The following is a 72089-nucleotide window of genomic DNA, read 5'->3' as shown; positions in this document are numbered from 1 at the left end:
GGAACGACAGGTGCCGCGACAAAGTTCCGGGTGAAAACGGTTGATTAATATAATGTTGTTCTTCTTTAAAATATCGGCGCGGACGTCGCGGAACGGAACGACGATTTCACGGATTTCGCGGCCATCGCGGAACGCTTTATGTAATTTTTTCAATTTTTTTGAATTAAAAATATTCCAAATTATATAATTATTTATATTTTTATTATTAAAATACTCTGCGATGAAAACCGCGACCGTTCCGTGAAATATCAATGGAACTGGAACGGCAGCCACCGTGACGCTGTCCCCGACCGCAATTGCGAACCATGTTTGTGATATATCAAATAACTCTAATAAAGGCAAGGTCAGTCTTTTTACCATAAATGGTATATTTTACTTTATAGTTTTATATTGTATATTCCACGCTTTATGATTATATACGATTTACTATACAGTTTATCATCAATTGTTACTTCACTCTTTTGCCATATGTACCCTTTGGTATCCTTTAGTAATCCATATATTTAGGCCCCATTTGGTATGTTGGATAAACTCTTGATTGTCTTGCAATCACATGTTTGATGTAATCATTGATCATAGATAAAAATAAGGATTGATTAAAAGTTAGATAACTCATTGATAACTCATCAACCCATTTTACCTTTGATTAAGTTTATCCACATGGATTATAAAAGCAATTTACAAAACCACCCCTTCAATATAAATAATAAAAATAAATAGGTTAATAATTGAGAGAGAAAGAAGGGCATTTTGGTCAATCTAAATTATTTCTACTAACTTATCTCACTTTTAAAAATCATATCAAACATAAAAATAACTATCAAATACATACTTATCTTCCATTATCCATCACTTATCAATCAAATATTTTAATCCAATAGTTATCTCATCTATGTACCAAACGGGGCCTTACTATACAATTTTATGTTGCAATGTCTTTTACCAAACAAAATATAAAATTATTAAAACTCGTGATAATGCAATATATATATATATATATATATATATATATAAAGACAAATAAGTTTACCAAATTACTAATTTTTCATTAAAAAATCTATAAAATAGTAATAACAATAAAAATAATTATTAATATAATAACTATAGTAATTATTATTATTAAGTACAACAATTATAAAAAAAAATAATAATAACAATAATCCTAACTATACTTGTTATATTAGAAAAATAAACGTAATATAATAATCAAAATTATTATAATAACCAATGATGGTGATTATTAATTAATTATCATAACAATTATTAAATATAATAATAAGAAAAACTTATAATAATAATGTTGGGAAATTTAGTTTTGATGTTTACAAATTACAAAGCTTAAAAAAAAGCCTAAACTAATTAAGCAATTAAGCAGCGCTAAACTGATATTTGGAGCTAAACTGTTGCATGATTAATTACCGCGCTCAACTGACCAAGAGATGCTAAACCGACTCCATCAGTTTACACTCACACTGACTACATCAATTCATCTGCACCGGTCTACTACCTTGCCATTTCCGGATAAGTTCATCTGTACTCTGACACACTCTGCAGATGGTAGTGCCGCGATGCAAAAGGAAATGTCGGCTCCAGAAATCGTTGGTGATAGTGACAAATCGAACGGGAATAATTTGTAACCTATCTGAAGAATTCAAAATTAGATTTATGACCGTTGGCAATCCAAAGAGTATAAATAGAGATCTTGATCAATCAAAGAAATTCTCTCGAACGCTCTGTTAACTTTGCCATCTTACGAGAATACAAAAAGCTTTACACGCTCAAAATTTGATCAAGGAACTCGAACTGATCATTGCAGGATCAATTTTGTGCTAAGGAATCCGATTTGTGTTCATTATATTCCATTATCAGTCTAGGACTGAAACTGAGGTGTTGTACTAGGAGTTCTTGTTTAGGCAATGTCTAAGTCCTAAACCGCATTGGGGTTTTGCAAATTGCTTGTAAAATTCAAAGTCTTCTAGTGATATCCTTCTGAGATGGAAGAAGGGGTGACGTAGGAGTGTTTGAAATCTCCGAACATCCATAAACAATTGCTTGTGTGATTTCAGTTTACTTACTATTACCACCTTACCTAAACTGATACTTAACCAGTGTTCAGATCTGCAATTTGGCATACTTCTGCACATACTTCTGTTTGCTAAATTCCATCACACATTAAGATAAGTTTATGATTCAGTCACTAAACCGATTAAATTCACTTATATTGTACTAAACTGTTTGAAAGTCTATTCACCCCCTCTACACTTTCAACCGATCCTATCAAATAATAATAATAATAATTATTATTAATTATTATAAAATATTTAATTTGTTAAATCATAAAAAGAATATTCGGTAATTACCATCTATTAATAATCCACACAATTGATTCATAAATTATGCAGCACACTGAACATCATGTAATTTATTTTAGACTTAGTTTGAAAGTTGGACGAGAAAAGAGAAGTGGATAAAAGAAAAGGAGAGAGAAGGAAAGAAAAGGGAAAATGATATGCAAACGGTTTTTTTTTTTTTTTTTTGAGAAGAAAATAATATGCAAACGTTAAACTTACCATAATAATATACTTTCCGGGTTAGTTGGATGCTGACATAAAGGAGAAATACCCCCAAGTCTAATTTATTAATTCAATTTTTATCCTCGTGCCTTTTTGCATTCCTCCAACCATGGTTAGGTTAAAAAATACTGGCAGGCACCCATCTTCATGAATGAAGACATTCCTACTGCGGTTAAAAAAATACTGGCATACCCACCTTCAAAAAACTTTGCTCGTGCATATATATAATGCGATGCATGCCACTGGCACTGAATGATTTGGTGATTTTGGATCTAATTATCCAGGGGCCGTTTGATACTCTGTTTTTTTAAAGTTGAATTTGGGTGTGTAAAGCTACTTGGGCAAAATTCCATTCATTATTCATTTACTTCTTTACTGCTTAGCTAGCTTTTAGAATTTGTGAAAGGGCGGATATGAAATTCGGTCAAACTTGGGTGGTGTATTGTAGTGTAAACCTTCCATCAAAATCGACTTGAAGGTCCCCTAATACCCAATAATTCATAATACTCCAAAAATGCGATGTTCAATTTCGAAGTGTGATCGATTGAATGAAGACGATAAGGGTGGTGTGATTCATTATCATCAATGCAACTAGCCACATACCAAACTCTCATTTTTTTTATTGTATATATATATATATATATATATATATATTTATTTATTTATCCGTACAATGTATTATTGGACACATTTTATTTTCTTTTAAGGTCATCTTAAAAGTAGTATTTACGTGCCTAGCTTGCCACGCACTAGACTAGTATAAATACCGATACGAGAGACCTTAGCACTGCATAATGCATGTCCACACAAACAATTAAAACCTTCCAGCAATTAATAAGGTGGACCGCTACTCTGATTTAAATATCAAAATCGACATCAGCCATATTTTACACGTTTTCTGAAAATTGCAAAATTCAAAGGCAGTGTAGGTTCCCTAATACCCAATAATTCATGATACTCCAAAAACGAGATGTTCAATTTCGGGATAATTTATTAAAATATCTCTCTCGGTTCAACTAAGTCCCGATAATATTCTTAAAATTTTTCCGGGGCCATTTATATCCCACATGTTTTGAAAATTATCTCAAATTCATCATCGCCGTCAACTTTTTTGTTATTTGTAACGGATCTATCACGTGTGCATCATTTTTTGCCCAACTTAAACCGAGTTTTTTTTACTTGGGGGCATGGTTCCCCATGTTTTACTTTTTAAAACATTTTGTTAATTATATAATTTATTAAAAAATATTATATTATATATTATTTTTGTTATCAAAATTTTATGTATTATTTTTTTCTAAAAATTTTCATTTTTTTTTACTCAATAATCATCAAAAAATATTTTAGGAAGACAAAAGAAATTCTAATATAATTTTTTGGAAAAATATATAATTACAATCAAACAAAAATAAAATTGTTGCTATTCATTGAATATATTAAATGCATTCATTAATAATTATAGTACAATAAATATATCTTGTTGAATTAATTTGGAAGCAAAAATATTTTATTTTGAATTTTTAGTAATATTATAATAATTTTACTGTTTGATAAAATATATCAAATTTTTCGTTTAAATTTGAGGTATTTGAACAAGATTGAAAAAATATAAATTTGGATTTTAGAAAAACACTTATTTTAGTTTATTTAAGTGCTTTTAAAAATTTTACAAGATCCATCCAAACACACTAAAAACCGTAAAATACTTTTTTTTAAAAAAATAATAAAATTTTTAATACTTTATATATATTCTTAATCCAAACCCATACATTTATTTGTTTTCAATTGTATTAAAAAAAATTCTTTAATCAAAATAAACATTTTTTTATCAAGCCCCTTTTTAAATATTTAAAATTTATATTTAATTTCTACTACAATTTTTTATTCAAATTTGATATTTAATTAAAATTTTTTGTTTATGTGGTTAACAACACTTAATTAAATTAAACTACGCGTTCATCCAAATTTATAGTTTTTCAAATCTTTTTCAAATAACTCAAATTTATAAAGATAAAATTATTACAATTTTACTAAAAAAAACACTTTCAAAATAAAATATTTTTGTTTCCAAACTAATTCGACAAAATTATAGTCCAAATATTTATAAAAAGGTAAAATTATTACAATTTTACTAAAAAATTCAAAATAAAATATTTTTGCTTCCAAATTAATTCAACAAGATATATTTATTGTACTATAATTATTAATGAATGCCTTTGATATATTCAAGGAATAACAACAATTTTTTTTTTGTTTGATTGCAAGTATATACTTTTATAAAAAATTATATTATAATTTTTTTGTCTTCTTAAAATATTTTTTTTTGATGATTATCGAGTCAAAAATCAAAACAAAAAAATGAAAGTTTTTAGAAAAAAATATATAAAATTTTGATAACAAAAATAATATATAATATAATATTTTTTTATAAATTATATAATTAAAAAAATGTTTTAAAAAAATAAAACATGGGGAACCGTGCCCCCAAATTAGGGGTGTTCATCGGTCGGTTTGGTTTTAATTTGTCTAATTTCGGTTGGCTTTTCCGGTTTTTGATTTATGAAAAATATAATCCGAAGTCAAACCGTTTTACTTCGGTTCGGTTCGGTTTTTGTACTATAACGGACCGGTTTATACGGTTCGATTTGGTCGGTTTTATCATTAATAATACATAACACAATAAAAAAAACATAAATTTCATCCAACATGTAATTTAAATACCCCAACACGCAACTTAAATTTATAGTCATATAGTGAAGAAATAAAAAAAATAACAAACAATAAAAGGACAAATATCCAACCACACTCTTATAATATTTTCAAAAATACAAAACAAATTTTGATACGATTAAATTAATAATATAAATACATTGTAAAATATAATATGTTTTTTTACATGATTTTTTAGTAAAAACTTTAAAAATAAAGTTTAAATGACTTACATAAACAAGAATCATCTAAAAATTACATAAACAACAACAATGAATTAAATAAACAACAATCAACTAAAAATTATTCAAAATGATTATTCATTCACTAAATATTATCTCATAACATATATAATATAAATAAAAAAATATAAATAAAATTATTAATTTTATTCAATTTCGGTTTTTTCGGTCGGTTCGGTTTTGACATATATAATCCAAAACCGAACCAAATAAACTTTGGTTTTAATATTTATATCCGAATTACAAAATAAGGTTTTTGGTTCGGTTTGATCTTTGATTTTTCCGGTTTGGATTTTTGGTTTTTTCGGTTTTATCCGAAATATGAACACCCCTACCCCAAATAAAAAAACCCAGTTTAAGTTGGGCAAAATAATTCACACATGATAGATCCGTTACAAATAACAGAAAAGTTGACGGCGAGGATGAATTTGGGATAATTTTCAAAACATGAGGGATATAAAAAGCCCCAAAAAAACTTTAGGGATATTATCGGGACTCGGTTAAAACTAAAGGAATATTTTAATGAATTATCCCTTCAATTTCCAAGTGTGATCGATTGGATGAAGACGTTAGGATGGTGTGATTCATTTATCATCAATGTAACTACCCACATACCGGACTCTCTTTCTTTTTATTTATTTATTTATTGTGAGATATAATTATATTAACCTCGAAGCACACGCGTTGCTTGTGTAATGTACTACATAAATATCAATACTTATTTTTTGTTGCGCTGTTCAATGAAGTCAAATAATTCACATAAATAAGTAAAATAACAATGTCAAGTAGCCAAAAATTACCTGATAAATATTCAGAAATAAAATACTAACATCTTTCCAAAAATATAATTCTAAATTTTTTAAATAAATAATCACGAATGAAGAATACACATATTTACCCAAAAAAAAATGCAACATCATACAATAAAAGATAATTGAATTAATCTGTGATTTTCTCCATATTCAAATATGAATCTTCCGAGTTCCATAGCATCAATTCATCGGTACTGACTAAGTTTTCATTACATTGTCCCCAAAAACGCAGGCATGCCCTTTGAATTGATATAAACTTGAACGGATTGAGAATTTGTTTTAGAATAGATATTGATGATTTGTAATATCCATTTCAGTATTGACTTGAAAGTGATCGAATTTGAAGGAAATAATTTGAATTCTTCGGGAGTTTGATTGAGGTTTGGAGCGATTATAACCTTGAATGGATGATATTCGATTTGAAATGAATTGAAGAGTACTCGAGCAGTTTCTTATATTCTTTGGTGTTGTGCAGCTTATCAGAATTGAGCAATCCGAAAGACAAGAAATGTATAAGCTGGCATCGATCAAATAGGGAATGAATACGCGAGAGAGATTGAGATTTTCGAGTTCCCATTAAAATCACATACTTGTATGATTATGTGCTATTATTTGAATTGTTTGATTTGCGATATTATCTGAAAGACATGAGTTTGTCTATATGATTTTGATGAAGTAATTGATGCATTTACTTGATTGAAAAATCATGAGTTTGCTTACTTGAATTACTTCGATGATTGATTGAAAAAGCATGAGTTTTCATATTTGAATTAATTCGATGATTATCGATTATATTCATAATTTTGAATATATGAGTTGAATGAGATGACATCTACGATATTTTGATGTCTGAATAAATAGATTTGTTATTTTAGATTTGATTTAATTGCATCTGATTCATATGCATTCATCTTGAGTCTAAATTCTTGTTTTGAGAGGGCTGAGTCGCCCAGATACGAATTAAACGATTTGGGAGCTATATTTGAATGGCCTGGGTTGTTGAGTCACGCCTTGCATCTGAATACTCATTATAGTTGTGCCAGATTCTAGGGGATTGAGATACGTGACACTACCTCGATCGGGAGCGTAGGTGGGTATGTCACGAGATCTTCTCCTCGGGATCCCAAACGAAGAACCGAGATTCCTTTCATGATCCGATTTGATAATCCCGATTTTTCAATACATGCATTTCTTTTTCATTATCCTCGAAGAATATTTCTGTTATATCATGATTTTGATATATTCGTTGATATTGCATGTTTACGTCATTTATACTGAGATTTTATTATCATCGGAGTTATCCGGTTGTTGCTTTGCTTTGTATGTGTGCATGATAACAGGTGGGGACAAGATCTAGTGTAAGAAGACATGAATAGCTCGGGATCGAATGATAGACGTGAGACGTCGGTTTAGAAGTCGAATAGCTTCTCGAACTTGTTGTATAGTTGAAGCAGGTTTAGATTTCGATTGTTGAGATTTAGGATGAATGGGGTATTATAGAAATCATGCTAAATATATTGAGATTTTATTGTTATAGCATGTATTTGGACCCCGAATAGTTGTAAGATTTGATTATTATGTCGAGATGGATCCATTCCGGAATTTTTTTGTGCAGGCCAGAATTTTTAGACAGCAGGCCTCTCGCTCAAGCGCATCTTTACGCGCCCGAGCGAGGCCCTTTATTTTTGATCCAGAATGCGCACTCGAGCGAGGCTTCTTTTAAAAAAAATATTTTTTTTGATTCCGAATTTCAGTTGGATTATTTATTATAATGATTACTTATTCTTTGATTAGTTGATTAGAACCGAGATCCTCACAGATGCGACGGCCCAGCGTGCTATATACCATAGCGCCTTGACTGAGCAGATTTCTGGATAGTTTTTCCAATACCCTTCATATTGCATGTGCATGCATGGTATATGTATATTCGTACTTTTGTACCGAGCGTTTTATGCTCACGTTCATAGTATTTTTGTATTGGACACCCTATTCGACGTGACAGGGCTAAGGTTGGATGGACCAGGAAGTAACGGTCAATGAGCTGCAGTGGTCCCATGGTTATAACAGTTTCTGTTCCAGGTTGTTGATTTTGGGCATTAATATTTTTCTTCGATTGGGTTGTATAATGTTATTTAATTTGGTCCGGTTGTTCTGCCGGTGATGCTGTAATAATAATTTTAATTTCTACTGGTTTTAATTATTGGTGCTTTAAGATTTAATTGCATGCTTAAAACTCTGATGATAGTTGATTCCGGTCTGGGTAACTACAACTCAATTGAGAAATAGAATGTTCACCTTCCCATGGCATGACCATAGAATCTGACAATTTTATAAAATCACCATTTATGGTATCTTGCAAACCATCGCTTATGCATAGCAGTAATTGTGAGAACTCAATGTCTTCTAAAGATCTCATATTTTGGTGAAGATGTATTACATTAACACAATTCCAAAACGTCGACCTTGAAATACTTGCTGCAATTTGTTCTCGTGCTGATCCTTTTTTAACAACAGGTAATACATGACAAAAATCTCCACCAAAAATCATAGTTTTCCCACCAAATGGCAACATGTTTTCCATAATATCTTGAAAGGTTTTATTAACAGATTCAAAAGCATAGTGATTAGCCATTGGAGCTTCGTCCCACACTATACCTGACGCACGTCTGATCAACTCTGCCAGATCTTTTTGTTTTTCAATGTTGCAAAATATTTCTGTTGTAGGATGAAGTGGAATTTTGAGACGTGAATGTGCAGTTCTTCCACCTGGTAATAAAGTTGCTGCTATTCCAGAAGTTGCTACTGTAATTAAAATTTTTCCTTTCTTTCTTAAATATACTAAAATTGAGCGATATAAGAAAGTTTTGCCGGTCTCACTTGGACCATCAATAAAAAAAAGTTTTGGATCATTGCACATTATACTCTAAACGATAGTGTCAAACGCTGCCTTTTGTTGAGAATTTAAATTTTCAATGGATCTGTAATCTTCTTCTGAAATTTGAATAGAAAGCTCATACTCAGTTATCCTTGGGAGTGGAGATTCATCCAAAAACTCGACACTTATAGGTGGTAAATCAAAATCAACGAGTTTCATTTTGTGCTGATGTAACAATCTTTGTAACTCAAGCAACAATTTGTTTGTGATGAACAAATTGTTCGACGAAGTTGATGTAACAAAATCCTCAGACATATATAGATGAAATTCATTCCAAAGTTCTCTAACTCGTGTCGGTTGATAAAAAACCAATATTGACACAAATAATATTATTAACGACGATGGCATTTTTATAGAGCATGCTTCATACACACAGTGACGAACATAATCATCATGTTCAAGAAGTCCCCGATATTTAGCTGCTTTTTTGAACGTTGGGTACATGACACCATTTACATTCCTGAGTTCTTCAAAATTCCTAGGTCCTTGGACATGATTTAGAAGGATGAGTTGATAGAACCGTTCACCTTCAGATGGAGAGACGACATATATCGTCCCAAAAACTTTGTTTCTGGCCCTTCGTGAAACCCATTTCTTCTGAGATTGTACCCATCTGCAATGTTGTGGAAATTCTGAATACAAATATTTTTCGGTGCAAAAAGGATCGCAATTCATTGTGAAAAATTCTTTCAACATAGTCTTTAAGTTATCATCATCTTCAATTACATCATTTATATGTTGATGTGCGGAGAACCTAATCAGTTGTTGATTTGGTAAGTGTATTATGGAGTCTAACAACTGAAGGATACATTCGAATAAATTCAAAAGAAAAAATTCTCCATAATGCTTCATGTAATGCCCCGAATTTATCTTAATTGAGTTTATTTGAGATAATCAGAGTTTGCAGAGTTCAAGAGCCGAATTGATTTTGATCGGGGTCCTTTTTGCAAATTTCGGAATTTTCAGGGACTAAAATGCAAAAATGTAGATTGTTAGATATTTATAGCTCCTTTGACTCTTCTTCCTTCCCCAATCCTTCTCCTCCAAGCCTACTCTCTCCATTGAAGGCGAGAAAATGCCTCTTCCAAGCATTGTGATTCCGATTTCCAGTCGATCCGTCCGTTGGAATTTAATTCTGAAGGCAGATTAGCGATCACGGCAACGAGAGCTCCGTTATAGCGTAAGTTTTTCTTTGATCGGACACTTTCTGATTTTTGGATGTCGTTAGAATCGGCTGAGTTTCGAGTATGTTGTTCTTGGCAGAGTTCTAGTCGTTTATTCTCTTTTGGTTTTGAGTTTGAGCGTCGTTCGAAATTGTTATGATTTTTGGAAGATTATTCGAGATTTGGGTTTTGGAGATTTGTTTGGTTTGAGCCATTTTGGTTGTATTGATATTATTTTGAGCTCTTTGTATTGATTAACTGTTGTCTGTGGTTTCGGATTCGATGATTGATTGAAAAAGCATGAGTTTTCTTATTTGAATTAATTCGATGATTATCGATTATATTCATAATTTTGAATATATGAGTTGAATGAGATGACATCTACGATATTTTGATGTCTGAATAAACAGATTTGTTATTTTAGATTTGATTTAATTGCATCTGATTCATATGCATTCATCTTGAGTCTAAATTCTTGTTTTGAGAGGGCTGAGTCGCCCAGATACGAATTAAACGATTTGGGAGCTATATTTGAATGGCCTAGGTTGTTGAGTCACGCCTTGCATCTGAATACTCATTATAGTTGTGCCAGATTCTAGGGGATTGAGATACGTGACATTACCTCGATCGGGAGCGTAGGTGGGTATGTCACGAGATCTTCTCCTCGGGATCCCAAACGAAGAACCGAGATTCCTTTCATGATCTGATTTGATAATTCCGATTTTTCAATACATGCATTTCTTTTTCATTATCCTCGAAGAATATTTCTGTTATATCATGATTTTGATATATTCGTTGATATTGCATGTTTACGTCATTTATACTGAGATTTTATTATCATCGGAGTTATCCGGTTGTTGCTTTGCTTTGTATGTGTGCATGATAACAGGTGGGGACAAGATCTAGTGTAAGAAGACATGAATAGCTCGGGATCGAATGATAGACGTGAGACGTCGGTTTAGAAGTCGAATAGCTTCTCGAACTTGTTGTATAGTTGAAGCAGGTTTAGATTTCGATTGTTGAGATTTAGGATGAATGGGGTATTATAGAAATCATGCTAAATATATTGAGATTTTATTGTTATAGCATGTATTTGGACCCCGAATAGTTGTAAGATTTGATTATTATGTCGAGATGGATCCATTCCGGAATTTTTTTTGTGCAGGCCAGAATTTTTAGACAGCAGGCCTCTCGCTCAAGCGCATCTTTACGCGCCCGAGCGAGGCCCTTTATTTTTGATCCAGAATGCGCGCTCGAGCGAGGCTTCTTTTAAAAAAAATATTTTTTTTGATTCCGAATTTCAGTTGGATTATTTATTATAATGATTACTTATTCTTTGATTAGTTGATTAGAACCGAGATCCTCACAGATGCGACGGCCCAGCGTGCTATATACCATAGCGCCTTGACTGAGCAGATTTCTGGATAGTTTTTCCAATACCCTTCATATTGCATGTGCATGCATGGTATATGTATATTCGTACTTTTGTACCGAGCGTTTTATGCTCACGTTCATAGTATTTTTGTATTGGACACCCTATTCGACGTGACAGGGCTAAGGTTGGACGGACCAGGAAGTAACGGTCAATGAGCTGCAGTGGTCCCATGGTTATAACAGTTTCTGTTCCAGGTTGTTGATTTTGGGCATTAATATTTTTCTTCGATTGGGTTGTATAATGTTATTTAATTTGGTCCGGTTGTTCTGCCGGTGATGCTGTAATAATAATTTTAATTTCTACTGGTTTTAATTATTGGTGCTTTAAGATTTAATTGCATGCTTAAAACTCTGATGGTAGTTGATTCCGGTCTGGGTAACTACAACTCAATTGAGAAATAGAATGTTCACCTTCCCATGGCATGACCATAGAATCTGACAATTTTATAAAATCACCATTTATGGTATCTTGCAAACCATCGCTTATGCATAGCAGTAATTGTGAGAACTCAATGTCTTCTAAAGATCTCATATTTTGGTGAAGATGTATTACATTAACACAATTCCAAAACGTCGACCTTGAAATACTTGCTGCAATTTGTTCTCGTGCTGATCCTTTTTTAACAACAGGTAATACTTGACAAAAATCTCCACCAAAAATCATAGTTTTCCCACCAAATGGCAACATGTTTTCCATAATATCTTGAAAGGTTTTATTAACAGATTCAAAAGCATAGTGATTAGCCATTGGAGCTTCGTCCCACACTATACCTGACGCACGTCTGATCAACTCTGCCAGATCTTTTTGTTTTTCAATGTTGCAAAATATTTCTGCTGTAGGATGAAGTGGAATTTTGAGACGTGAATGTGCAGTTCTTCCACCTGGTAATAAAGTTGCTGCTATTCCAGAAGTTGCCACTGCAATTAAAATTTTTCCTTTCTTTCTTAAATATACTAAAATTGAGCGATATAAGAAAGTTTTGCCGGTCTCACTTGGACCATCAATAAAAAAAAGTTTTGGATCATTGCACATTATACTCTAAACGATAGTGTCAAACGCTGCCTTTTGTTGAGAATTTAAATTTTCAATGGATCTGTAATCTTCTTCTGAAATTTGAATAGAAAGCTCATACTCAGTTATCCTTGGGAGTGGAGATTCATCCAAAAACTCGACACTTATAGGTGGTAAATCAAAATCAACGAGTTTCATTTTGTGCTGATGTAACAATCTTTGTAACTCAAGCAACAATTTGTTTGTGATGAACAAATTGTTCGACGAAGTTGATGTAACAAAATCCTCAGACATATATAGATGAAATTCATTCCAAAGTTCTCTAACTCGTGTCGGTTGATAAAAAACCAATATTGACACAAATAATATTATTAACGACGATGGCATTTTTATAGAGCATGCTTCATACACACAGTGACGAACATAATCATCATGTTCAAGAAGTCCCCGATATTTAGCTGCTTTTTTGAACGTTGGGTACATGACACCATTTACAGTCCTGAGTTCTTCAAAATTCCTAGGTCCTTGGACATGATTTAGAAGGATGATTTGATAGAACCGTTCACCTTCAGATGGAGAGACGACATATATCGTCCCAAAAACTTTGTTTCTGGCCCTTCGTGAAACCCATTTCTTCTGAGATTGTACCCATCTGCAATGTTGTGAAAATTCTGAATACAAATATTTTTCGGTGCAAAAAGGATCGCAATTCATTGTGAAAAATTCTTTCAACATAGTCTTTAAGTTATCATCATCTTCAATTACATCATTTATATGTTGATGTGCGGAGAACCTAATCAGTTGTTGATTTGGTAAGTGTATTATGGAGTCTAACAACTGAAGGATACATTCGAATAAATTCAAAAGAAAAAATTCTCCATAATGCTTCATGTAACGCCCCGAATTTATCTTAATTGAGTTTATTTGAGATAATCAGAGTTTGCAGAGTTCAAGAGCCGAATTGATTTTGATCGGGGTCCTCTTTGCAAATTTCGGAATTTTCAGGGACTAAAATGCAAAAATGTAGATTGTTATATATTTATAGCTCCTTTGACTCTTCTTCCTTCCCCAATCCTTCTCCTCCAAGCCTACTCTCTCCATTGAAGGCGAGAAAATGCCTCTTCCAAGCTTTGTGATTCCGATTTCCGGTCGATCCGTCCGTTGGAATTAAATTCTGAAGGCAGATTAGCGATCACGGCAACGAGAGCTCCGTTATAGCGTAAGTTTTTCTTTGATCGGACACTTTCTGATTTTTGGATGTCGTTAGAATCGGCTGAGTTTCGAGTATGTTGTTCTTGGCAGAGTTCTAGTCGTTTATTCTCTTTTGGTTTTGAGTTTGAGCGTCGTTCGAAATTGTTATAATTTTTGGAAGATTATTCGAGATTTGGGTTTTGGAGATTTGTTTGGTTTGAGCCATTTTGGTTGTATTGATATTATTTTGAGCTCTTTGTATTGATTAACTGTTGTCTGTGGTTTCGGATTCGATGATTGATTGAAAAAGCATGAGTTTTCTTATTTGAATTAATTCGATGATTATCGATTATATTCATAATTTTGAATATATGAGTTGAATGGGATGACATCTACGATATTTTGATGTCTGATAACAGATTTGTTATTTTAGATTTGATTTAATTGCATCTGATTCATATGCATTCATCTTGAGTCTAAATTCTTGTTTTAAGAGGGCTGAGTCGCCCAGATACGAATTAAACGATTTGGGAGCTATATTTGAATGGCCTGGGTTGTTGAGTCACGCCTTGCATTTGAATACTCATTATAGTTGTGCCAGATTCTAGGGGATTGAGATACGTGACATTACCTCGATCGGGAGCGTAGGTGGGTATGTCACGAGATCTTCTCCTCGGGATCCCAAACGAAGAACCGAGATTCCTTTCATGATCCAATTTGATAATTCCGATTTTTCAATACATGCATTTCTTTTTCATTATCCTCGAAGAATATTTCTGTTATATCATGATTTTGATATATTCGTTGATATTGCATGTTTACGTCATTTATACTGAGATTTTATTATCATCGGAGTTATCCGGTTGTTGTTTTGCTTTGTATGTGTGCATGATAACAGGTGGGGACAAGATCTAGTGTAAGAAGACATGAATAGCTCGGGATCGAATGATAGACGTGAGACGTCGGTGTAGAAGTCGAATAGCTTCTCGAACTTGTTGTATAGTTGAAGCAGGTTTAGATTTCGATTGTTGAGATTTAGGATGAATGGGGTATTATAGAAATCATGCTAAATATATTGAGATTTTATTGTTATAGCATGTATTTGGACCCCGAATAGTTGTAAGATTTGATTATTATGTCGAGATGGATCCATTCCGGAATTTTTTTGTGCAGGCCAGAATTTTTAGACAGCAGGCCTCTCGCTCAAGCGCATCTTTACGCGCCCGAGCGAGGCCCTTTATTTTTGATCCAGAATGCGCGCTCGAGCGAGGCTTCTTTTAAAAAAAATATTTTTTTTGATTCCGAATTTCAGTTGGATTATTTATTATAATGATTACTTATTCTTTGATTAGTTGATTAGAACCGAGATCCTCACAGATGCGACGGCCCAGCGTGCTATATACCATAGCGCCTTGACTGAGCAGATTTCTGGATAGTTTTTCCAATACCCTTCATATTGCATGTGCATGCATGGTATATGTATATTCGTACTTTTGTACCGAGCGTTTTATGCTCACGTTCATAGTATTTTTGTATTGGACACCCTATTCGACGTGACAGGGCTAAGGTTGGACGGACCAGGAAGTAACGGTCAATGAGCTGCAATGGTCCCATGGTTATAACAGTTTCTGTTCCAGGTTGTTGATTTTGGGCATTAATATTTTTCTTCGATTGGGTTGTATAATGTTATTTAATTTGGTCCGGTTGTTCTGCCGGTGATGCTGTAATAATAATTTTAATTTCTACTGGTTTTAATTATTGGTGCTTTAAGATTTAATTGCATGCTTAAAACTCTGATGGTAGTTGATTCCGGTCTGGGTAACTACAACTCAATTGAGAAATAGAATGTTCACCTTCACATGGCATGACCATAGAATCTGACAATTTTATAAAATCACCATTTATGGTATCTTGCAAACCATCGCTTATGCATAGCAGTAATTGTGAGAACTCAATGTCTTCTAAAGATCTCATATTTTGGTGAAGATGTATTATATTAACACAATTCCAAAACGTCGACCTTGAAATACTTGCTGCAATTTGTTCTCGTGCTGATCCTTTTTTAACAACAGGTAATACTTGACAAAAATCTCCACCAAAAATCATAGTTTTCCCACCAAATGGCAACATGTTTTCCATAATATCTTGAAAGGTTTTATTAACAGATTCAAAAGCATAGTGATTAGCCATTGGAGCTTTGTCCCACACTATACCTGACGTACGTCTGATCAACTCTGCCAGATCTTTTTGTTTTTAAATGCTGCAAAATATTTCTGCTGTAGGATGAAGTGGAATTTTGAGACGTGAATGTGCAGTTCTTCCACCTGGTAATAAAGTTGCTGCTATTCCAGAAGTTGCTACTGCAATTAAAATTTTTCCTTTCTTTCTTAAATATACTAAAATTGAGCGATATAAGAAAGTTTTGCCGGTCTCACTTGGACCATCAATAAAAAAAAGTTTTGGATCATTGCACATTATACTCTAAACGATAGTGTCAAACGCTGCCTTTTGTTGAGAATTTAAATTTTCAATGGATCTGTAATCTTCTTCTGAAATTTGAATAGAAAGCTCATATTCATTTATCCTTGGGAGTGGAGATTCATCCAAAAACTTGACACTTATAGGTGGTAAATCAAAATCAACGAGTTTCATTTTGTGCTGATGTAACAATCTTTGTAACTCAAGCAACAATTTGTTTGCGATGAACAAATTGTTCGACGAAGTTGATGTAACAAAATCCTCAGACATATATAGATGAAATTCATTCCAAAGTTCTCTAACTCGTGTCGGTTGATAAAAAACCAATATTGACACAAATAATATTATTAACGAGGATGGCATTTTTATAGAGCATGCTTCATACACACAGTGACGAACATAATCATCATGTTCAAGAAGTCCCCGATATTTAGCTGCTTTTTTGAATGTTGGGTACATGACACCATTTACAGTACTGAGTTCTTCAAAATTCCTAGGTCCTTGGACATGATTTAGAAGGATGAGTTGATAGAACCGTTCACCTTCAGATGGAGAGACGACAAATATCGTCCCAAAAACTTTGTTTCTGGCCCTTCGTGAAACCCATTTCTTCTGAGATTGTACCCATCTGCAATGTTGTGGAAATTCTGAATACAAATATTTTTCGGTGCAAAAAGGATCGCAATTCATTGTGAAAAATTCTTTCAACATAGTCTTTAAGTTATCATCATCTTCTATTACATCATTTATATGTTGATGTGCGGAGAACCTAATCAGTTGTTGATTTGGTAAATGTATTTGGAGTCTAACAACTGAAGGATACATTCGAATAAATTCAAAAGAAAAAATTCTCCATAATTCTTCATGTAACGCCCCGAATTTATCTTAATTGAGTTTATTTGAGATAATCAGAGTTTGCAGAGTTCAAGAGCCGAATTGATTTTGATCGGGTTCTTTTTGCAAATTTCGGAATTTTCAGGGACTAAAATGCAAAAATGGAGATTGTTAGATATTTATAGTTCCTTTGAATCTTCTTCCTTCCCCAATCCTTCTCCTCCAAGCCTACTCTCTCCATTGAAGGCGAGAAAATGCCTCTTCCAAGCTTTGTGATTCCGATTTCCGGTCGATCCGTCCGTTGAAATTTAATTCTGAAGGCAGATTAGCGATCATGGCAACGAGAGCTCCGTTATAGCGCAAGTTTTTCTTTGATCGGACACTTTCTGATTTTTGGATGTCGTTAGAATCGGCTGAGTTTCGAGTATGCTGTTCTTGGCAGAGTTCTGGTCGTTTATTCTCTTTCGGTTTTGAGTTTGAGCGTCGTTCGGAATTGTTATGATTTTTGAAAGATTATTCGAGATTTGGATTTTGGAGATTTGTTTGGTTTGAGCCATTTTGGTTGTATTGATATTATTTTGAGCTCTTTGTATTGATTAACTGTTGTCTGTGGTTTCGGATTCGATGATTGATTGAAAAAGCATGAGTTTTCTTATTTGAATTAATTCGATGATTATCGATTATATTCAAAATTTTGAATATATGAGTTGAATGAGATGACATCTACGATATTTTGATGTCTGAATAAACAGATTTGTTATTTTTGATTTGATTTAATTGCATCTGATTCATATGCATTCATCTTGAGTCTAAATTCTTGTTTTGAGAGGGCTGAGTCGCCCAGATACGAATTAAATGATTTGGGAGCTATATTTGAATGGCCTGGGTTGTTGAGTCACGCCTTGCAACTGAATACTCATTATAGTTGTGCCAGATTCTAGGGGATTGAGATACGTGACACTACCTCGATCGGGAGCGTAGGTGGGTATGTCACGAGATCTTCTCCTCGGGATCCCAAATGAAGAACCGAGATTCCTTTCATGATCCGATTTGATAATCCTGATTTTTCAATACATGCATTTCTTTTTCATTATCCTCGAAGAATATTTCTGTTATATCATGATTTTGATATATTCGTTGATATTGCATGTTTACGTCATTTATACTGAGATTTTATTATCATCGGAGTTATCCGGTTGTTGTTTTGCTTTGTATGTGTGCATGATAACAGGTGGGGACAAGATCTAGTGTAAGAAGACATGAATAGCTCGGGATCGAATGATAGACGTGAGACGTCGGTGTAGAAGTCGAATAGCTTCTCGAACTTGTTGTATAGTTGAAGCAGGTTTAGATTTCGATTGTTGAGATTTAGGATGAATGGGGTATTATAGAAATCATGCTAAATATATTGAGATTTTATTGTTATAGCATGTATTTGGACCCCGAATAGTTGTAAGATTTGATTATTATGTCGAGATGGATCCATTCCGGAATTTTTTTGTGCAGGCCAGAATTTTTAGACAGCAGGCCTCTCGCTCAAGCGCATCTTTACGCGCCCGAGCGAGGCCCTTTATTTTTGATCCAGAATGCGCGCTCGAGCGAGGCTTCTTTTAAAAAAAATTTTTTTTGATTCCGAATTTCAGTTGGATTATTTATTATAATGATTACTTATTCTTTGATTAGTTGATTAGAACCGAGATCCTCACAGATGCGACGGCCCAGCGTGCTATATACCATAGCGCCTTGACTGAGCAGATTTCTGGATAGTTTTTCCAATACCCTTCATATTGCATGTGCATGCATGGTATATGTATATTCGTACTTTTGTACCGAGCGTTTTATGCTCACGTTCATAGTATTTTTGTATTGGACACCCTATTCGACGTGACAGGGCTAAGGTTGGACGGACCAGGAAGTAACGGTCAATGAGCTGCAATGGTCCCATGGTTATAACAGTTTCTGTTCCAGGTTGTTGATTTTGGGCATTAATATTTTTCTTCGATTGGGTTGTATAATGTTATTTAATTTGGTCCGGTTGTTCTGCCGGTGATGCTGTAATAATAATTTTAATTTCTACTGGTTTTAATTATTGGTGCTTTAAGATTTAATTGCATGCTTAAAACTCTGATGGTAGTTGATTCCGGTCTGGGTAACTACAACTCAATTGAGAAATAGAATGTTCACCTTCACATGGCATGACCATAGAATCTGACAATTTTATAAAATCACCATTTATGGTATCTTGCAAACCATCGCTTATGCATAGCAGTAATTGTGAGAACTCAATGTCTTCTAAAGATCTCATATTTTGGTGAAGATGTATTATATTAACACAATTCCAAAACGTCGACCTTGAAATACTTGCTGCAATTTGTTCTCGTGCTGATCCTTTTTTAACAACAGGTAATACTTGACAAAAATCTCCACCAAAAATCATAGTTTTCCCACCAAATGGCAACATGTTTTCCATAATATCTTGAAAGGTTTTATTAACAGATTCAAAAGCATAGTGATTAGCCATTGGAGCTTTGTCCCACACTATACCTGACGTACGTCTGATCAACTCTGCCAGATCTTTTTGTTTTTAAATGCTGCAAAATATTTCTGCTGTAGGATGAAGTGGAATTTTGAGACGTGAATGTGCAGTTCTTCCACCTGGTAATAAAGTTGCTGCTATTCCAGAAGTTGCTACTGCAATTAAAATTTTTCCTTTCTTTCTTAAATATACTAAAATTGAGCGATATAAGAAAGTTTTGCCGGTCTCACTTGGACCATCAATAAAAAAAAGTTTTGGATCATTGCACATTATACTCTAAACGATAGTGTCAAACGCTGCCTTTTGTTGAGAATTTAAATTTTCAATGGATCTGTAATCTTCTTCTGAAATTTGAATAGAAAGCTCATATTCATTTATCCTTGGGAGTGGAGATTCATCCAAAAACTTGACACTTATAGGTGGTAAATCAAAATCAACGAGTTTCATTTTGTGCTGATGTAACAATCTTTGTAACTCAAGCAACAATTTGTTTGCGATGAACAAATTGTTCGACGAAGTTGATGTAACAAAATCCTCAGACATATATAGATGAAATTCATTCCAAAGTTCTTTAACTCGTGTCGGTTGATAAAAAACCAATATTGACACAAATAATATTATTAACGAGGATGGCATTTTTATAGAGCATGCTTCATACACACAGTGACGAACATAATCATCATGTTCAAGAAGTCCCCGATATTTAGCTGCTTTTTTGAATGTTGGGTACATGACACCATTTACAGTACTGAGTTCTTCAAAATTCCTAGGTCCTTGGACATGATTTAGAAGGATGAGTTGATAGAACCGTTCACCTTCAGATGGAGAGACGACAAATATCGTCCCAAAAACTTTGTTTCTGGCCCTTCGTGAAACCCATTTCTTCTGAGATTGTACCCATCTGCAATGTTGTGGAAATTCTGAATACAAATATTTTTCGGTGCAAAAAGGATCGCAATTCATTGTGAAAAATTCTTTCAACATAGTCTTTAAGTTATCATCATCTTCTATTACATCATTTATATGTTGATGTGCGGAGAACCTAATCAGTTGTTGATTTGGTAAATGTATTTGGAGTCTAACAACTGAAGGATACATTCGAATAAATTCAAAAGAAAAAATTCTCCATAATTCTTCATGTAACGCCCCGAATTTATCTTAATTGAGTTTATTTGAGATAATCAGAGTTTGCAGAGTTCAAGAGCCGAATTGATTTTGATCGGGGTCCTTTTTGCAAATTTCGGAATTTTCAGGGACTAAAATGCAAAAATGGAGATTGTTAGATATTTATAGTTCCTTTGAATCTTCTTCCTTCCCCAATCCTTCTCCTCCAAGCCTACTCTCTCCATTGAAGGCGAGAAAATGCCTCTTCCAAGCTTTGTGATTCCGATTTCCGGTCGATCCGTCCGTTGAAATTTAATTCTGAAGGCAGATTAGCGATCATGGCAACGAGAGCTCCGTTATAGCGCAAGTTTTTCTTTGATCGGACACTTTCTGATTTTTGGATGTCGTTAGAATCGGCTGAGTTTCGAGTATGCTGTTCTTGGCAGAGTTCTGGTCGTTTATTCTCTTTCGGTTTTGAGTTTGAGCGTCGTTCGGAATTGTTATGATTTTTGAAAGATTATTCGAGATTTGGATTTTGGAGATTTGTTTGGTTTGAGCCATTTTGGTTGTATTGATATTATTTTGAGCTCTTTGTATTGATTAACTGTTGTCTGTGGTTTCGGATTCGATGATTGATTGAAAAAGCATGAGTTTTCTTATTTGAATTAATTCGATGATTATCGATTATATTCAAAATTTTGAATATATGAGTTGAATGAGATGACATCTACGATATTTTGATGTCTGAATAAACAGATTTGTTATTTTTGATTTGATTTAATTGCATCTGATTCATATGCATTCATCTTGAGTCTAAATTCTTGTTTTGAGAGGGCTGAGTCGCCCAGATACGAATTAAATGATTTGGGAGCTATATTTGAATGGCCTGGGTTGTTGAGTCACGCCTTGCAACTGAATACTCATTATAGTTGTGCCAGATTCTAGGGGATTGAGATACGTGACACTACCTCGATCGGGAGCGTAGGTGGGTATGTCACGAGATCTTCTCCTCGGGATCCCAAATGAAGAACCGAGATTCCTTTCATGATCCGATTTGATAATCCTGATTTTTCAATACATGCATTTCTTTTTCATTATCCTCGAAGAATATTTCTGTTATATCATGATTTTGATATATTCGTTGATATTGCATGTTTACGTCATTTATACTGAGATTTTATTATCATCGGAGTTATCCGGTTGTTGCTTTGCTTTGTATGTGTGCATGATAACAGGTGAGGACAAGATCTAGTGAGAGAAGATATGAATAGCTCGGGATCGAATGATAGACGTGAGACGTCGGTTTAGAAGTCGAATAGCTTCTCGAACTTGTTGTATAGTTGAAGCAGGTTTAGATTTCGATTGTTGAGATTTAGGATGAATGGGGTATTATATAAATCATGCTAAATATATTGATATTTTATTGTTATAGCATGTATTTGGACCCCGAATAGTTGTAAGATTTGATTATTATGTCGAGATGGATCCATTCCGGATTTTTTTTGTGCATGCCAGAATTTTTAGACAGCAGGCCTCTCGCTCAAGCGCATCTTTACGTGCCCGAGCGAGGCCTTTTATTTTTGATCCAGAATGCGCGCTCGAGCGAGGCTTCTTTTAAAAAAAATATTTTTTTTGATTTCGAATTTCAGTTGGATTATTTATTATAATGATTACTTATTCTTTGATTAGTTGATTAGAACCGAGATCCTCACAGATGCGACGGCCCAGCGTGCTATATACCATAGCGCCTTGACTGAGCAGATTTCTGGATAGTTTTTCCAATACCCTTCATATTTCATGTGCATGCATGGTATATGTATATTCGTACTTTTGTACCGAGCGTTTTATGCTCACGTTCATAGTATTTTTGTATTGGACACCCTATTCGACATGACAGGGCTAAGGTTGGACGGACCAGGAAGTAACGGTCAATGAGCTGCAGTGGTCCCATGGTTATAACAGTTTCTGTTCCAGGTTGTTGATTTTGGGCATTAATATTTTTCTTCGATTGGGTTGTATAATGTTATTTAATTTGGTCCGGTTGTTCTGCCGGTGATGCTGTAATAATAATTTTAATTTCTACTGGTTTTAATTATTGGTGCTTTAAGATTTAATTGCATGCTTAAAACTCTGATGGTAGTTGATTCCGGTCTGGGTAACTACAAATCAATTGAGAAATAGAATGTTCACCTTCCCATGGCATGACCATAGAATCTGACAATTTTATAAAATCACCAATTATGGTATCTTGCAAACCATCGCTTATGCATAGAAGTAATTGTGAGAACTCAATGTCTTCTAAAGATCTCATATTTTGGTGAAGATGTATTACATTAACACAATTCCAAAATGTCGACCTTGAAATACTTGTTGCATTTTGTTCTCGTGCTGATCCTTTTTTAACAACAGGTAATACTTGACAAAAATCTCCACCAAAAATCATAGTTTTCCCACCAAATGGCAACATGTTTTCCATAATATCTTGAAAGTTTTTATTAACAGATTCAAAAGCATAGTGATTAGCCATTGGAGCTTCGTCCCACACTATACCTGACGCACGTCTGATCAACTCTGCCAGATCTTTTATTTTTTCAATGTTGCAAAATATTTATGCTGTAGGATGAAGTGGAATTTTTAGACGTGAATGTGCAGTTCTTCCACCTGGTAATAAAGTTGCTGCTATTACAGAAGTTGCTACTGCAATTAAAATTTTTCCTTTCTTTCTTAAATATACTAAAATTGAGCAATATAAGAAAGTTTTGCCGGTCTCACTTGGACCATCAATAAAAAAAAGTTTTGGATCATTGCACATTATACTCTAAACGATAGTGTCAAATGCTGCCTTTTGTTGAGAATTTAAATTTTCAATGGATCTGTAATCTTCTTCTGAAATTTGAATAGAAAGCTCATACTCAATTATCCTTGGGAGTGGAGATTCATCCAAAAACTCGACACTTATAGGTGGTAAATCAAAATTAACGAGTTTCATTTTGTGCTGATGTAACAATCTTTGTAACTCAAGCAACAATTTGTTTGTGATGAACAAATTGTTCGACGAAGTTGATGTAACAAAATCCTCAGACATATATAGATGAAATTCATTCCAAAGTTCTCTAACTCGTGTCGGTTGATAAAAAAACCAATATTGACACAAATAATATTATTAACGAGGATGGAATTTTTATAGAGCATGCTTCAAACACACAGTGACGAACATAATCATCATGTTCAAGAAGTCCCCGATATTTAGCTTCTTTTTTGAATGTTGGGTACATGACACCATTTACAGTCCTGAGTTCTTCAAAATTCCTAGGTCCTTGGACATGAATTAGAAGGATGAGTTGACAGAACCGTTCACCTTCAGATGGAGAGACGACATATATCGTCCCAAAAACTTTGTTTCTGGCCCTTCGTGAAACCCATTTCTTCTGAGATTGTACCCATCTGCAATGTTGTGGAAATTCTGAATACAAATATTTTTCGGTGCAAAAAGGATCGCAATTCATTGTGAAAAATTCTTTCAACATAGTCTTTGAGTTATCATCATCTTCAATTACGTCATTATATGTTGATGTGCGGAGAACCTAATCAGTTGTTGATTTGGTAAGTGTATTTGGAGTCTAACAACTGAAGGATACATTCGAATAAATTCAAAAGAAAAAATTCTCCATAATGCTTCATGTAACGCCCCGAATTTATCTTAATTGAGTTTATTTGAGATAATCAGAGTTTATTTGAGATAATCAGAGTTTGCACTATTCATAAAAAAAATTCTTTTAATTCTTTTTCCTTTGGCTTTTGATTAATGATGTTTAATTATTGTTTAATCCCGAGATTAGATGATTAGAACCGAGGTCTCACATTAAGTGGTATCAGAGCGATAAGTTCTTGGTTGAACTAGAGTGAGCGGGGTAGTTCGAGTCCGCATGAATTGAATTCTCGCATGTGTTTGTATTATTTTAATTGACTCATTTAAATACCATGCGAGCATGCTTTATTATGTGAAGATTATTTGAATTGCATGATTTTGTGATTTAATTTGTAAAGCATGATTTATCTGGAATATAAACTGTAATTGTTTATCAATTGCAAATGAATATTTTTGAGATAGAAGAAAATTGTTGAATAGAGATTATGGACACGAGATGATTGAGATTGAGATTGAGATTCTTGTGTCCTAATGCTCTCGAAATTGAAATATGTATTCCTTGATGAATTTTGAACAGGAAACATTTCGTATCGAAATTCGATTGAACGAGGTTGTTTTACAACCGAATAATGGACGTTACTCCAACGCCGATGGAAGCCTTGTTGATGAGGTTCCAGACCTTTCAACCCCCAACCCTGAGGAGTTCAGAGAGTGCAGTGGAATGTGTAAATTATTAGAAGAAATCGACCAGTTATTTGATTATCTGGAATACAACGATGACCATAGAATTCGGTTAGTTATGTACCAACTGCAAGGGACTGCCAAAAGTTGGTGGATTTCTAGGAAGAAGGCATTAGAGAATCAAGGTTTGGTTGTTTTGTGGAGTTTGTTTAAAGCTGAATTTCTTAGGCAGATTCCGTTCCAAAAACCGACCGTGTACAGAGGAAGTACCACTAGAGATCGTTTGCAACCGAGAGGACGGTCATTCAAGAAGTATGGGAGTAGTTCTTCCAGCTCCAGCGGATCGAAACAGTCTGGTTCCGAACATAGTTCAAGATCTTCCAGTGTATCTTGCAATAATTGTGGAGGTCAACACCTCAGTGAGCATTGTCTTGGAATTTCTGGATGCTGCAATATCTGCCATCTGTCAGGACACTTTGCTAGGAGATGTCCTCATCGTTATACCATTGGATCTCAGTCGGGGAGTACTTTTAGACCGATGGTTCAACAGAAGAGACAAGCTCGTGTGGTTCACTCATTTCAGCCGCCGCACCAGAATCAACTTAGAGGCTCTTCAATCACGAATCAACTTCCGATTCAACAGACGCTGAATCTTGCTCTCGATGAGGATCCGCAGACTTGTGATGATGACAAAGCAAGTAACCGTTGAGTATGATTTTATGCTCTTATTCTGATAGTCCTGTTACGCTCCTTATTTCTTAACTGAGGATATTACTATGATGCATCCTCTGCCTTTTGAGCTTTTACATTCCGTAGTTGCTATTGTCTGGCGTATGACCGCTTGATTTCAGAATTGTATGGAAGAATTCTCTTTGTATGCAGTTGATGTCCTAGAATCTAGCCCGAATTGGTTGATAAACCAGTGGTTAGAGAGTTTGCTGGTATTTTCCAGATGAGATTCTGGGATTGCCTTGGATTTATGAGGTTAGATTCAGCAACGACTGGATATCAGACATCTTCAGCTGAGAGTTAGTAAGAAAGAGGTATGGAAGACTGGATTTGGGAAGAGGTTTGGCCGCTTTGATTTTGTTGTAGTACCGTTTGGATTGTAAATTCGTCTTCAGTGTTATAGATCCTTTGAACTGAATCTATCAGGGGTATTAGATGAATTTAGAATTCTTATTGATCTTATTGTGTCTGTACCAGAGAGTTGAAGATTAGGAGTTCTATAACAGATTCTTCGAGAGATTCTTATCGTCATGGAGCCGATTTCTTAGCTGTCTCCAGAGAATGCACTTTTGTCTGAATCAAATCTTATGAGATCAGTTTGTTTAATTGGAATATTTATTCTTATTTTATCTACTACAATTATCCTCTTAACCGGTGATTCTTCACTTCTGGTTGGAGTGTAGATCCGTTCTTATTTTATCTACTATCGGTGTTTTTCTTTGATTGACGATTTATGCAGTTCTGGTTAGAGTTTGGAGAAGATATGAGAATTCGTTGAAGGAATTCAGATTGGGATAGCAGTTGGAGTCTCGGGTCAGTGCAGAGATCATATATTGTGAATAAGTGATTCTGTTATGCCAGATGTTTCGGGGAAAACAACGTATCTTGAGATTGAAACTTTGCAGTTATTCAGTATTATTTCAGATGACATACGGATATTCAGAGGATTGATATGTTGTCAGAAGTCTTCAGACGTCATGTTTGGCCGTAGTCAGCCAGTTTAGTTAGAGATCCTCGTTGCACTCGTTCTTTCGTCAAAGACTTCGAAGAGACTTTTGTTGTCTGATTGCAACTTATTTCAGTTCAATATCCTCAGAACGATGGACAACCAGATGAGATGAGTCAACTTTTGATCGACTGACTTGAAGGAGTAATTAGAGAGACAGAGTTCGTGTTGGAACCGTGTTTGATTTCGAGGACGAAATCTTTTCTTAGAGGGAGAGAATTGTAACGCCCCAAATTTATCTTAATTGAGTTTATTTGAGATAATCAGAGTTTGCAGAGTTCAAGAGCCGAATTGATTTTGATCGGGGTTTTTTTTTGCAAATTTCGGAATTTTTAGGGACTAAAATGGAATGGAGATTGTTAGATATTTATAGCTCCTTTGACTCTTCTTCCTTCCCCAATCCTTCTCCTCCAAGTCGTCTCTCTCCATTGAAGGCGAGAAAACGCCTCTTCCAAGCTTTGTGATTCCGATTTTCGGTCGATCCGTCCGTTGGAATTTAATTCTGAAGGCAGATTAGCGATCACGACAACGAGAGCTCCGTTATAGCGTATGTTCTTCTTCGATCGGACACTTTCTGATTTTCAAATGTCGTTAGAATCGGCTGAGTTTCGAGTATGTTGTTTTTGGCAGAGTTCTGGTCGTTTATTCTCTTTCGGTTTTGAGTTTGAGCGTCTTTCGGAATTGTTATGATTTTTGGAAGATTATTCGAGATTTGGGTTTTGGAGATTTGTTGGGTTTGAGCCATTTTGGTTGTATTGATATTATTTTGAGCTCTTTGTATTGATTAACTGTTGTCTGAGGTTTCGGATTGATCAAAATATAGTCGTTATGCCGCTGGTTCGAGTTTTGGGCTATAGTTTTGGTTTGGATTGTATTGAACCGCTTCCAGTCAAATGTGGATATCGTTATTGATCTCAAGCCTTTATTATCTCTGTTACAGATTCAGTTGAAGGCCGTGATTTGCGAGATTTGGAGGATTTGAATATTTCTAGAGATTGGAGACGGTATAGTATCGACTTTCTTATTACCGTTAAAGGATATTAGAATGAATCCTGATTGAGGAATCGTTGTTGTTTCCATGTTTGGATCTTCGACGTCTTGAGAAGAGGTAAAAGACGACTTTGGAATGGAATAGGACGATTAACTCAAATTCGGAATGATTCGAGTGTCCTAGGGAAAATCACATACTTGCATGCTACTTGAATTATATGTTATTTTTTTTACTTGAATCGGTTGAATGAGTTTTGATTTGCATTGCATGAATATTGAGCCTATGGACTTTATTCATTTTTAAGTTATACGTTCTGAGAACTATAGTAGGGGGCATTGGAAGGCGATTTACTGCAATGACCGACGTAACTCTCTATAGTTGCTACAGAGTCTAGAGGATCGAAATATACAATATCCACCTCGAAGGGAGAGTCGGTGTGATTTGTGCGATATTTTATCCTCGGGATCCCAAATAGAGAAAGAGAATAACCGGAGTACCTTCGATTATCCAGATTTGATAACTCCCAGATTTTTAAAGTCATGCATATCATTTTATTCCGCATTTGGATGGATTTTTGGTGTATATGCTGAGTTGATATTTTATGTGGAATTGATACATACCATGTTGTGATATGTTTATGTGAGATTGCATGTTAGTCTCTTTTACTGGGAATATTATTCTCATCGGATTATCCGGCTGTTGTCTTGTCTTTGTATGTGTGCTTGGCAATAGGTGGGGCAGGACCGAGTCAGAGATCACATGGCTAGGTGGTCGAGTGATTGAGTGAGGCCTTGGTGTGTAGAAGTCGAATTGTAATTCGAACTCGATTTGTATTATGGATTGTAAACTTAGATTGAAAGCATGTTCAAATAGTTTGGATTGGATGTATAACTTTAGAATTATCTTGTGTTGTAATATGCATGTTGGATGTGTTGATGCATGTTTTAGATTGTAGTTTTGAATGGTGATTGAGTTGAAAAAAACCTGCCCTGTTTCTGATGTTTTTCTGGGCAGAGGGCGCGCTAGATCCCACAAGTTCGTAGGATTGAGCGCGGCCTCTTCTTTGTTGAGGCAGAAACCTTGCGTTTTTGAGTGTGCTCGATCCTACGAGTTCATAGGATCGAGCGTAGCCCTTGAATTTCTCGGGCAGCACCTAGAGCATTTGTGGTGCGCTCGATCCTACGAACTCGTAGGATCGAGTGCGTCACTATTCATCAAAAAAAAATTCTTTTAATTCTTTTTCCTTTGGCTTTTGATTAATGATGTTTAATTATTGTTTAATCCCGAGATTAGATGATTAGAACCGAGGTCTCACACTTCAGGTGTACAAATCCACCTTCCATCCACAAACTGTTGTATTTCATTGTAGTTATGTCCATTGAAAAGTTCCAATGCCACTCTATCAGGTCCTTTATGGATATACTTATAAATGTATTTGACACATTTTATCCCACCACACACTTCAAGGGTACAAATAGTCCTCTCACTCTGTCCGTCAGTGTCCGAGTGATAAGCCATACTCAGACTCAATGTAGTACCCAGAGCACGTTGGAAGCTACCCTAAAACCTAGAGGTAAACCTCGGGTCTCGGTCACTGACAATGCTCAGAGGAATCCCATGCAGACGAACAACTTCTTGCACATACAGACATGTCATCCGATCGAAAGTAAAGTCCCTATTATATGGCAAAAAATGCGTGAACTTCGACAATAGATCCACAACCCCCCAAACTGCATCAAAATTCCTGGAAGATACTGGCAAGTGGGTGACAAAATTTATCATCACATGCTCCCACTTCCACTCAGGAATATCTAAGCTATGGAGAAATCCACTGGGTCGTCAAAATTCTTCCTTGACTTTCTAACACAAGGCATCGAGATACGAACGGATATATAATGCGCTTCATTCCTTTCCACCAAAATCTTGTACGTAAATCCTTGTACATTTTCACGCTACCTGGATGAACAGAGAATCTACTACGGTGGGCATGTGAAAAGATCTCCTCTCTTAGTGAGGCATCATCAGGAACTACCACACGGTCGAAAAGACACAACAGACCATTATTCTGGAAACGAAAGCCAGATGTACTCTCCCCTTGAGCTAACCGGGCTAACTTCTAAGTCTTTGGATCGGAAATCTGTGACTCTCTGATCATAGTATACAAGGTTGGCTCGGAAAGCACTGAAGAAAAGCGAACTCCCTGTTGTTCCTTCTTGTGTCAAAAAGTGAATCTCAAGGAACTTCATTCCTCCACGACTTGTGAAACTGAGCTGGTATGAAGAGAACTCACATACACCTTGCGACTAAGCGCATCCGCAACTGGATTTGAAGAACCCGGATGGTATTTGATCTCGCAATCATAGTCCTTCAACAGATCCATCTATCGTCGCTGCTTCATGTTCAAATCAGCCTGAGTGAACAGATATTTCAAGAACTTATGATCGGTGAAGATCTCAAATCTTTTGCCATACAAATATTGACGACATATCTTAAGAGCAAAGACAATGGCTGCAAGCTCCAAATCATGTATGAGATAGTTCTCCTCATGAGTATTCAGTTGCCTGGAGACGTAGGAAATCACATGACCTCTCTGCGTCAGCACACATCGTAAACCCTGGAGAGAAACATCGGTGTAAACCACAAAACCACCTAATCCAAATGGTAAAGCTAACACTGGAGCTGTAGTCAGACGGCGTCGCAACTCGTGAAAGCTCTCCTCGTACTCTGACGACCAAACAAAAGGAGCATCTTTATTCGTCAACTGTGTCAAAGGCTTGGCAATTTGAGAAAAGTTCTCCACAAATATATGATAGTATCCTACCATACCAAGAAAACTACGGATCTCCAAAACTGTCTTCGGACACTACCAATTCAGAATAGCCTCCGTCTTACTAGGATCAATTGAAAGACCGTCTCGTGAAATCACATGACCAAGAAAGACAACTCGGTCACTACAGAAATCATACTTGCTCAGCTTAGCATATAATTGTCTCTCCCTCAGCAGCTGCAATACAGTATGGAGATGGAAAGCATGCTCGTCCACACTACTAGAATACACCAAGATATCATCGATGAACAACACCACAAAATTATCAAAGAAATCGCGGAACACCCTGTTCATTAAATCCATAAAGAAAGCCGGAGCATTCGTCAATTTAAAAGGCATCACCAAGAACTCGTAGTGATCATACCGTGTACGAAATGCTGTCTTAGAGATGTCCTCATCTCTAACCCTCAACTGATGATGCCCTGATCGCAAATCAATATTCGAATAGACTGAAGTACCCTGCAACTGATCAAACAGATCATCTATCCGCGGTAGAGGATACTTATTTTTCACTGTCACTTGATTTAGCTGTCGATAATCTATACACAGACGCATCGAACCATCCTTTTTCTTGACGAATAGCACTAGGGCTCCCCATGGTGAAACACTAGGTCGAATATAGCCCTTATCAAGAAGATCCTGCAGCTGCTTCTGCAATTCCCTCATCTTGGAAGGAGCTAATCGGTAAGGAGCTTTGGAAATTGGCGCTGTCCTTGGCAATAACTCTATGCCAAACTCGATCTCCCGCACAGGTGGTAAACCTGAAATCTCATCCAGAAACACATCTGGAAACTCACGAACTACTGGTATCTCCTGAATATTGGGCCCCTCCAAAGATGCATCGATGGCATAGATAAGGTAGCCTTCTCTGTCAGTATCTAAAGCACGTCGGGCTTTCAGAGCAGAAACCACTGGCATCGGGGGTCGCGCTCCCTTACCATAGAAGTACCATGCCTCTCCATCTTCAGGAAAAAACTGGACGAACCTCTGCTATAAATCCATTACAGCCCTGTAGGTACTGAAAAGGTCTATCCCAATGATATAATCAAGGTCATCCATGGCCAAGATCATCAGGTTAGCACTCAGTTGATGTCCCTCAAAATCCAAAATGTAAAACATTACTAAACGCTTAGCTAAAACCTCCTGATCCATCGGATTCGAAACCACTAGCAACACATCTAGAGGAACATAGGGTAGTCTATACCTCTTAGCAAACCATGCTGAAATAAACGAGTGAGATGCACCAGTATCAATCAAAACACATGTAGGAAAACCACATAAACTGAAAGTACCTGCAATCATGCGATCTCTATCTTCCTCTGCCCGCTCCTGATTCAATGCAAATACTTGCCCGTGGATACGTGGGCGCAAAGAAGAATGACCTCTGGAAGAAGTCTAAGAATGTTATCGCTGCTGCTGCGACGGCTGGCGCTTTTGCTGAAACTACGGCTGCTGCTGGATAGTAGTTTGGGAACCACCAATACTCCTGGAACCACTCGTTGCTCCCATAAAGTTAGGGCAATATCTCTTCATATAACTGATAAGTGCATTTTATGCACTTAATTTATATATGATTTGACTTGACTTTTGTGATGTATCGAGTGGATATTATGCATATTTGTTATTGTTTTTGTAATATGCAAGGATTTGAAGAAAAGTAGCAAGAAGAAGCGGAAAGATGAATTATAGACAGCAAAGTTCAGAAAATTACTGGGGATGCTATATAAATTCAAATCTGATCTTCACCGTTCATAATAAAGTTTAAGATGTTTTGAAGCTGCTGTCAAAATCTCAACTCGATCCGACGGCTAGAACTCTGGATATGATTTTTTCAAGAATGCTGCGCGCTGGACACAAGCTGCAGCGCCCCAACGCCCGATATTAGCGCCCCAGTGCCAGAAACAGGCGCTCCAGCGCCTTCTGTATGAAAAACCAATAGAATTTTGAAATCTTAAAAGTCTCGATTTCACGGGCTTTATTTGACGGGCTTCGAGGAGCAATAAAAGGGAAGATCCGCACGATCAGAAAGGGAACAGAGCCGCACAAATCAACTGCACGTTTTGGAGAGAATCGAGAGGAGAAGAAGCGGCACCCAAACAAGAGAACGACACACAACTACGCATTCAAGTAGGCTTGGGACACAAATTTGAGACGTGAGAGCGAAATACAAGGGATAATAGAATCACGATAGAGGAAATTCATCTGGGGACAGACTGTGATTTTTATTATTTTCCTTGATTTATGATGAGATTTTTGGATATGTCTATGTGTTTGATTATTTCATTATAAACTTATTAGTTGTTTCTAGAGATTGACGGATCTTGATTGGAGTTTCATGTTTTGACTATTATTTTGTCTACTATTATTTGTTCTTAACAATTTATTTGTGTATTCCTGCTTTGATTGTCTTTCAATTACTTGATCAATAATTGAATTGTTATATTTATTTGAAATCTAGCACTCGAGAGAGGCGATTTTAAATAGGATCATAGAAAAACACAACCTAGGTTTTTTGTAGAGTTCGAGAGGCTTACAAGTTCCTTTGAGGTCAATGAAAGAGAACCATAGAACTTGATTAAATTGTTTTGTTGTTTGATTTCTGATAGGGATATCGAAATTAGCATTAGAATAATAACATTTACTCGGCACTTGAGAGAGGCAGTAAATAACAATTAAGGGTTCTTGGCCTATAAATTGGAATGGATGATATAATCAATTGATATGACTTGCATGAATGTAAATCGAGTGATATCTTGTATCTAGAACCCGTCTCAGATCGTGTACCCAAAGCCAGCCTTCAAATTCTACATTCTTTATTTTATTTTAGTTTATTAAATTTTAAACTTTGATTTTCTAAAAAAAGTTGAGATTATTTTAATTACAGGACTTGGTGTGAGCATAAATTTTCAATCCTCGTGGGAACGATACTCTACTCATCATATATTAAAACTTGACACCGTGCACTTGCGGGCACAAAAATACGCAATAAGTTTTTGGCGCCGTTGCCGGGGATTGATTTAATTTATTGTGCACTAATACTGTTACCAAGTGATCTCGATTTTTATTTATAATTATTATTTTTATTGTCCATTTATTATTATCATTATTTTTTGGATTAATTTATTTTGTTTTGTCTATGTCTGCCGTTTATTCACAGATCTTAAAGTTTTGAAAGTGCAAACACAGTCGGGCTGAGGACTATAAACTAAGCGCTGCTTGGGAAGCAACCCAAGAGTTTTTAGTATTATTTATTTATTTTGTTTATTTGATTTTTATGTGTTTATTTCTTAAATTTTTGTCCCTTGTCATTTTTTTTATGGGATGTGTGGAGATGAAGTTTGGTAGTGTTACCCCTACTATACCCCAATGCACTACAAATGACGATGAAAAGGATGACGACTAGTGATGGTCATTGTCACAGGTACGTGTATTCCTCTGCAATTTAATTTATTTATTTTACATTGAGGACAATGCACAATTTAAGTTTGGGGGGATTGGTGTTTAAAAAGTTTGAAAATTTTGAAAATTTGTTGATGAGTTAGTTTGAGTTATAGGCATGATGAGTAATTGTGTTGGCCTGTGATGAAAATAATTTTTGGTTTTAAAAATGTCAATGTTAGCTATATTTAATCTTGAGTTCTCACTCATATGCACTATGCCTTGATTGTCTAGACTCTAGTGATTAGAGAAGCTTTGTGATATTGTAAGTGAATTGGATGATTTGATTTTTAACTTTGGTGATTTATACATGAAACCGAGGTAGACTTCTACAAGCTTAGAAATGATTTAGGCAAAATTTTTATTGAATGATGAAAAGTTGCCAAAGCAACATAGAAATTTTTTGTTAAAACAAACTCCATCCGGGCCTGAAAAGTGATTGAAATTTTAATCACCAATCCATGGCTAAGTTTGCGAAAAAATGGGGTTTATGCTCCATCCGGGCTATAGACGAGGAAATTGAAATCCGAATACTATCTTTAGTTATAGCTAAGTTTGCGGGTAATTTATGGGGCTAAAATAAAATTGGGTGCAAAATCCACCGATGTTATGAAAATCTTTGATATAACTTGAAAAGTCCTTTTGATCTTAGTGAGTAGAAGTTGAACATGGTGGAGACTCTTTTGAAACTAGAGAGCGGAGTTGATGATTCTATGAAACAAACTTGTTGCACTAGTGTATCGAAAGCGAGGAGGATAGACAAGATTGGTGAATCACACACACACGAGAACTCTTGAGAAAATTAGCTGACATGTGTATTGAATCTTGAAATGTAAAATTTGGAGGCCGATTATACTACTCATTATTGTTTTGCTCGAGACTAGCAAAAGTCTAAGTTTGGGGGAATTTGATAAGTGCATTTTATGCACTTAATTTATATATGATTTGACTTGAATTTTGTGATGTATCGAGTGGATATTATGCATATTTGTTGTTGTTTTTGTAAGATGCAAGGATTTGAATAAAAGTAGCAAGAAGAAGTGGAAAGATGAATTATAGACAGCAAAGTTCATAAAATTACTGGGGATGCTATAAACATTCAAATCTGATCTTCACCGTTCATAATAAAGTTTAAGATGTTTTGAAGCTGCTGTCAAAATTGCAGCTCGATCCGACGGCTAGAACTCCGGTATGATTTTTTCAAGAATGCTGCGCGCTGGACACAAGCTGCAGCGCCCCAACGCCCGATATTAGAGCCCCAGCGCCAGAAACAGGCGCTCCAGTGCCTTCTGTACGAAAAACCAATAGAATTTTGAAATCTTAAAAGTCTCAATTTCACGGGCTTTATTTGACGGGCTTCGAGGAGCAATAAAAAGGAAGAGCCGCACGATCAGAAAGGGAATAGAGCCGCACAAATCAACCGCACGTTTTGGAGAGAATCGAGAGGAGAAGAAGCGGCACCCAAACAAGAGAATCACACAAAACTACGCATTCAAGTAGGCTTGGGACACAAATTTGAGACGTGGGAGCGAAATACAAGGGATAATCGAATCACGACAGAGGAAATTCATCTGGGGACGGACTGTGATTTTTATTATTTGCCTTGATTTATGATGAGATTTTTGGATATGTCTATGTGTTTGATTATTTCATTATAAACTTATTAGTTGTTTCTAGAGATTGACGGATCTTGATTGGAGTTACATGTTTTGACTATTATTTTGTCTACTATTATTTGTTCTTAACAATTTATTTGTGTATTCCTGCTTTGATTGTCTTTCAATTACTTGATCAATAATTGAATTGTTATATTTATTTGAAATCTAGCACTCGAGAGAGGCGATTTTGAATAGGATCATAGAAAAACACAACCTAGGTTTTTTGTAGAGTTCGAGAGGCTTACAAGTTCCTTTGAGGTCAATGAAAGAGAACCATAGAACTTGATTAAATTGTTTTGTTGTTTGATTTCTGATAGGGATATCGAAATTAGCATTAGAATAATAACATTTACTCGGCACTTTAGAGAGGCGATAAATAACAATTAAGGGTTCTTGGCCTATAAATTGGAATGGATGATATAATCAATTGATATGACTTGCATGAATGTAAATCGAGTGATATCTTGTATCTAGAACCCTTCTCAGATCGTGTACCCAAAGCCATCCTTCAAATTCTAGATTCTTTATGTTATTTTAGTTTATTAAATTTTAAACTTTGATTTTCTAAACAAAGTTGAGATTATTTTAATTACAGGACTTGGTGTGAACATAAATTTTCAATCCTCGTGGGAACGATACTCTACTCATCATATATTAAAACTTGACACTGTGCACTTGCGGGCACAAAAATACGCAACAATGACCCATCTCACCGTAAAGAAAACAGGCGCTAGTCGTACGAGGGCACTGACCTGAGGAATGCTTCGCTTACATTGCTGGAAACGACTCCTCTTCTAGCTACCAAAATGATGAACACCGCCAGATCTTGAAGAAAAAGAATAAAAAGTACCACCTTGCTTCTTAAAGAACTGAGCACGCGGACCCAACGAACTAATCGGCCTGAAAGAAATCAAAGTCCTGTTCCTCTGGATATTGTCCTCTTCCTGGAGACAACGGTCCACCAAACCTTCATAGGTCATGTCGCTCCCCACAGCCACCAACTGATGAATCTCACGGTTCAGACCCTAAAGGAAATGATCATATTTGGCCTCAGAACTGGCAGCAATATGCGGACAATAGGGTAGAAGCTTGAAAAACTTATGCCGGTATTTCTCAATAGACATTGTCCTCTGCCGCAAACTCATCAACTCACTAGCTTTTGCTTGACAAAGGGCTGGAGGAAAATACAACCTCTCGAAAGCAGTACGGAACTCGGCCTAATCAGCTACTCCTCTCGCTGCTACAAATGGTGCAGAAGTAGATCTCCACCACTTCCTTGCTCGACCCTCTAGAAGAAAACCTAATGTCTCAATCTTCTCTTCCTCAGTGCAAAGGAACTCTCTGAAGCAGTTCTCCATCCGCTCTAACCAATCCTCGGCAACCTCTGGAGTCTCATTACTTGCCAATGGCTTAGAACTCATCTGTAGAAATCTATGCATACTAAATCGCCTCCGCTCCTCGTGGTGTCCACGACAATGTCTGCGATCGTCACCATCGCACCAGCGTCTGTCTTCGCTGTCATGGATTTCGTCATAGTCTGCCATCTATCCAAGGATAACAGATAATAATTTCAATTCGCTTCACTAATTCCCAAATGCAATGCGCTCTGATACCAATAAATTTAGCAACCCAACCCGGATCCACCACCTAATCAGAGTCTTAATAGCGCATGCAAATATAATTAATTAAAGCGTAAAAATGGAGCATTTAAAATACAACAAATCTAATTGGCAGAATACAACCAAATCGAATTTTAGGGTATCAAAGCCCTACCACTAAACTCACTTTGCAGCTGTCACCGGCCTCACTCCTGATGCAAACCTCCTTGATCGTCAAGCCTCAGACCTGTCCCGCCACAAGGTAAACCCAAAATACCAAACATAGGGGCGTGAGCGACTACGCTCAATACGGAAGCAATGATATATAAACAAATATGAGCATATAAACTTCTTTAAAACAAGGGTAAATTAGTTTGCTTAAGGGCTCCATGAATACACAATATCGTGCTAGAGAGCGACTCCGCGGGGTACTCGTATATTCCCCTATCACTATAGCGTCTACTCCGCCGTCACGGTCGCTTCTAGTGATAGTAAAACTAGGGGCTGAGCCTCCTCAAAACCAGACACGAATCCATAAGGAGAAACTCATCGCGTATGGAAACTGTCATGACTCACATCATACGAGATGCAGTCCAGTGTAAAAACATGCATGTGCTAAAGCAGTAAAACATGGTCAATTCAAAGCACATACAAATGCAACATATAATGATCATATATCATGCCGGCTATCTCGGTCAGTACTTACGTACCTCCAACACTGCAGGTCAAATCCTAGTACACAGGTCTAGATCTCACGCCTACAAGTCCACGCTACTACGTCTACAATGCAAATACTCATGAATCACTTATTTAAACTCTAAAAGCCTTAACTAAGCTATTGCATACTTCCAAATATTTTTAGGAATCCAAAGCTATACCTGCGTCCGTTGTCAGCCCGCTGATGTCGAATGACCCACTACCTGGTCACGGCTCTGCTACAACCATTGGGACGCCTCATCAACTCCGGAATACGCCCAGAGAACTAGAAATAGCCTAAATATACTAAGAAGAAAGAGGAGTGAAAAGGGAGAGGTGCACTCCAAATGGCTCTCGGACCTGCCTTATATAGAGCGAGATCGGAGCCTTCGATCCACCCCTTCAGAGCGTCGGATCTCTGCTTGTGGCCACGTGTCCTGCCAGCAGATCGGAGCCTCTGATCGGGACTTCGGATCGTCCGATCTCCCATCAGTGATTATCCCTCACGTCATCTAGCTGATGTCACTGCTGACATCACATGCACAGCTGACTACCAGAGTTCGGAGCCTCGGAACTCCGATCGAAGCTTCCGATCCTCCGATCGCAGCTTCCAAATTCCCCAACACTTCGGACCCTCCGATCCCCTACTTCGGATCGTCCGAACCTTGGAAAATTTCTTAATCACGTTTTACCTGATTTAAATTAATTAATCATGATTAATTCCTTAATCACCTTATTTGGGTACGGGTTACTACATATCTGTTTGCAACACTCAGAGCATATGCGATATCAGGGCGTGTCGATATCATACCATACATGATACTACTAATTGCTAACGCGTATAGGGAACATGTGTCATCATCTCTATCTCTTCATCATTCTTGGGGCATATTTATTTGGATAGAGCAACACCATGACACATTGGCAAGTATCCTCTCTTAGATTCTTCCATAGAGAATCTCTTTAGTATGGTATCGATATAAGTGACTTGAGTGAGACCCAGTATCCTTTTCGATCTATCTCTACAGATTTGTATTCCCAATACATAGGATGCTTCACCAATTTCCTTTATGGATAATTTACTTGCCGACCATACTTTATTCGATTGCAATAGTCCTACATCATTCCCAATGAAGAGGATATCATCGACATAAAGCACTAAAAATGTCAGTGCACTCCCACTAACTTTCTATTACACACATGGTTCCTCAGGATTCTTAACAAAACCAAACTCTTTGATAGTGCTATCAATCCAACTCCTAGATGCCTGCTTGAGACCGTAGATCGATCTCTGAAGTTTGAATACCTCATGCTCACTTCCTACTGATGTGAAACCCTCATGTTGAGATATGTAGATCTCTTCTTTAATGTCTCCATTGAGGAATGTTGTTTTCACATTCAATTGTCATATTTCATAGTCATACCATGCAGCTATGGCTAATAATATTCTAATGGACTTGAACATAGCAACTGGTGAAAAGGTTTTCTCATAGTCAACTCCTTGTCTTTGAGTATACCCTTTAGCCACTAGTTTTGCTTTAAAGGTCAATACCTTCCTATCCACCCTAAGTTTTCTCTTGTAAATCCATTTTCATCCTATGTGAACAATTCCCACAGGTGGATCTACTAGAGTCCATACTTGGTTTGAATACATGGAGTCCATCTCGGACTGCATGGCTTCAAGCCATTCAGATGATTCAGCATCAGATGTCGCTTCTTTGAAATTTCTTGGATCGATCACATCCATCATTAGGCTCATCATGGCCTTGCTCATGAAGAAGTGTATATCTTGTAGGCGGTCTGATCTCTCTATGAGACCTTCTAGGTGCATGTGATTCAACTACTGACTGTTGGGGATCAGGTTTGACTATTACAGTCTATGGGTGTGTCTCGAATTTCCTCGAGTTCTATCATCTCACTCTTTCTATCTAATAGAAACTCCTTCTCTAAGAAGATGGCATTTCTTTAAACAAACACGTTTGTTTCTTTGGGATGATAGAAATAATAACCAACAGAGTTCTTTAGATATCCCACGAAGTAGCACAAAATGGATCTACTGTCCAATTTATCTCCCACTGTATTTTTCAAGTAGGACATTCCCTGTAGTAACCCAGAACTCATTTTAAGATAATAATATGTTAAACATGATTAAGGGTTGGTAATTAATCAATTTCGGAGTGTTATTAGACTTCGGAAGAGAATTTGGGCTTTTGACTTTGGGCCGGATCGGAAGCTCCGATCCCAGCCACTTCGGAAGCTCAGCGGAAGCACAGAGATCGGAAGCTCCGATCCTGGAACGGAAGTTCCGATCTCCAGCTTCCAGCAATGCTCGATGACTCAGCCACGAGTTTTGACAAGTGTTGAACGTAGAGCAGATCGGAAGCTCCGATCGCCCGATCGGAAGTTCCGATCCCGACGTGTCACACATGCATGCAATGAGCTGGATCGGAAGCTCCGATCCTGAAATCGGAAGTTCCGATCCTGGCCGGGAATTTTGCCTATAAATAGGGCTCGTTCGATTTCATTTTGAAATACGAATTCCCGAGTTTCTTTCTTCAGTTATATAGTGTGAGATATACACTTGAGGGCCCTATCGGTTATAATAGAGGTTCTGAAATAACCAAGTTGTGGTTATAGTCATCCGGGACTAGCAACTCCAAAGGGCTAACTATGGACGAAGGTATGGTCCGGGAATATGTTTAAGTTTTGGGAGTACTTATTAACTTAGTTAAGGCTTATAAAATTTATGTAGTGATACAGTGAACTTTTGAATATAGGCTTGGAACCTAGGATCCTACTTTACTTGAACTAGCCTAGAGGTACGTACACATTGACTGAGATTGCCAGCGAGTATACATGTTTATATGTTGCATTTATTTGGCATTATTATATGGCATGATATATGATTTACCGCTTTCTATATTCATATGTCATGTGCATATACACGTTGAGCCTATACCTTGTTATACCTGACTATAGAGCCGCTCAGCTCTATACTCGATAGTCTGTCACTGAGAGTACCGTAACGGCGGGGGCATTTATGTCTGTCTACTCTGGTGTACTAGACGAGTGTGGTTGCACCCAGAGGTTGATCCGTGCGGTGGCAGCACTCATGTGGCGCCGGTTCTGAGCATGACTTTTCAGATGACCCTGTACCAGTCATCATGTTGCATGCATTATATACATATGTTTACTCATGTCTATGTACTGGGCGTTAGTGCTCACGTCCTAGTTTTTATCTTGGACACCCTATTCCATGGGGCAGGTCGCAGGATGGACGGAGCTGGTAGTTCAAGGCAGTACTAGGGAGCAGGAGCCTTGAGGAATTTATACAGCAGGATTTGTTTTAGCTGTATATTGTTAACTTTTAAGTATTTCGATTTGGTTGTATCACTACAGATTTAAGCCTGGATTATGTTACTAAGCTGATATGTAAATTTAAGTTTCCGCACGTTTTACTCTGTTAAGTTATTTTGCTGTATTAAGTTTAATGCATGCTATTAGTTGCCAGTTAGTAGGTGATACCATGCAGGGTCACTACATTTTTGGTATCAGAGCATGCTTAGATTTTGGGATTAGTACTTGGGATTTAGTTTAGTCTTGAGTAATTCTTGCACATTGGGATTTTAATGTGCAATTCTTTTCAGGATATGGTTGACGAGAGTCACGGTAGTGTTGGCCAGCGAGGTGGTCATCATCATCGTCATCGCCGCCATCATGATGATCAACATCGTCATCATGAGGGTAGACGTCGCTACTCTATCAATAAGTTCATGCAAGTAGGACCGAAACCTTTGGTGGGAGGCGAGAATCCTGAACAGGCGAGGAGTTGGATGTCTAAACTCGAGAGTACTTTTCGTGCTTTCGATTGTACTGAGGATCAGAAATTGGAAGTTCTAGAATTTGTTCTAGAAGATCGAGCACGTTTTTGGTGGGATGCCAAAGCTGCTCAGGCACGTACTGAGAGAGGACAAGTGACTTGGGGGGATTTCTGTCGGGAGTTCCAAAAATTGTATTTTCCTTCGGCTTTTCTCCAAGCACGATCTATGGAGTTGCTTACTCTGAGGCAAGGGTCAATGACTATTGATCATTATCAGCAACGATTTCTTGATCTGCTACCTTTCAGTCCTCATATCAATTAGAGTGATGCATCCAAGTATGATATCTTTCTACAAGGTTTGAACCAAGATATCTACTCACAGGTTGTCGTCTGTGATGACCCGGTATATTTTGAGACTTTGGTGAATCGTTGCCGTCTTGTGGAGACTAGCAACAGGCGAGCACAGTTGATGATGTCAGGACAGCCTAGTGGATCTTTTGAGCCTCGAGCTCAATCTGTTGTGCAATCTGGACCTATGACTTCTTCTACTCCTACTACTTCATCTGGATCTCGTGGTTCACGAGGTATGTTCCGTTTTGGGAAGAAGAAGAAGAAGGAGGAGTTTTGTAGTCATTGTGGAGGGAAGAATCCTGCAGCTTCATGTCGGAGAGCTACTGGTGCTTGTTATATTTGTGGTCAGCAGGGACATCTGCAGAGAGATTGTCCTCAGCGTATGAGTTTTGCTAGTGGATCGGGATCACAGGTTGAATCTCAGGCTTCTATTGTTCCACGTCAGTAGCCAGCTCCACAGAGTTCTTCTGGTAATCGTCCCCAGACTCAAGGGCAGGTGTTTGCTCTGTCTTAGGAGCAGGCTACAGAGGGAAGCGATCGCATGTTGGCAGGTACCTTTCTGTTATGTGGTATTCCTGCACTTGTATTAATTGATACTGGAGCGTCACATTACTTTATTTCTAGTCGCTTTGTTAAGAGACATAGATTACCTTATGTATCATTAGATATGGATTTAGTTTTATCTACTCCGTTGGAGCAAGAGATAGTAACTAAGCGTCTAGTGATGGGTTGCCTTCTGGAGTTTGAGGGTAATGTGTTAGCAGCTAATTTGATGATATTATGTGAGACCTCGGTTCTAAACATCTAATTAAGGAGTAAACAATAATTAAGCATCCAAGATCTAAGAACTAAAAGCAAAGCAAAGGAAAAAAAAAACTTTTTTTTTTTTGAAAGAGGGCCGCGCTCGGGCGGCCAAAAACCGCCGCTCGAGCGCGCCCTGGACAGAGGCGCTACTGGTCTCGGGGTGGGGTGCGCTCGGGCTGCTAAAAATTGCAGCTCGGGCGCCCCCTACAGCAGAAACAGAACAGCAGAAAACATGCTTGCAACTCCATCTAAAACTATTTCAATGCAATCCAAATCAACACATATATTATAAATGTAGTTCCTCCGATTAATACATGAAGTTCTAGAGTTTAACAACTACTCCAAAATAGAACATGCCATGATAACAACACGGCAAAGCTTGCATGTCAATACAACAGAATAACGAAGTTCGATATCTAAACATGTTCTAACAACACTAAGTAGACATGCTGACACGACTTCTAAACCGTGTCTCACTGCTACAACTTTCTCTCGGAGCTAACCATGCCTCTTCTGACTTGATCCTGCCCCACCTGTTGCCAAGTACACATACAAAACAAAGCAACAGCCGGAAAACCGATGAGAATGAAATCCCAGTAAAAGCAACATATCAAATAATGGATATACAACATGCTATCAAACATCATATTCAAGTCGAAGCTAAATATATGCATGTCTTTAAAACCAGGATATCGATTCTGATAAACAAGGGAGTGCTGCTCTGCTTTTGGGATCCCGGGGATGAGATCACGTAATGACTCACCGACTCTCCCAATCGAGGTGGTGCCACGTATCCCACTCCTCTAGACTTTGAGCAACCATAATGAGTATGCTAGCACTAGGCGTAATACTACAACCTAGGCCACTCAATCATAGTTCCCAAACGTCTAAACAAAAAGGGCGGTTCTGCCCGCTGAAAACAAGATTGGCTCAAGATGAATGCATAACAAAAACATAAAACATAAGCCATTTAACAAAAGCCAAAACAATCAAACAAAACACAAGTTCCTCATGCTAGAACAAGTGTAGATGCAAGTACGTGATTTCAAAAGGGAAAACTCGAGAACCACAGTCCCGAGTATGCTATCCCGCTACGATGACTGCTTTTACCTTTCAATGCAGTAGCTTCCAACTATGGATACGCTACAAAAGAGACTGTATCAACAACTATACAATCTAACAACAACAAGGCAACGGTTCAAGAAAATGCTCTATACCATTCTTTGTTCCAATCTCGAAAACGATCAAACAGCTGCTAACTCTGGGCTTGATACCTCCAAACGAATCTGTACGGAGACAATGAATGATCAATAACCAAGATCAACTTATAAGCCAATTTCAACAACTCAAATACGGTTCGAAATCCCCAAAACTCAAGCCGACGGTATAACGGCTATAAACTGAACAAACCGGCAACGCAGACAGCAGTTCAATAACGATATCAACTCAACTCAATGCTAATACAACAACAACAAGACAAACCCAACAAATCTCAAAACCATGATTTTCGAAAATGGCTACCAAAAATCATAACAATTCCGAACGTCGCTCTATTTCAAAACCGACAGATAATAAACGATCAGAACTCTGTTAAGAACAACATACTCGAATCTAGAACGATTCTAACAACATCCAAAAACTAGAATGTATCGGATCGAAGAAGAACTTACGATATAACAGAGCTCTCACTGCGGTGATCACTAATCTGCCTTCAGAAATAAATTCCAACGGACGGATCGAGCTCGGGAGGAAATCTGAAAGCTCAAAACTCCAAAGGGGCGGCTCTAATGGAGGCTCACGGTTGGAGAGGAAGATGGAGGCTTCTCCAAATTAAAATCCATGTGTAGATAATATATAAAAAATCAAAATTTGCGTTTTAGTCCCTGAAATTTCCAAAATTTGCAAAAAGGACCCTGATCAAAATCAAACCGGCTCGAGAACTCTGTAATCTCTGATTAACTCAAATAAACTCATTTAAGATAAAAACGGGGCATTACAATTAGCGATGGCAGATTTTGACTGTATCTTGGAAATAGATATGCTGACTTTGTATCACGCTACTGTGGATTGTTATCAGCGTCTGGTACAGTTTCATCCGGTTGAGGGTGATAGCTGGTATTTTTATGGTGAGGGTGCGCGACCTCTGATGCCACTTGTTTCGGCTCTAAAGGCATGTCATGTCTTGGAGTCAGGTGGGGATGGCTACCTCATCTATGCAGTTGATATGTCCACGAGTAGTACGGGTATTGATCAGTTACCAGTTGTCAGCGAGTTTCCTGATGTATTCCCTGATGAAATTCCTGGTTTTCCTCCGGTGCAAGAGGTTGAATTTGGTATTGATTTAGTACCAGGAACTACGCCTATATCCCGAGTACCTTACCGTCTGGCAACGTCAGAGATGAGGGAATTGAAACAGCAATTACAGGATTTGCTTGATAAGGGATATATTCGTCCGAGTGTTTTTCCGTGGGGAGCACCTATTTTATTTGTCAAGAAGAAAGATGGATCGATGCGATTATGTATTGATTACAGGCAGTTGAATCATTTCACCATCAAGAATGAGTATCCTTTGCCGCGGATTGATGATCTGTTCGATCAACTACAGGGTACTTCTGTTTACTCGAAGATAGATTTGAGATCTGGATACCATCAGATGCGGGTACGAGACTCAGATATATCTACGACTGCTTTCAGGACCAGATACGGGCATTATGAATTTCTGGTGATGCCATTCGGTTTGACGAATGCACTGGCAGTCTTTATGAATCTGATGAATCAGATATTTCGAGAGTATCTGGATAGATTTGTCATCGTCTTCATTGATGATATTCTTGTATATTCTCATGACAAGGATGAGCATGCACAGCATCTAAGGATTGTTTTACAGACGTTACAAGATAAGCAGCTGTATGCGAAATTGAGCAAGTGTGAATTTTGGCTTGATCGGGTAGTGTTTCTCGGTCATATGATTTCTAATGAAGGGATATCTGTTGATCCTAGTAAGATAGAGGCAGTGCTGAACTGGTCTCGTCTGACGACGGTTGCTGAGATTTGTAGTTTCTTGGGTCAAGCTAGATATTACCGTCGGTTCATCGAGAATTTTTCACAGTTGGCCAGGCCTTTGACTCAGCTTACTCGGAAAGATGTTTCCTTCATATGGTCCTCGGATTGTGAGGAGTCATTTCACGAGCTGCGTAGACATCTTACTACTGCACCCGTGCTAGCTCTACCTTCTAGATCAGGAGGTTATGTTGTCTATACTGATGCCTCTGGTCAGGGGTTAGGATGTGTTCTGACACAGCATGGACATGTTATTGTCTATGCTTCTCGACAGTTGAAGACGCATGAGAGTAATTATCCAGTGCATGATCTCGAGTTAGCCGCCATTGTATTTGCGCTCAAGATTTGGAGGCATTACCTTTATGGCGAGAAATTTGAGATATTCACGGATCACAAGAGTCTGAAATATTTATTCACTCAGGCGGAGTTGAATATGCGACAGAGACGCTGGATGGATCTTCTGAAGGATTATGATTGTGAAATCAAATATCATCCAGGTTCTGTTAATCTTACTGCTGATGCCTTAAGTCGGCAGGTGAGACTTTCTGCACTTCAGACTAGTGAAGTATCTCATATGATTCAAGAGTGCTGTTCATTGAGTTTTACGCTCAAGCACAAGAAAGGGAGGAATGGGATTCGTTTGTATACTATTCTATCTGAGCCAGCATTGTATTCTCGGATCAGAGATGCTCAGATATCTGATGTTAAGACTCAGCGTTTGGCACGTCTAGCCAATGGAGTTAATACATCTGGATTCCAATTTCAGGCAGATGGTTTATTGTGCTTATCTAATCGAGTGGTTGTACCTAATGATGCGGAGCTCAGGAATAATATTCTTTCTCAAGCTCACAGGAGTCGATTATCAGTTCATCTTGGTAGCATGAAAATGTATAAGGATTTGCGAACTAGATTCTGGTGGAAAGGGATGAAGAGGAGTGTGTATCAATTTTTTTCGAGATGTTTGGTTTGTCAACAGGTCAAGGCTGAACATCGATGACCAGGTGGATTACTGCAGAATCTTGAGATTCCCGAATGAAAGTGGGAGCACGTGACTATGGACTTTGTTACCCACTTACCTATGACTACACGTCAGTGTGATGCTATCTGGGTTGTCGTTGACCGTTTGACGAAATCAGCACACTTTATTCCTTATAACCGGGAGTATTCTTATGATCGCATGGCACGTTTATACATCCAGGAGATAGTGCGATTACATGGGATTCCAGTGAGCATAGTCAGTGATAGAGATCCGCGATTTACCTCACGTTTTTGGGGTAGTTTTCAGGAGGCATTGGGTACCACTCTGAGTTTGAGCACTGCATATCATCCGGAGACTGACGTGCAGTCAGAGCGGACGATTCGTACGCTGGAGGATATGCTACGTTCTTCTGTCATGGATTTTGGCTTATCTTGGCAGGATCAGTTACCTTTGATCGAATTTGCCTACAATAACAGTTATCATCGTAGTATTGATATGGCACCTTTCGAGGCATTGTACGGTCGACGGTGTCGTACTCCATTATTCTGGGATGAAGTCAGGGAACGACAAGTCGAGGGTCCTGAATTGGTGCAGCAGATTGTGGACAAGGTAGATTTGATCAAGCATAGGATCAAAGTTGCTCAAGATAGACAAGCCAGTTATGCTAATATTCGTCGCAGGCCACTTCAGTTTGAGCCTGGTGAATATGTGTTTCTCCGAGTATCACCTTTCAGAAAAGTGATGAGATTCGGCGTGAAATGCAAGTTGTCTCCTTGTTTTATTGGACCTTTCCAGATACTGGAAAAGATCGGAGATGTTGCATATCATTTGGCTTTACCGCCAAATCTTTCCAGTATACATAACGTTTTTCATGTGTCGTTACTTCGACAGTATATAGCTGATGAATCTCATGTGATTCAGTCTACTGATATTCAGCTAGAGCCAGATCTGTCTTTTGTTGAACGACCAATCCGTATCCTAGACAGGAAGGAGAAAGTTCTTCGGAACAAGACGATACGACTTGTGATGGTACAGTGGCAGCGCCGAGGCGTTGAAAAAGCAACATGGGAAACTGAAAGTCGTATGCAAGCGGAATATCCTGAGTTGTTTGCTTTGTACTTTTGATTTACCATGTAAGATGTAATTGCAGTTGTTGTAATAAAACATGGTTTGAATGTTTCATATTGTTATCTTGATTTATCTTTAGATATTATTTCGCGGACGAAATATCTAAAGGTGGGGAGAATGTAGTAACCCAGAACTCATTTTAAGATAATAATATGTTAAACATGATTAAGGGTTGGTAATTAATCAATTTCGGAGTGTTATTGGACTTCGAAAGAGAATTTGGGCTTTTGACTTTGGGCCGGATCGGAAGCTCTGAATTCAGATCGGAAGCTCCGATCCCAGCCACTTCGGAAGCTCAGCGGAAGCAGAGAGATCGGAAACTTCGATCCTGGAATGGAAGTTCCAATCTCCAGCTGCCAGCAATGCTCGATGACTCAGCCGTGAGTTTTGACAAGTGTTGAACGTAGAGCAGATCGGAAGCTCCGATCGCCCGATCGGAAGTTCCGATCCCGATGTGTCACACATGCATGCAATGAGCTGGATTGGAAGCTCCGATCCTGAAATCGGAAGTTCCGATCCTGGCCGGGAATTTTACCTATAAATAGGGCTCGTTCGATTTCATTTTGAAATACGAATTCCCGAGTTTCTTTCTTCAGTTATATAATGTGAGATATACACTTGAGGGCCCTATCGGTTATAATAGAGGTTCTGGAATAACCAAGTTGTGGTTATAGTCATCCGGGACTAGTGACTCCAAAGGGCTAACTACGGACGAAGGTATGGTCCGGGAATCTGTTTAAGTTTTGGGAGTACTTATTAGCTTAGTTAAGGCTTATAAAATTTATGTAGTGATACAGTGAACTTTTGAATATAGGCTTGGAACCTAGGATCCTACTTTACTTGAACTAGCCTAGAGGTACGTACACATTGACTGAGATTGCCAGCGAGTATACATGTTTATATGTTGCATTTATTTGGCATTATTATATGGCATGATATATGATTTACCGCTTTCTATATTCATATGTCATGTGCATATATACGTTGAGCCTATACCTTGTTATACCTGACTATAGAGCCGCTCAGCTCTATACTCGATAGTCTGTCACTGAGAGTACCGCGACGGCGGGGGCATTTGTCTGTCTACTCTGGTGTACTAGACGAGTGTGGTTGCACCTAGAGGTTGATCCGTGTGGTAGCAGCACTCATGTGGCGCCGGTTCTGAGCATGACTTTTCAGATGACCCTGCACCAGTCATCATGTTGCATGCATTATATACATATGTTTACTCATGTCTATGTACTGGGCGTTAGTGCTCACGTCCTAGTTGTTATCTTGGACACCCTATTCCATGGGGCAGGTCGCAGGATGGACGGAGCTGGTAGTTCAAGGCAGGATTAAGGAGCAGGAGCCTTGAGGAATTTATACAGCAGGATTTGTTTTAGCTGTATACTGTATTTCGATTTGGTTGTATCAATATAGATTTAAGCCTGGATTATGTTACTAAGCTGATATGTAAATTTAAGTTTCCGCACGTTTTACTCTGTTAAGTTATTTTGCTGTATTAAGTTTAATGCATGCTATTAGTTGCCAGTTAGTAGGTGATACCATGCAGGGTCACTACATTCCCATATTCTTAGGTAAGAATATTTGGGAGGTTTTCAAATCCATATCTCATATGGTGTTTGATCCACTGCTTTTGTATGGACATTATTCAACAACATTGCCGCATTTTCAAGCGCAAATCCCCAAAATGATATAGGCAATTCAGTGAATCTCATCATAGATCGAACCATGTCCATTAAAGTTTGATTGCGACGTTCAGAAACACCATTCAATTGTGGCGTTGCTGGTGGAGCCCACTATGAGAGAATCCCATTCTCTTTTAGATAGTCCAAAAATTCAGTACTTAATTATTCTCCACCTCGATTAGATCAGAGTGTTTTAATACTTTTTTCTAATTGTTTCTCCTCTTCGAATCTGAATTCTTTGAACCTTTCAAGTGCTTCAGACTTGTGTTTCATCAAATACACATACCCATACCTCGAATAGTCATTAGTAAAGGTAATGAAGTAGGACTTTCCATATTTATTGCTAACACTTAGCGGGCCACATACGTCTGAGTGGATCAAATCCAAAAGACCATGTGCACGTTCTACATTTCCTTTGAAGGGAGTCTTGGTCATTTTTCCTTTTAGATAAGATTCACAAATAGGTAGAGAGTTTATATCTGACAAGTCATTCATGCCCTCTCCCACTAGCTTGTGAATCCTTCTTTGGGAAATATGACCTAGGCTAGCATGTCATAGGGGTGCAAATGAACCGAACTTGTTCGTGAGCTTTACGAGTCCGCTCGATAAATATTTGATTCGTATTCGAGCTTATCGAACTCGAGCCGAATTCGAACATGTTCGAACTTTTTTTAGAGCCGAGCTCGAGCCAAAATTACTCTGTTCGATAGTTCGCGAATAGTTCGTGAGCTTTAATATTTAATTAATATAATATAATTATATAATAATATATATACATTTCGAGCTTTCGGACCATAATATCCGAATAGTTCACAAATAGGTTCGAATATTTCGAACCGAACTCGAACTCGAACTTCATTTTGAGCCGAACTCGAGCCAAAATATTTGAAATTATCGAACTTTGAATCGAGCTCAAACTCGAATATACTCTTATCGAGCCGAATTCGAACCTTAAAATTTTACCATTATTCGACTCGATTCGGTTCGTTTGCACCCCTAGTTTTGATCATCTTGTTTGTTTTTATTGTTTGGACATTGTTTAATGGAATATCCTTTAATTTTAAGTTGTAGAGATCCTTTTGTAATTCGTCAGTTCCAATCAAACATTCATTCTTGTAAATGTTGCAAACTTCTTTAGCAAAAACACAAGAATAATCATCTCTATCAAGCATAGAAGTAGAAATAATGTTTTTAACCAAATCAAGAACATATAAAACGTCTCTCAAAAGTTACTTAAAGTCATTGTCTAATATTAAAGTAATATCTCCTATGGCTTTGGCAGCAACCCTTGCTCCATTTCCACGTCTTAGAAAAGTCTATCCTTCTCTAAGTCTCTTTCTTCATTCCATCACCGGCAAATCATTGCATAGATGAGAACCACATCCGGTATCCAATACCTAAGAAGAAAAATTGACTGAGATATTAACTTCAATATAAAACATACCATGGCCAGAATGCTTCTGGGCTATATACTCAGTGTAGTTACACCTCCAATATTCAGGCTTGTTGCAGTGGAAATAGACTTGTTCTGATTTTTCGGGCTTTGTGGGCCCTTGAGCTGGTTTTTTGTATGACTTCTTGTTGGACTTGTTCTTCTTTGGCGGGGCTCCCCTTGCTTTGGGCTCCTTTTTTTGTCCCGGACGACGAGCCCACAAGCAGAACATGTTTTTCTTTCTTGATTGTTGCTCATAAGTAGTAAGCATGTTGACCAAATCTTCAAGGGTGGCCTCTAGCTTGTTCATATTGAAATTTATTACAAATCCATCGAACGAGAAAGGGAGTGACAGCAAAACAATGTAAGTCGAAGCTCAGCAGGCATAACCACGTTGTTGTCCACCAATTTCTCAATGAGCTCAATCATCCTAACACCATGCTCATGGACCGAGGCCCCATCTCGCAAGCATGCAGTCATGAGTTCCTTAAAGGTATCATGTCTCTCTGATCGATTCTGAACAACATACAACTCTTTTAGATGATAGTGAATGTCAACAGCATTCAGAGCATCATGTAGATTTTAGCTTGAAGATCATGGTCCCACCATTTCTCAAGCTTGGCTAGCTCATTCTGACTTATGTTAGCACCTAACTCCTTCGGGGGCTTTTTTTTCAAGCACATATGCGATCCTCTTCGAATTCAGAACAATCTTTAAATTTCTTAGCCGATCATTATAGTTAGGTCCGATAGTGGATTTCATATCGACATTTTAATTAGGGATGACAATGGGGCGGGTCGGGGACGGGGATGCCTTCCCCATCACCGTCCCCGAATTCAAATCCAATCCCCATACCCGCCCCGATCCCCATTAATTTTTATCGGGTATTCCCCGTACCCATCCCCGCGGGGACCAAATCCCCATACCCATACCCATACCCGAAAAAATATATATATCTATAATATAAATAAATTTTATTATAATATATATATATATATATATATGAATTGAAAAATTTTATTATATAAGAATATAAAAATTATTATTCAATTTATAATAAAATACCTAAAATATTTTGGGTCAAATTTTTTATTTTAATATTAACTTTTAAAATTAATAAAAATATTTTAAATACAAAATTTATAAATCAAAATTATTATTTAAAAAAATACTATGTATAAAAAAATTATCAAGATTATATATTGTTTATAAATTTATCAAAATAAATAATATATATATATTTAGACTAATATAAATACTTTATATGTGTACGTAACATGAATGAGATTCAAATAATATATTTATGTTATCATAAAAGGATGTATTATATATAATGTATTAAAATATATATAAAAGAAATAATAATAATACTTTTAATTTTAATTTTTTAAATAATATTTTAGATTTAATAAAATTGATAATTAAAATATTTGTATATTATTATTATTATTATTATTATTAGTATTATTATTATTATTATTATTATTATTATTATTATCGGGGCGGGTTCGGGGATGGGGATGGCATCCCCATACCCGCCCCAATATGTTTCAGAGATTTTTAAAAATCCCCGAACCCGAACCCATACCCAATAGTTCTCCCCCAAACCCGCCCCGTTTCGGGTTTTCCCCGCGGATACCCAAATCCGCGGGAAAAATTGCCATCCCTAATTTTAAGCATTCTGAAAATGAAAAACAGATAATCGTTACTAATTATTTTAAAAATAATTTGTAGATATAAAATATGGACTTTTATTTTATAAATTTTTCTCCCACTATTTTTACATTTTCGCCACCCTCTCATGAAAACGGGAAATCTTATTCCCTTAGTGAGCACGTGAAGTCCAATTACATAATCATTATCCTGAATAATATCCGTCAATCATAATTTCTTAAAGGTAGAGTCCAATTGCATCACCATACAACCTCCAAGTGTTTCACCCCCTCTTGATAAAGACCCAATAATATGATGTCGTTTATCTTCGAGTGTCAAGCCGACCCATCAATGTTGAATTGTAGTAGATGGTCGCAATGAGTTCCCTCAATAATATGATCCGAAGTCATGTGAGTTTCACCCAATTCACATCACCTATGTCAGTGAAAGTTACAACTTTCTGGCATCCAGGCCTCCCCAATAATATGAGCCAGACACTGACCGCGGGTAGCGTTCATCATGCAACCACCGTCGATGGAAGGCAAGAATTGTGACGATCCGAGTTCTAATCTCTCATTTAATCAAATTATCATAATTAATAGTCAAGGAATCAAAGACTAAACAAAGTAAATTTTTTTTTTTTAAAATCAGAGCACCTCGCTCGATTGGTAAAAAGTTACCGATCGAGCGAGCACGAAGGCCCAACTCTCGGGTGCAACAAAATGGTGGCCTCGCTCGATCTGCGACAATTCACCGATCGAGCGAGCCATAATCTTCAAGTTTTCTGTCCCTGCAATAATGGCCTCGCTCGATCCGTGACATTTCACCGATCGAGCGAGAGCATTTTCCAGAAAAAGAACAGAAGAACTTTTGCTGTCAAAAACGAGTTCCTTCATGCATTTATCATCTACTATCAACTCATACAAAGCATATCCCAAATCATAAGCTAACATGCATTCTAACATGATATAAGTGGATAGAATTGAATCATAATAAATCTTTAAAATCAACTCCAAATATGCTCACATAACAACATGGAATAGTGTATACAACAACAAGTCCAATTCTAAGAACTTATTTACATTATCACAAGTCTTGCATACAATATTAAAACATCAAACTCATAGCCAATATGTCTTGGTACAAATAGCTATAACCAGTTCATGTGTTTGGACTCAACACTATCATTGACAGCACAAGAAACCATCTATACTCGAATCATCACGCTATTCTCTCATCCCCTTGTTCTTCATGTTCGCTTTTGCCCGGTTCCACTCCCGTTATTGTCATGACACATACAACACAACAATAGCCGGATAACTCCGGTGAGAAATAGATTTCCCAGTAAAAGCAACTAAACATGCATATAAAACATATATCAAACTCATGATATAAATAAAGACAATGCATGTTTTAAAACAAGGTTCATCTCTTATCTCGTCGGTTGGGATCCCGAGAAGAAGATATCATAGCTAACCACCGACTCTCCCAATCGAGGTGGGGCTACTTACCTTACTTCTCTAGACTTTGAAGCCACTACATATGCATTTCAGACGCTAGGCTACGTCAACCACCCAGGCCATACATATATAATCCCTCAAATCGTCTATTCAAACGCTTCCGTTCATTTCAAAATCAAAGAATAAGTCTTTCAATATGAATGCAATATATATCATCACAAGAGCATTCATTAACATCTAATACTCTTCAATAAATCATAGAAGAGCATAGAAAAGCAATTAAGCAAATAAGTATGTGATTTAGGGAACTCGATACAAACCATCTCGAGTTACAATCCCATTCAAGTAGTAGTCCACTTTTACCTTTCAAATGTGAGGTTTAGGATGTCTTCTAGCTTGTCAAAATCTGTACAAGTATCAACCATAAGCCTTAACTCAAAATCTGCTCAAAACCATACAACTTGAATGTAGAATAGCTTCAAACCTTGTTCCTTCTTCTATCGGTTTCGAAGTCGACGTTCTCGAGTTTACGTGCCCTGTTTATGCGCTGAAATCACAGCATACAAACCAAGGAATCATCAGCTAATAACCCAACAACATCTTAGTCCAAGAAACAATAGCAAATCACTTCAAATCCTAAGTTCGATGGCATATTGGTATAACTCGGAAATCCCGAACGCAACTATAATCAATCTAACATTCACATCAGCTGTATAGGATTCAAAACAGCATAATCCTCAACATATCAGCAAGCATATACATCGAATAATAGCTGGAAAATCATAAGAACATGATACAACAATCATTCCTCAACCCAACTTCAATAAAACAAGGTATAGAAGCTCATCAACACCATTCCATACACAAATCTGATATCTGTCAATTTCGAATTCCCAAACCCTGATGAACTAAGAGAAAACTTACATCAATTTGAAGGTCTCGTTGCGAGTATTCCAGAACATCTTTCGGAATCAAAATCGGATAACCGGATCAAAAGATATCTCAATTTGAAGATGAAGAATGAACTTGGTTTCTTTGCTCTTGCACTCTCGTTTTCTTCCTCTGATTTTCTGATAGAAGTTGATGAATCACACGTGAATAAGCTTAGGAATAACAAGTGTCCAGCTCAAAATAAGGATTTTGCACTTTGGCCCCTCAAGTTATCAATAATTGCAATTCAGTCCTCAATTTCTTATTTCATTCAATTTCAATCCTAAATAATTTAAGAAGATTAGAATTTAAATCAAAACTCCAAATATTCCCAAATTAATTATTCTCAAATTAAAATTAAATAATTCCGGCCGTTACAATTCTCCCCCACTAAGACTTGATTTTGTCCTCGAAATCTCAAGTAGTTTCAACAGATCATATAATAGGAAGAACAGAAAGACTAAAGGAGACTCACATCATTGAAACATCTCTGGAAATTGTTGTCGCATATCTGATTCTGTCTCCCAAGTAGCTTCTTCCATACCATGACGACTCCACTGAACTTTCACAAGCGGAATAGTCTTCGTTCGAAGTTGCTTCTCCTTACGATCAAGAATCTGAATTGGCTTTTCGAAATAACTCAAAGTCTCGTCGAGTTCAGCCTCATCAGATTGAAGCACATGAGATTCATCAGCAAGATATTTTCGAAGCATCGATACATGAAAGACATCATGTATTCCAGATAAAGCCGGAGGAAGAGCTAATCGATAGGCAAGATTGCCTATTTTCTCCAGAATTTCATACGGACCAATGTAGCGTGGAGACAACTTCCCTCGCTTGCCAAATTGTACGGTGCCTCTGAACGGAGAAATCTTCAGAAATACACGATCCCCCTGTTCAAAAGACAAAGGTCGACGTCGAATATTGGCATACTTCGCTTGTCTGTCCTGAGCTGTCTTCATTCTTTTCTGAATAAGCTTCACTTGTTCAGTCATATCTCGAATCATATCAGGTCCAACCTTAGGTACTTCAGAGATATCATCCCAATAAAGAGGAGATCGACATTTTCTACCATACCGAGCTTCAAACGGAGCCATTTCAATACTCGATTGATAGCTGTTGTTGTACGAGAATTCACAAAGTGGTAGTGATTCTTGCCAACTAGTGCCAAAATCAAGCACTACAGCTCTCAACATGTCCTCCAATGTCTGAATGGTACGCTCAGACTGTCCGTATGTTTGTGGATGATACGATGTGCTCAAGTGTAGCTGAGTACCCAAATCATTCTGTAAGCTGAACCAAAAATGAGATGTAAATTGAGGATCACGATCTGATACAATAGACTTCGGCACTCCATGTAATCTGACGATTTCTCGGACATAAAGTTTTGCCATCTAATCATGTCGATATGTCATACGATAAGGAATGAAACACGCTGATTTCGTCAATCTATCGATAATCACCCAGATAGAATCGCAACCTCTAGAAGATCGAGGTAATCTCATCACGAAGTCCATGGAAATATGATCCCATTTCCATTCAGGCACTGATAAACTCTGTAACAAACCAGGCGGTTTCTTCCTTTCAGCCTTCACCAGTTGGCAATTAAGACATCGAGACACAAAATCAGTAATATCAGACTTCATTGATTTCCACCAATATCGAGTCTTCAGATCATTGTACATCTTCCTCCCTCCAGGATGAATGCTATATCGACTAAAATGCGCCTCTTTCAGTAGTTGTTGTCTCACATCAGAAATATCAAGCACTACAAGGCGATTGTGAACATAAAGAAGATCATCTCGAACTTGATATTCAGATACATGCCCAGACCGGACTTTCTCAATTGAATTCTGCACACTCTGATCAAGTTTCTGAGCTTCTCTGATTCGCAACAATAATGCTGGTTCAACTTGAATTTGATAAAGTCGCAGAGGCTGATAATTCGTAGCAAATACCAATCCAGATAGACAACAGTTTTCAATCAAATTTGATACACCAATCGTCGATAAGGACAAAGAACATACCTTTCGACTCAATGCATCAGCTGCTGCATTTGATTTCCCCGGATAGTACTTAATCTCACAATCAAAGTCTTTGAGCAAATCAAGCCACCTCCGTTGTCTCATATTCAATTCTGACTGTGAAAACAAATATTTCAGACTCTTGTGATCAGAATAGATTTCAAACTGTTCCCCGTACAGATAATGTCGCCAAATCTTCAAAGCAAATACAATGGCGGCCAATTCAAGATCATGAATCGGATATCTGGTCTCGTGAGGCTTCAACTGTCTCGAGGCATAAGCAATCACATGTCCTCGCTGCATCAAAACACACCCCAAACCTCGATGAGATGCATCACAATAAACAGTGAAACCACCAGTACCTGAAGGAATCGTCAAGACTGGTGCACTGGTCAGTCGTTTCTTCAACTCAAGAAAACTGGATTCACAAGCTTCAGACCAGATGAATGGAGCATTTTTCTAAGTCAACTGAGTAATCGGCTTCGCAATACTGGAAAAATCTTTAATGAATCGACGATAATACCCAGCCAAACCCATGAAACTACGTATCTCAGGAACAGATGTTGGTCTCGACCAACTGATCACTGCCTCGACTTTACTTGGATCAACAGCTATACCATTTCCGGATATAATATGTCCAAGAAAAACAACCTGTTTCAGCCAAAACTCACATTTCGATAGTTTAGCATACAGTTTCTCAGATCTCAGAGTCTTCAACACAGTTCTCAAATGCTCAGAATGATCAATAAAATTCTTCGAATATATCAGAATATCATCAATAAAAATAATCACGAAGTCATCGAGATATTTTTGAAACACACGGTTCATTAAAGCCATAAACACAGCTGGAGCATTCGTCAGACCAAACGGCATAACTATAAACTCATAATGGCCATACCTGGTTCTGAAAGCGGTTTTCGGAATATCAGAATCCCTAACTCTCAGCTGATGGTATCCAGATCTCAAATCGATCTTGGAATACACGGAAGAACCCTGCAACTGGTCAAATAAATCATCAATACGAGGCAAAGGGTATTTGTTCTTTACCGTTGCCTTGTTCAGTTGCCGGTAGTCAATGCACAATCTCATTGAACCGTCTTTCTTTCTGACAAACAACACTGGAGCACCCCAAGGAGAAACACTGGGTCGAATGTATCCCTTGGCCAGTAAATCTTCCAACTGCTCTTTCAACTCTTTCAATTCAACTGGTGCCATTCGATAAGGTGTTTTCGAAATCGGTGCTGTACCTGGCATCAGTTCTATGTTAAAATCAATCTCACGGTACGGAGGTAGTCCTGGAATCTCATCAGAAAAAACGTCCGCAAATTCACTAACCACTGGCAAGTCAGCCAGGTTCGGGCTAGCTTTCAAAACATCAACTGCATAAACAATAAATCCCTCCGCTCCTTTCTGCAAAAGTCGGGTCATGGATAATACAGAAATCAGAGGAATCTTAGTATGAGAACCCTTACCATAAAACTTCCATTCTCCAGCCATCTCAGGTCTGAACCTCACCACTTTCTGAAAACAGTCCACGGTAGCTCTGTACTTGGTTAGCATATCAATTCCGATAATGCAGTCAAAATCAGACAAACCAAGCACAATACAATCTATCTCTATTTCATTACCGTCGTACTGTAATAAACAATTCTTAACTGTCTGAATTGATATAAGACCTATCCCCAAAGGAGAAGAGACAGATACAACAACAGGTAAAGATTCAGCAGGCAAAGCATGTAATGACACAAATCGTTCTGAGATAAATGTATGGGATGCACCTGTATCTATCAATACATAGGCAGGATAACCATAAAGAGAACAGTTACCTGCAATAACATCATCCGGTGCTCCCTGTGCCTGTTCCTCTGTCAATGCAAAGACATGAGCCTGTTGTCTCAAAGGCTGGCTACCTGTCTGACTCCCTCCTGGCCTTGGTTGTTGCTGTGGGTGTGGTGGTTGGAAGGAATGGACAGATGAGGCTTGCCTCACAGGTTGAGCCACTGATCATGATGACTCTGTACCTCGTGACTGTCCGGAACCCCTTTGAGGACACACTCTCACAAAATGTCCTGGCTGATGGCATATATGGCAACTCCCAAATACGCCTCGGCACTAATCAGTCGGATGACTTCCACCACAACTGTTACAAACCATGCCAGACTTCGGTTTTGACCCACTCGAACTCGAAGAACTGCTCCCAGATCTCTTAAACTGCTTTCCTCGAGCTTGCCAAAATTTCTTCTTGCCACTGCTACTGCCACCACTTTCAAACCGAGGAGGTTGTTGTGAGATTGAAGCTGAAAATTGTGGCTGTCTCGGAGGTTGAACAGAATACAAAGCTCCTCGCTGTTGTATCAAACCAGCTTCTGCTCCTTTGGCACTGTTCAAGGAATCAGCAAATGTATTTGGTCGCCTTGTGTTCACCAAAGTAAATACCTCTGGATTCAGTCCATTAATGAACTGATCAGCCATAGCCTCATCACTGTCAGCAACGTGTGGAGCAAAACGTAGCAATGTAGAGAATTTTGCAACATAGTCTTCAATATTCAAATTTCCCTGCTTCAAATTAGCAAACTCTGCACCCTTATCTTTGCGGTAAGACACCGGAAAGAATCGTTGATAGAATTCAATTTTGAAGACTGTCTAGGTGAGTACTGTTCCTCTACGCTCCAGAGCCTTCTTAGTCGTAAACCACCAGCTCTTCGCAACCTCATGCAGTTGGTGCCCAATCAGTCTGACTCTCCGCTCATCACCATAGTCGAGTGAATCAAACAACATCTCCATATCATCAAGCCATCCTTCACATTCCACTGCATTCTCAGTACCCTTCAGTGTAGGCGGATGGTATGATTGAAAGCGTTTGAGCAGTGTTTCCATCGGAGTAGCTGACATATCAGTCATATCTCGAGAAGTACTTCCCTGTTCATTACTCGGAATTGCAGTATCTTGAGGCACTGTCGGAGGTACTACTGTTTGTTCTGGCAGAGGATGCACTGTCTGCTCTGGCCTAGGAGTAGGAACCTGTGGTCTGAGAGGAGGTCGGCCTGGTCGTCGAGACATATCTGATTATCAAAAGGGTTAGGATACCAGAATCATCAAATCTATTTCAGTCCTCCTCTGATCATCTTACCTCTGATCAAGACTCGGTTCTGATTCAATCGTAAATAATTAATCAAGGTATTCAGATAGCACATGCTTCCAATCGACTCAGATAATCAGGTAGCATGTCGTAAACAATAGATCACATGCTTGTATTATGTCAGATAGTGCAATAAGCATGCATCTTTAATCATTATCAATCATACTTCCAAATAAAATAAATACAACATCATGTAATAAAATACTTGAAAGTAAAACATGCTAGCATTTATAACATGTAATTCAAGCATGTAATAAATCATAGCATAATAAACAAGTAAGGAAGAAGACTCGATCTACCCCACTCGCTATCTATCTTAGTCCAGAACTTTCTTGCTCTGATAACACCTGTTGTGACGATCCGAGTTCTAATCTCTCATTTAATCAAATTATCATAATTAATAGTCAAGGAATCAAAGACAAAACAAAGTAAAAATTTTTTTTTTTTTAAAAATCAGAGCACCTCGCTCGATCGGTAAAAAGTTACCGATCGAGCGAGCACAAAGGCCCAACTCTCGGGTGCAACAAAATGGTGGCCTCGCTCAATCTGCGACAATTCACCGATCGAGCGAGCCATAATCTTCAAGTTTTCTGTCCCTGCAATAATGGCCTCGCTCGATCCGTGACATTTCACCGATCGAGCGAGAGCATTTTCCAGAAAAAGAACAGAAGAACTTTTGCTGTCAAAAACGAGTTCCTTCATGCATTTATCATCTACTATCAACTCATACAAAGCCTATCGCAAATCATAAGCTAACATGCATTCTAACATGATATAAGTGGATAGAATTGAATCATAATAAATCTTTAAAATCAACTCCAAATATGCTCACATAACAACATGGAATAGTGTATACAACAACAAGTCCAATTCTAAGAACTTATTTACATTATCACAAGTCTTGCATACAATATTAAAACATCAAACTCATAGCCAATATGTCTTGGTACAAATAGCTATAACCAGTTCATGTGTTTGGACTCAACACTATCATTGACAGCACAAGAAACCATCTATACTCGAATCATCACGCTATTCTCTCATCCCCTTGTTCTTCATGTTCGCTTTTGCCCGGTTCCACTCCCGCTTATTGTCATGACACATACAACACAACAATAGCCGGATAACTCCGGTGAGAAATAGATTTCCCAGTAAAAGCAACTAAACATGCATATAAAACATATATCAAACTCATGATATAAATAAAGACAATGCATGTTTTAAAACAAGGTTCATCTCTTATCTCGTCGGTTGGGATCCCGAGAAGAAGATATCATAGCTAACCACCGACTCTCCCAATCGAGGTGGGGCTACTTACCTTACTTCTCTAGACTTTGAAGCCACTACATATGCATTTCAGACGCTAGGCTACGTCAACCACCCAGGCCATACATATATAATCCCTCAAATCGTCTATTCAAACGCTTCCGTTCATTTCAAAATCAAAGAATAAGTCTTTCAATATGAATGCAATATATATCATCACAAGAGCATTCATTAACATCTAATACTCATTCAATAAATCATAGAAGAGCATAGAAAAGCAATTAAGCAAATAAGTATGTGATTTAGGGAACTCGATACAAACCATCTCGAGTTACAATTTCATTCAAGTAGTAGTCCACTTTTACCTTTCAAATGTGAGGTTTAGGATGTCTTCTAGCTTGTCAAAATCTGTACAAGTATCAACCATAAGCCTTAACTCAAAATCTGCTCAAAACCATACAACTTGAATGTAGAATAGCTTCAAACCTTGTTCCTTCTTCTATCGGTTTCGAAGTCGACGTTCTCGAGTTTACGTGCCCTGTTTATGCGCTGAAATCACAGCATACAAACCAAGGAATCATCAGCTAATAACCCAACAACATCTTAGTCCAAGAAACAATAGCAAATCACTTCAAATCCTAAGTTCGACGACATATTGGTATAACTCGGCAATCCCGAACGCCACTATAATCAATCTAACATTCACATCAGCTGTATAGGATTCAAAACAGCATAATCCTCAACATATCAGCAAGCATATACATCTAATAATAGCTTGGAAATCATAAGAACATGATACAACAATCATTCCTCAACCCAACTTCAATAAAACAAGGTATAGAAGCTCATCAACACCATTCCATACACAAATCTGATGTCTGTCAATTTCGAATTCCCAAACCCTGATGAACTAAGAGAAAATTTACATCAATTCTAAGGTCTCGTTGCGAGGATTCCAGAACATCTTTCGGAATCGAAATCGGATAACCGGATCAAAAGATATCTCAATTTGAAGATGAAGAATGAACTTGGTTTCTTTGCTCTTGCACTCTCGTTTTCTTCCTCTGATTTTCTGATAGAAGTTGATGAATCACACGTGAATAAGCTTAGGAATAACAAGTGTCCAGCTCAAAATAAGGATTTTGCACTTTGGCCCCTCAAGTTATCAATCATTGCAATTCAGTCCTCAATTTCTTATTTCATTCAATTTCAATCCTAAATAATTTAAGAATATTAGAATTTAAATCAAAACTCCAAATATTCCCAAATTAATTATTCTCGGATTAAAATTAAATAATTCCGGCCGTTACAAGAATAAATTAAACTCTTTTAATTTTTACTTGTGTGGCTTGATATAAATTTTGAATCTTATTTAGAATGAGGAATTTTAATTTTGAAATTGTCTCATCATTTTATTTTAAAAATCGTGTGCTATGATTTTCTATGTTTGTCGGATTCATGCAAATTTATTATGTAATAGTATACATACATGCATACTAATATATATCATAATATGATAATTAAATAAATAAAGATGATCGATTGTCAATACTATTTGATCCATGTGAGCCAAACATGGATCCGAGTCCAAATCCTAGGTAAATGCAGAGATGAAAATGCAACTTATTATATAAGTTTCCAATATTTTACATGTTTTCATCTTGATCATTTGGCCCAACATCTTCCAATCTTGATCTCCTAGTACTAATTCTAATAATTACATTTGAATAGCCATGACACATAAGGGATACATCTCATGGGGTGGTAACGGGCCATAAACCAAACCCACTTTTATTCAAAATAAAAGAACTAATAAAAATGCCCACAGGGGCATAGGCGAGTTGGTAAGACCTAAGGTGACGTGGAAAGATATTTTCCAGCGTTGCGGGTTCGATCCTCGTGTGGAGCATATTCCCTGCTAAAATATTGTCGGGGTATGATCTAGGATTGGGCCATGTTGCTCCCTCCTTCAGGTTCCTACCGCTCGTGCACATCCCTCGATTTAACCTTCGCATGAGCCAATGGGCCTCCGACTCAAGTGGAATGGGGTCCCCTTTGGGGTCAACCCTTTTTTTATTAAAAAAACTAATAAAAATATTAAAATAACCTAACATACACCTAGCACATTGGTCATGGCTCTCGATCATCCTTCATGCATATAATATATATCACATATTATAAAATTCATCAAATCATGTATCTTGTAATTTTTATTGCTAGTTGATGAAACTTAAAATTTGTAATTATTTATATGTTAAAAGTTGTGTTTTAAAATTAAAGTTTCATTAAAATTATGAAGTTGTATTGTTTTAGTGTTATATGTTTATATTTCAATGTTTTACTAAAAATGTTGTATTTTACGGTTTGCGCAGGTTTGGTAAAAATAAAATTATTCAAGCTACAAAGGTCATATTGGAGTAATCTCAAATTCTGTAGAATCACAAAAGAGGCATCTTTAACTTTGTAGAAGAAAAAAAATTCCAAAAACCTCATTAAGATTATCACAATAATCAAATATCAAAATAAAGACAGATTTACTTTCACTATGACTAGCTTGGAGTAAAAATATCATAACAATTTCATTTTTTACCCAAAAGAAGTGAATTATATGTCCAAACATATCTACACAAAATTTTCTACTTGTTCTATGTTGAATAGAGAGGTTGAATCGGTGGTCTAAGGTATCAAACGTGCCAATTAAAATTGGGTCATGATATTGACATTCAAGGAGACAAGCACCCACCAACTTTACTATTCAACATTTAATGAGTTTTGGACTCTTGCTCTCATTTGGCCTATAAATAGATAAGTTGTATAAGCTTTGAAGTGTGCAAAAGTGTAGAGAAATTCCTCACTTGTAAAATAAATATTGTGTGTGTAAGAATAAGAGTTTGAGTGTGCATATTTCTCCAAGTTTAAGTATGAAATTTCTTTTATCCTTACTCTTGAGTCTTATGTTCATGGCAAACTAAATCCTTTTATGTCAAGGTGAAAAGGTTTCATTTTGAATCGGTGGTCTAAGGCATCAAACGTGCCAATTAAAATTGGGTCATGATATTGACATTCAAGGAGACAATCACCCACCAACTTTACTATTCAACATTTAATGAGTTTTGGACTCTTGCTCTCATTTGGCCTATAAATAGATAAGTTGTATAAGCTTTGAAGTGTGCAAAAGTGTAGAGAAATTCCTCACTTGTAAAATAAATATTGTGTGTGTAAGAATAAGAGTTTGAGTGTGCATATTTCTCCAAGTTTAAGTATGAAATTTCTTTTATCCTTACTCTTGAGTCTTATGTTCATGGCAAACTAAATCCTTTTATGTCAAGGTGAAAGGTTTCATTTTTGGTCAAGTTAGATTATTTATATTTTGTATATTCTTTCCTTTTCTATTTTTATTTTGTTTTACTAATTGATCTTTATTTGTAGGTATAATTTGGATGATTTATTGTTATCTATTTACATCAAATACTTGGTACCTTGAATGTGGTTACCTTGATTTTTTGTCTAATATGATACAATAAATACTACAATAATTATATACTATAAATATATGTATCAATTTATAATAAAGTCATATATATTATTTAGGCAATAGCGTGGCTCTGCCGGTTGTTCTAAATAATATATTGTGATTTGATCTAACATTTACTTTTTCGCAACTAACATTTACTTTATCACATCTAACATTTACTTTTTCGCAACTAACATTTACTTTTCTCGCATCTAACATTTACTTTTCCGCAACTAACATTTACTTTTCGCATCTAACATAAAACAAAAGTCATATATTTTATTTAGACGATAGCGTGGCTCTGCCGGTTGTTCTAAATGAAATATGGTGATTTGATCTAACATTTAATTTTATGTCAATTTATATTTATGCACTTATATATATATTATGGGTACCATATATTAATTATCGGTTAATCTGATATTAATATAGTGGAAACTATATTATATGATACATTTGTATAAATATTTAATTGGTCTTTTATGTTTATATTTATGCATTTATATATATATATATAAATGGGTACCATATATTAAATATCGGTTAATATGATATTAATATATTGGGAATTATATTATATGATATATTTGTATAAATATTTAATTTTTCTTTTATGTTTATTCTTATATTAGTTTTTTTTATTTATTTTTGTTAAGCAATCTTAAATAAACCAACAATAAACCTTTGAAGCCTTGACAATTTTATAATTTGTGTATTTGAAGTTTTATAATAATATTTTCATCTATAATATATCATTGCTAAAATTAAACTTACAGCATCCTCTCTATGGATCGATCTCGTACTCACGAGTATATTACTTACAGATAACTTACACTTGGGTGAATTAAAATTTAAGTTGTAGCACTAGTCGCCATAATTATTAAATGAATTAATAAATTAAATAAACTCTTTTATTTAATTTCCAATTAATTCAATAATAATTAATTTCTTGTAAAACTCATTTTACTATAAATACTTAAAATCACATTCTAATTATTTATTTCATAAGAAAATATTTATAATTTTACTAAATTAATTTTAAGGATAAATTAGTCATATTTTCATAAAATTTCAATTTAACCCAAATTAATTTAAAAATTATAAAATCGCAACAGACCCATTGTTGGGACTGCCCAAAACACTTTTTGGGAAGCCCAATCTCACTCCAAGGGCTTCCCGAACTGTTCGGGCATTCCGTTATTGTTCACGTGTTAGTAACGTAATTTTTTTATTTTGAAAATTTTGAAAAAATAAATTTTTAAGGTGTTGCGATTTTTCTAAATTTTCTTATGCGGTTAGAAATAAAAACTCAACATCAAATTAACCATACGATATAGTGAACCTGACTCTGATACAGCTGTTGGAGTACCGTGTTCTCTTTCCCAAGACGCAACGAAAGTTTAAAAATTTTAATTTTGACATTCAAAATATGCTTGGACACTCATATGGTTTAATATACAATCATAGGATGTTTACGAAATTACACCTTTAGTGAATATCTCACTGGGCACCAACTATACCGGGATAACGGATATAGCTCTTGTTGTAATTCTCTACAAACGATCAACTGGAATACCTCCTTCTTCAATCTCGGAATCAAGCTTCTAACTCGCACAAGAGAGAAAAGAAGAAATTTATGTTGAGATTGAATAAGAAGAAATCGACTCAAGCCTTATTGATTAAGGTGGCCGAACTATTCAAGCATAAGAGAGCAATTTTTGAAAAATTGCTTGCTAGAATGGAGGCCAGGCTTTTTGAAAATTATGATCTATTATATATATGTGTGTGTGTATCTTAATTATACGTGCAAATTAATTGAAACAATTTTAATATTTGCACATATATTAATCAAGAGACTTTCGAAAATATCATGCCTCAATTAAGGTGATTTTCGAAATTCTCATATACTCATACATCATGTTTTCCTTTGTGTGCAAGTTGTATATCATGGTATCAATATTATTTTTTTTATATAAATTAATACCATGTATTAATACAAGTAATGAAATTTATTAATTTATTAAAGACTTTGATAATTTATCATAATGGGCTTGTACTCCTGCTAGCCCATGATACATGCACCCATTATATTAATTTTATCATAATCCCGATCGATGATCCAATATCACTGATGTGACGATTTTAACTTAATCGTAATTATGATGCACACTTTAATTTTTGAAACCATTGAAATATAAATATGACAACTGCTAATTTTTGGAGCATTTCCACTCAAATTAGGCATACGCACTCCCATCACTGTTTTTAGCAGTTATGCTATCAAAATTTCAATAAGCTCTTATAAACTCATTTATAAGCTTATAGTTTGATCTTATCAAAACTTATTTATTATAAATTCAACTCTTTGAATTTATTATCTCAATGGAAACAAAAAAACCAGTATTTGTTTGGCCCTCAATAGTTTAGTGATAAATCTAGCCGTGGGTTCACAATTTTTTGTGATTTAGGACATTGTTCTTTATACGGGCTTACCCTTATTAGCCCTATTTTATGCATCAACTAATTGATCATAAAAATGTCAGAATTTATTTATGATTGGACCCATCGAATCATGATAAGAGCGTCTAGTAGCATCGCCCCATGATTTTCTAGGTATCACTGATAGTTCTTGTCAGAACCAATCGATTATGGTTATCGTACAGTATGGTCCCTTCATGTCATATATCCCGATCGAATCTGCAACAATTGGTTCATCGAGGGTTGCATGTGAAGTTTGATAACGTTGTGATGCATCTTTTATAATACATAGTGGCATCGTATGTGCAACTAGGGAACCACTTTACCCTAATGCACATTTCATACTCTGGACAGAGATTCCATACGCTATTATCTCATAAGATCACATAGGATATCCACACCCGTAGGTCATGAGCGGTGAATTCCCGACTACAATGCACTGGCTCCTACATGTGTCATAACTGTACCCAATGTCGCCACGTGATGACCCTCCTGGAGTCGGTAAACGAGGCAAAGAACAATCCTAGTATGTAGAGCCTCAGTGTTGTCTCGGGTCGTAAGGACTAATGGTGTACAACCATAACCACAGACTTATCCACTCGATGAATGATAACCACTTGGGATGTCCGAGAGAGGGTAGTTCAGTGAACTCATCGTATGAGCACCAATCTGTATGATTGAACATCTTTAAGTTCATACCAATGAAACGTGATACCAACATCACAGATTCTAGTCTTCACAAGCCCAGTACCCCCTACGTTTAGCCTGACTTAAGCATCGGATCCGGAGTGGCGACGTCGGAGAACCCTCCGGTGCCCTAACGGTTTTCTTGTCTTCGTGCGTATAGAAACCATATTGGAAGCAAGAATTCATCGTCACGACATCTCGGGTGATCATCAACTCACCTCACCGGGAACTCATTTTATGATCGAAGAATCAATTCCATTCATTATTCATTTACTTCTTCACTGCTTAGCTTTTAGAATTGGTGAAAGGGCGGATATGAAATTGGGTAAAACTTGGGTGGAGACCACCCGCTGTAGTGTAAAACTTCCAGCAATAGGGTGGACCGGTACTCTAATTTAAATATCAAAATCGACTTGAGTATATATATCAGTCCTATTTTCCACGTTTTCTGAAAATTGCAAAATTAAAAGGTCATGTAGGCCCCCTAACTAATACCCAATAATAATCCAAAAACGCCATGTTCAATTTCCAAGTGTGATCGATTGGATGAATTAAGACGATAAGGGTGGTGTGATTCATTTATCATCAACGTAACTACCCCACATGCCTGCAGACCGATCTCATTTTTTTATATATATATATTGTCAGATAGAATTATATATATCTACGGCTCTTCGGGCACCTCTAACTCCTCCTTCGATCGCAGTGGAATACGACGTCTTCGTTAATGATTGGGATCCAAGCTATCCCCATGTTGGAATCAACATCAACTCCAGAAACTCGTCTGCCAACGCGACGTTCGACGTCGCGCTCGGCCAAGAGGTGACTGCACTCATCGAGTACGTCTCCAACACTAAAACGATAACCGTGAAGACAAATTACGGGTCGCCGCTCACCTACGTGTATGACTTGAAGGACATTCTGCCTCAACAGGTTCAAGTTGGAATCTCCGCTTCCACGGGAGGCCGGTCCGTTGCAACTTTCGACCTTCTCGCGTGGTATTTCACGTCCGAGCTGGTATATACCGCCAATAACTACGACAATGGTGGACCGTTCATCCAAAAGTATGCGTGATTTTATGTTAATAATTAGCTGGATTATCTAGCAAGTTTAATTGCATGGAGAACATGAGTATGTACGTGTTAATAATGAATGGTGGAGCTAGCGTTCATCAAACAGTATGTGTGATTTTATGTACGTGTGTTAGCTCCAATTGCTCCGTTAAATAATATCGCCATTAATCACGACATGGGAATGTAATAATGAAAAATAAATAAATGCCTTAATTTTATGTATCCTCTAATATATGGTCAAGCATGCGGATTATCTTTGTATAATCTCGCCTGATTACCATTTTAATTAGTCTTTTAATTAGCTATTGGCACGTTGCAAATTTTAGTACATTAGGTTTAAAGTTTTTACATTTTTGCCGGAAATTTCCACTTTTTCACTGCTGACTTGCCAGCTCACCCGATCCCGCTATTATATATATACTTTCTCTGCCGTAATATTGGGGAAAAATTCCATGCATAATGATATCTCGGTAAGATAGCTCGGACTATCATTGAACCCGAGTGGTTATTACAGAGCTCGGGTAGAGAACCATTACCGGGTATAGAGAAGCCTATGGCCCGTCATAAGGAGGGGCCCGGTCCTTGTGTTTCCTAAGGCTAGGAGAGAGCCACGTCTCTCTAACGTGTGTTGACCTTTATTACGGAAAAAAGGGTCAGAAAGCACGCTACAACACCATTAGCATAGCGAGAAATTACGAAAAACATCCAATCATGGTAAAAGCTATAACTTCACATTTAATGATTGTCAGATAACCCATGCGGGGCAATCATAAAAACATCCCAGTTGATCGTCTATAAACTCATATATTATACAGACTCATTTTCTCAAACTCTTAAGGTCCACTCCATCTATCTTAGTCTGACTTAAGCATCGGAGTGGCGACTATTAGCAAAAGATTGTGTGAATATTGTGTGAATATTTTCTGTTATTTGTTTAGATTTTATCCTTGTATATTTCAGTCTATACTAGGATCTTATATTGTGCTTATCTAGAGTATTAGGCCAATCTTCAATTGTATATATATCTCTCTTGTGATTAATATATAATAATTATTCACTTTCAAACTCTCATATGGTATCAAAGCTTTTTGGCTTACGTCCCTAAACCCTACTCTCTACTACACGCCGCCGCCCACCTCCACTATGTCTTCCTCGGCCGTTACTCTCCTCGCCCTGCCCTCTCTCACCGCCATCAATGTGGCTGCTCAAGCCCCTTAAAACTCACCGCTACCAACTATCCTGCCTGGAAGCTTCAGTTCCAGTCTCTTCTTATTGGCTATGATCTGCTGGGCTATTTCGATGGCTCCAAGCCTTTCCCGCCACCCACCATTACCACTGACGCTGTCAGTCACCTCTCCCAACCCGGAATATCTACTCTGGGTTCATCAAGATCAGTTGCTCCTCAATGCGATTATTGGTGCTTTCTCTCCCACCATAATCTCATTCATTGCTGCTTCACGCACTTCCCTTGATGCTTGGTCCACTCTCTCCAAGACTTATGCCTCTCCTAGCCGGGGTCGCATCCTCCAACTTAAAGCTCAACTTTTGAATCCTGTCAAAGGCTGGAAATCCATCACTGATTTTATGCAAAGCATCAAAGTCACTGTTGATGCTCTTGCTCTCATGGGTGTGTCTATTGACTCCAAAGACCTCACTATCAAGGTCCTTCATGGCCTTGATGAAAATTACAAGGAATTATCTCATGCCATACAGGCTCGGGATACCGCCATCTCCTTCGATGAACTTCATGAGAAGCTCCTTACCTTTGAAGCTCATCTTGCTACTGCAGCGCCTCCTCACTCCATGCCAATCACTGCCTTTGCTGAATCTCGCTCCAACCGCCCCACTTACACCACTTTCCCATCGGGCTCCTCTCGTCATGGTCATGGGCAACGGGGTCGGGATGCCCGTGCCTCTCCCTCGGCTCCTCCTCGACAGCCCGCTGACTCCTTCACATCGTGGCCTCACCTTGGCCGCTGTCAGCTTTGTGTTGTCACTGGCCACTTTGCCAAATGCTGCCCTTCCTTTCACTACACTCTGGTGCTGTCCTCTCCGTCTCGGCAGACATACATTCCACCTCAAGCTCACACGGCTGTTGCCCCTACGTCCACACCGTCCCCCTCTGATTTACTCTTGGATACTTGTGCCTCTCATCATGTCTCTACGGATCTAACCAGTCTGTCTCATCACAGTCCCTATGATGGTTCGGACTCTATTGTTGTTGGAAATGGCACTGGTTTGCCCATTACACACACTGACACTCTCATCTTGCCCTCGTTAACTCAGCCCTTAAAGCTACTAAAT

Source organism: Henckelia pumila, chromosome 4 (genome assembly GCF_033568475.1).
Source record: "Henckelia pumila isolate YLH828 chromosome 4, ASM3356847v2, whole genome shotgun sequence".
Taxonomy (NCBI): domain Eukaryota; kingdom Viridiplantae; phylum Streptophyta; class Magnoliopsida; order Lamiales; family Gesneriaceae; genus Henckelia; species Henckelia pumila.
The sequence above is the reverse complement of the archived record's forward strand: the minus strand, read 5'-3'. Positions refer to the sequence as shown.